The 70,188-nt window shown below is 44.0% G+C and overlaps 8 protein-coding genes across 10 annotated transcripts; 2 read left to right on the top strand and 6 right to left on the bottom strand.

The window, feature by feature from the left end:
- The first annotated feature begins 7,601 nt into the window (after positions 1-7,601).
- LOC147958092 (zinc finger BED domain-containing protein RICESLEEPER 3-like) lies at positions 7,602-8,375 on the top strand. Its single transcript, XM_087531950.1, has 2 exons — positions 7,602-8,164; positions 8,255-8,375. Exons 1-2 carry the CDS (start codon positions 7,602-7,604, stop codon positions 8,373-8,375), a joined length of 684 nt encoding a protein of 227 aa, XP_087388076.1.
- Positions 8,376-15,193: 6,818 nt separating this feature from the next.
- LOC125529555 (MADS-box transcription factor 23-like) lies at positions 15,194-23,999 on the top strand. The gene is made up of 7 exons (XM_048693961.2): positions 15,194-15,567; positions 15,766-15,847; positions 22,261-22,322; positions 22,847-22,946; positions 23,021-23,062; positions 23,194-23,277; positions 23,839-23,999. Exons 1-7 carry the CDS (start codon positions 15,386-15,388, stop codon positions 23,977-23,979), a joined length of 693 nt encoding a protein of 230 aa, XP_048549918.1. The 5' UTR covers positions 15,194-15,385; the 3' UTR covers positions 23,980-23,999.
- An 11,686-nt stretch (positions 24,000-35,685) lies between these two features.
- Positions 35,686-36,956, bottom strand: LOC147958091 (short-chain dehydrogenase/reductase 1-like). Of its 3 annotated transcripts, none has more exons than XM_087535005.1 (5): positions 36,919-36,956; positions 36,607-36,859; positions 36,434-36,505; positions 36,158-36,361; positions 35,686-36,066 (listed from the first exon to the last, which is right to left on the bottom strand). In XM_087535005.1, exons 1-5 carry the CDS (start codon positions 36,951-36,953, stop codon positions 35,686-35,688), a joined length of 945 nt encoding a protein of 314 aa, XP_087391131.1. In that variant the 5' UTR covers positions 36,954-36,956. The 3 variants fall into 3 exon arrangements, with proteins under 3 accessions (XP_087391131.1, XP_087391129.1, XP_087391130.1); XM_087535003.1 differs by having other exon boundaries at positions 36,443-36,505; positions 36,919-36,953; XM_087535004.1 differs by having other exon boundaries at positions 36,158-36,382; positions 36,464-36,505; positions 36,919-36,953.
- Positions 36,957-37,225: 269 nt separating this feature from the next.
- On the bottom strand, positions 37,226-37,882 carry LOC147958090 (uncharacterized). The gene has a single exon (XM_087531949.1). It carries the CDS (start codon positions 37,880-37,882, stop codon positions 37,226-37,228), a length of 657 nt encoding a protein of 218 aa, XP_087388075.1.
- A 1,247-nt stretch (positions 37,883-39,129) lies between these two features.
- LOC147958089 (uncharacterized) lies at positions 39,130-40,674 on the bottom strand. Its single transcript, XM_087531948.1, has one exon. It carries the CDS (start codon positions 40,672-40,674, stop codon positions 39,130-39,132), a length of 1,545 nt encoding a protein of 514 aa, XP_087388074.1.
- A 286-nt stretch (positions 40,675-40,960) lies between these two features.
- Positions 40,961-42,814, bottom strand: LOC147958088 (uncharacterized). Its single transcript, XM_087531947.1, has one exon. The coding sequence runs from the start codon at positions 42,812-42,814 to the stop codon at positions 40,961-40,963; it is 1,854 nt and encodes a 617-aa protein (XP_087388073.1).
- A 9,266-nt stretch (positions 42,815-52,080) lies between these two features.
- On the bottom strand, positions 52,081-52,621 carry LOC147958087 (uncharacterized). The gene is made up of 2 exons (XM_087531946.1): positions 52,530-52,621; positions 52,081-52,369 (listed from the first exon to the last, which is right to left on the bottom strand). Exons 1-2 carry the CDS (start codon positions 52,619-52,621, stop codon positions 52,081-52,083), a joined length of 381 nt encoding a protein of 126 aa, XP_087388072.1.
- Positions 52,622-56,929: 4,308 nt separating this feature from the next.
- Positions 56,930-61,662, bottom strand: LOC125526518 (uncharacterized). Its single transcript, XM_087535855.1, has 5 exons — positions 61,501-61,662; positions 61,115-61,427; positions 59,275-59,465; positions 57,593-57,833; positions 56,930-57,332 (listed from the first exon to the last, which is right to left on the bottom strand). The coding sequence occupies exons 3-5, from the start codon at positions 59,441-59,443 to the stop codon at positions 56,975-56,977; spliced, it is 768 nt and encodes a 255-aa protein (XP_087391981.1). The 5' UTR covers positions 59,444-59,465; positions 61,115-61,427; positions 61,501-61,662; the 3' UTR covers positions 56,930-56,974.
- Between the last annotated feature and the right edge of the window lie 8,526 nt (positions 61,663-70,188).

Genomic DNA, 70,188 nt, shown 5'->3' with positions numbered 1-70,188 from the left:
CCTTCTAAAAGGAAGAAAAAGAAAAATGATAGGACTTTGCATGCTTCTAGTGAACCTGTTGTGGACACACTTGAGAATCCCAATGATATTTCTATTTCTGATGCTGAAACACAATCTGGTAATGAACATGAACCTAGTGATAATGTTAATGATCATGTTCATATTGATGCTCAACCTAGCAATGATAATGATGTAGAGATTGAACCTGCTGTTGATCTTGATAAACCACAATCAAAGAATCAACGTTATGATAAGAGAGACTTTGTTGCTAGGAAGCACGATAAAGAAAGAGAACCATGGGTTCAGAAACCCATGCCTTTTCCTCCTAAGCCATCCAAGAAAAAGGATGATGAGGATTTTGAGCGCTTTGCTGAAATGATTAGACCTATATTTTCTTGTATGCGTTTGACTGATATGCTTAAAATGAATCCTTATGCTAAATACATGAAGGATATTGTTATAAATAAAAGAAAGATACCGGAAGCTGAATTTTCCACCATGCTTGCTAATTACACTTTTAAGGGTGGAATACCAGAGAAACTTGGAGATCCAGGAGTACCAACTATACCATGCTCCATGTCGGTGTCAAAACCGGCGGATCTCGGGTAGGGGGTCCCGAACTGTGCGTCTAAGGCGGATGGTAACAGGAGGCAGGGGACACTATGTTTTACCCAGGTTCGGGCCCTCTTGATGGAGGTAAAACCCTACGTCCTGCTTGATTTATTCTTGATGATATGAGTGTTACAAGAGTTGATCTACCACGAGATCGGAGAGGCTAAACCCTAGAAGCTAGCCTATGGTATGATTGTATGTTTTCCTATGGACCTAAACCCTCCGATTTATATAGACACCGGAGGGGGCTAGGGTTACACAAGGTCGGTTACAAAGGAGGAGATATACATATCCATATTGCCTAGCTTGCCTTCCACGCCAAGTAGAGTCCCATCCGGACACGAGACAAAGTCTTCAATCTTGTATCTTCATAGTCCAACAGCCCGGCCAAAGGATATAATACGGCTGTCCGGATACCCCCTAATCTAGGACTCCCTCACTCCATTAAAAGAAACTATGTTAAAACTGCTTTATGTGATCTTGGAGCCGGTGTTAGTGTTATGCCTCTGTCTTTATATCGTAGACTTGATTTGAATAAGTTGACACCTACTGAAATATCTTTGCAAATGGCTGATAAATCAACTGCTATACCTGTCGGTATTTGTGAGGATGTGCCTGTTGTGGTTGCAAATGTTACTATTTTAACAGACTTTGTTATTCTTGATATTCCCGAGGAGGATAGTATGTCGATTATCCTTGGTAGACCCTTTTTGAATACTGCAGGGGCTGTTATTGATTGCAACAAAGGCAATGTCACTTTTCATGTTAATGGTAATGAGCATACGGTACACTTTCGGAGGAAACAACCTCAAGTCCATAGCATCAATTCTATTGGAAAAAATTTCAACAATCACTATTGGAGGTTTTGAATTTCCTCTTCCTACTGTCAAGAAGAAATATGATATTCTTATTATTGGGGACATGCATATCCCCATTGAGGTAACCTAGTGTTATTTGAAATTTCTCTGGTTTCATGTTATTCGGAATGAGTTTGTTAACAAGACCTGATCAACCTTGTTAGTGGATTCCTTTTGATGAGCATGAGATGGATGAAGTTAGAAAGCACAACTTTCTATACCCTTTTTTTACATTTTGTTATTTATATTAAATAAAGAAAAAATAGTATTTTCTGTCTGTTTTCTGAATTATACATGCAATAAAAAATACCCCGAAAATAAAAGTTCTCCAAATGCCCTGAAAATTAAATATGATTTTTTCTAGAATATTTGAGAATATCTGGCACTGAGATCACACCAGGGGGACTCACCACGTGCCCACGAGGGTGGAGGGCACGCCCTACCCCCCTGGGCGCGCCCCCTGCCTCGTGGACCCCACGTGGGTCCCCTCCACTTATTCTTGCACCCACACACTTCGTCTTGCTCCAGAAAAAATCATCCACTAGCTCAAACCCGAGTTCTTGCTCATCTTGTTGTCATTTTTGATCTCCTTGCTCAAAGCTCCTCTCACAAAACCGCTTTGGAGGATTGTTCTTTGGTATGTGACTCCTCCAATGGTCCAATTAGTTTTTGTTCTAGTGCTTTATTCATTACAAATTTTTGTTGCTTAGGTGATCCTGTTCTTGAGCTTGCATGTCAAATTTATGTGGTCAAAAGTAGTTTTAATGCATGATATAGCCTCTAGACACTTGTAGGAGTAGTTGCTATCAATTTTGTTGAGTTTGGTTCACTTTTATTTTGAGTCACTAAAAATTTTAGAAAATTTTCAGAGGAAGAAATATGTTCAGGAAAATGTACCAAGGTGGTTCCTCAAGGAAGCAAGGACCCAGGCCCGCGATACGTGAGCCGGCCAATGAACTACCAAGAGATGCCCAAGTGCGGCCTTGTGAATTGTCGTCCGAAGATTTTCTAGTTCAAGCGGGAATCAAGGAGGAATTTGACGCATATGTGCGTAACGCTGATCTTGAGAGCTTCGAGGAAGATAAGTGCCTCCAATATTATTACCTAACTGATTCCTTTGTAAGAAGATTTAAATTTACATCATCACGCAGTTCTCAAACTGTCCTGTTTGACCTTTATGATAAATCTTATACCATGGACTTAGAAGATATTAATACTGCCTGTAGACTCCCGCAGTGGGGTAATGTTAGTGAACCTCGCAAATCTGAGTATAAAGACTTTCTTGCTAGTATAACTATGGGGGAATCTAGGGAAATCACGCAAGCTACCATAGGGAGCATTCATTTTCCTGCTATACATTATTTTGCTCTCTTTATAGGTAGATGCATAAATGGTAAGGATGAGGCATGTCACATGTGTGTCCCAGATCTTAATCTTCTCAAGAGTGTTGTATTGGGAGATAGACAATATAACTTGGGGGCCATTGTTGCACGTAGGTTGCATAATAACAGTATTAATGGGGATTTGTTCGCTGGAATTTACACAACCCGTTTAGCTAATTTTCTTGAGGTACCCATACATGGATATGATATTGAGTTGCCTCCTGCTTATTTAGATTATAATGCTATGGTTCGTCATCAGTTTGTTGAGAGGAACGATCAGTCCCTCCAGTACCGACTAATCTTTGACAGACGACGCACCTATCACGTCGCTCTCCCTGCTCCTACTTTCTTTGACTTTCAGGCAAAAAGGAGATATGTTATAACCAAGGAGGAGGCGGACGAGTACGAGAGGAGGACGGAGGCAGCCCACCTCCAAGCTGCAGCTCTTCAGGTAGTAGCTGATGCATCTCAGTACGACCCCAGCTTTAACTTCGGATATCCACTAGGCCATCCATGGGCATAGACCAACTTAGGCCAAAAGCCTAAGCTTGGGGGAGTATGTATTTCTCACCGACATTACATTCATGTTCACATATTCATGCCAGTTGTCGGTGCTCATACTTTTTCATTGTATCATCCATGCTAGTTTATTTTCATTTTCTCGCTTTCTCCTTATGTGTTTGAAAAACCTTAAGAAAAACCAAAAAAAATTGTTGTAGCTTTTAGTTAGTTTATTTTCCATGCGTGTAGTAGTAATAATTAAAAAGAAAACCCAAAACGATTTCTCGTTCTTCTTTGGATTATTGGGAGCTTTCCCGTGTAAATAGTTTTGTTTCTTTTCTTTTCTTTGGGGGTCGAGAGGAGAAGACCATAATGAAAATGTTGAGTGGCTCTTATATGCATTATTGTTGATCTAACAAAGAGCCCATATTACCTTGTCTTCTCCTGAGCTGAATGCTTGCAGATTCCAGCTTAGTCCAATGCATGTGCACTATTCTTATTATTATCCATACTATTCGGTTGTGCAAGTGAAAGGCAATAATGACGATATATGATAAACTAATTGAGATGAAAAAGGCAGGTATGAACTCGACCTCTTGTGTTTTTGTAAATATGATTAGTTCATCGTTGCTGATTCAGCCTATTATGGATGAAACATGTTTGCAATGACAATTAGAGATTATAGTTGCTTATGCCATGCTTAATTAGCTAGGAGTTTATAATGGTTTACCTTGCGTGCCAACATGCTATTAAAATGGTTGTGATGTGGTATGATGGGATGGTATCCTCCTTTGAACGATTTGAGTGGCTTGACTTGGCACATGTTCACGCATGTAGCTGAAACAAAATCAACATAGCCTCTACGATATTTATGTTCATGGTGAATTATATCCTACTCATGCTTGCATTCGGTGTTGATTAATTTTAATGCATGTTCATAACTGTTGTCACTCTCTGGCTGGTCGCTTCCTAGTCTTTTTCTAGCCTTCACTTGTACTAAGCGGGAATACTGCTTGTGCATCCAACTCCATAAACCCCAAAAGTTATTCCATATGAGTCCACCATACCTTCCTATATGCGGTATCTACTTGCCGTTCCAAGTAAATTTGTATGTGCCAAACTCTAAACCTTCAAATAAACATTTTGTTTTGTATGCTCAAATAGCTCATGTATCAACTAGGGCTGTTTGTATCCTCCATGTTAGGCGGGTTATTCTCAAGAGGAGTGGACTCCGCTCCTCATTCACGAGAAAATGGCTGGTCACCGGGATGCCTGGTCCCATGCTCAAATCAAATCAAAATAATTGCAAACAAAACTCCCCCAGGATTGTCGTTAGTTGGAGGCACCCGTTGTTTCGGGCAAGCCATGGATTGATGCTTGTTGGTGGTGGGGGATTATAAACTTTACCATTCTACTTGGGAACCGCCTATAATGTGTGTAGCATGGAAGATATCGAGATCTCTCGGTTGTTATGTTGACAATGAAAGTATACCGCTCAAAATATTATTCATCTCTATTTCAAAATCGAGCTCTGGCACCTCTACAAATCCCTGCTTCCCTCTGCGAAGGGCCTATCTATTTACTTTTATGTTGAGTCATCATCCTCTTATTAAAAAGCACCAGTTAGAGAGCACTGCTATCATTTGCATGTATTACTGTTAGTTTACATTGAGTATGACTTGACTGGATCTCTTTTACCATGAATTAAAGGTGCTCTGCATTTGCATTGTGAATATGGTTAGTTCATAATCTTTGCTGAAAACTTGAATGCTGGCTTTACATATTTGCAACAACAAGAGCAAACCGAGTTTGTAAAAGTTTTTTCTTTATCACTTTAAGTTTATCAACTGAATTCCTTGAGGATAAGCAAAGGTTTAAGCTTGGGGGAGTTGATACGTCTCCGTCGTATCTACTTTTCCAAACACTTCTGCCCTTGTTTTGGACTCTAACTTGCATGATTTGAATGGAACTAACCCAGACTGACGTTGTTTTCAGCAGAATTGCCATGGTGTTATTTTTGTGTAGAAGTAAAAGTTCTCGGAATGACCTGAAAATCAACGGAGAATATTTTTGGAATATATAAAAAATACTGGCAAAAAGATCCACGTCAGGGGGCCCACACCCTGTCCACGAGGGTGGGGCGCACCTTCCCCCTGGGCGTGCCCCCTGCCTCGTGGTCCCCCTGACGCTCCACCGACATCCATCTTGACTCCATATATTCACTTTCGGGGATAAAAAAATTAGGGAGAAGGATTCATCGCGTTTTACGATACGGAGCCGCCGCCAAGCCCTAAACTCTCTCGGGAGGGCTGATCTGGAGTCCATTCGGGGCTCCGGAGAGGGGAATCCGCCGCCATCGTCAACATCAACCTTCCTCCATCACCAATTTCATGATGCTCACCGCCGTGCGTGAGTAATTCCATTGTAGGCTTGCTAGACGGTGATGGGTAGGATGAGATTTATCATGTAATCGAGTTAGTTTTGTTAGGGTTTGATCCCTAGTATCCACTATGTTCTGAGATTGATGTTGCTATGACTTTGCTATGCTTAATGCTTGTCACTAGGGCCCGAGTGCCATGATTTCAGATCTGAACCTATTATCTTTTCATGAATATATGTGAGTTCGTGATCCTATCTTGCAAGTCTATAGTCACCTATTATTTGTTATGATCTGTTAACCCCGAAGTGACAATAATCGGGATACTTACCGGTGATGACCGTAGTTTGAGGAGTTCATGTGTTCACTATGTGTTAATGCTTTGGTCTGGTACTCTATTAAAAGGAGGCCTTAATATCCCTTAGTTTCCAATAGGACCCCGCTGCCACGGGAGGGTAGGACAAAAGATGTCATGCAAGTTCTTTTCGATAAGCATGTATGACTATATTTGGAATACATGCCTACATTACATTGATGAACTGGAGCTAGTTCTGTGTCACCCTATGTTATAACTGTTGCATGATTGATCGCATACGACACAATTCTCCATCACTGATCCAATGCCTACGAGCTTTTCATATATTGTTCTTCGCTCACTTTTCTGTTGCTACTGTTATAATCACTATAAAACCAAAACCGTTACTTTTGCTATCGTTACCACTAATATCATATTACTTTGCTACTAAATACCTTGTTGCCTATATTAAGTTTCCAGGTGTGGTTGAATTCACAACTCAGCTGCTAATACTTGAGAATATTCTTTGGCTCCCCTTGTGTCGAATCAATAAATTTGGGTTGAATACTCTACCCTCGAAAACTGTTGCGATCCCCTATACTTGTGGGTTATTAAAGGCCAAACCAACCCCTAGCTGGGGTGGCCAGTATCGCTCGCTCCTTTCCCCCTCGCTCGAGCCCTCATCTCTCTCTCTCCCACATAATACCTAACCCTAAACCTACGACCCCAGCCACCGCCTGGCTCGATCCCATCTCGCAAGATCCGCCGACCATGATCTGCGTCGGCGAGCCTCCTCCCTCCACGTCTTCTCCACCGCCGCCGGTCTGATCTGGAGAAAGGGCGTCACCACCGGTGACGAACCCCATGGTGGCCTCTTCACATCCTAGGTCGGGTGAAAGGGCGCCGCCGCCGGTGCCGCCAGCGAAGTCTGCAGCCACTCGCCGCCTTCCTCTCTCTACTACAACTATGTGTGGCGGTGGTGGAAGGGCAGCAGGTCGTGGTCTTCGTGGAAGAGGAGGCAGAGGGCTTTCAAATCCGATTCCCGAGCCTCCATCCAACTTCAACGTCCGCAAGAAGTTAAAGACGAGGTGAGTAATCCCGATCTCTCATAATCTGAGATGGATGGTGCTAGGGTTTGTGATGGATGATGTTAATTTTCTATGAATTCATGGATTAGATTTGCTAGGGTTTGGTTTAGACTATAGTATATGGTCTTTTTTCATGAAAGTTTCAGAAGTGAAGCTATTACACTTATGCAGGAAAGAAACAAAATAGATTCGGAATCGTTGTACAAACAATATGCAGCGTGTTTTTTCTGGTCATGATATTGCAGGCTACGTGTACAAATTGTTACTGTTTTAGTAGACTTGCAAGAAATACATATAGTAGAGTCCAAATTGCTACTGGCACTATGTACACCAAAGCTAATAATTCTGTTTTTATTCTTTTTGATAGGTTAATTGATTCATTGACGACGCCGTCAACAGAAACTGCAATTGTACATTCAGTTACAAGTAGTGTGCCTGAATCTGAGGATGTGGACGAAGTAATTTGATGAATCCGTCGATTATGATGCAATGTTTGTTGGAGAACATGTTGAAATTATGGATGACGAGGAAGCTGTGGATGAAGGAGATAAAGAGGAAGATGAGGATGAGGATGAGGATGAGGATGAGGATGGAGAGGAAGACGGGAATGAGGATGAAGAGGAAGATGTGGCTGAGGAAGGACATGCAGTTGGTTCCAAGAGAAAGCTCAAATCAGTTGTTTGGGTTGATTTCAAGAAAGTGAGGGTCCGTGGGAGATGGAAGGCACAATGTCTTCATTGTAAGAAGAAACTTGGAGGGGAATCAAATAATGGGACAAAGCATCTTCATGTTCATTTGACGTCTTGTACTATGAAGAAGGTCCATAGAAATGGTAAAACATTGAGCCAATCTTCTTTGAGGTTCAGTTCTAGTAGCCAAGGAAAAGTTTCGGTGGAGAACTATACTTTTAACCAAGTTTTTGCTAGAAAGATGCTTGCTTCCATGATTGTGCTACATGAGTACCCCTTATCCATAGTTGATCATATGGGGTTTCGAAGATTTGTTAGTGCATTGCAACCCTTGTTTACTATGGTGACAAGAAACACTATTAGGTATGTCTTATGCAACTATGAATTGTTCTACTAATATGCTATGTTTTCTTTAATATCTTAAATGTCTAATTGTCACCTCTTTATTCATAGGAAGGATATTCTGGACGCTTACAAAGTTCAAAGGAAGAAGGCTATCGAGTACATGGCTGCAAATCGATCAAGAGTGGCTATCACTACTGATTTATGGACGGCTGACAATCAAAAGAAATGATACATGGCAATCACAGGCCATTTCATTGATGACTCTTGGAAGCTTAGGAGTGTTATCATGAGGTATATGATGCTATAGTACATTCTTTGGTGTTTTAATCGATATTTGCTGTTGTAGTTCATTGTTTGGTGTTGTCTTTATCAATATTTGCTGCTGTAGTACATTGTTTGGTGTTGTTTGTATTGATAGTTGCTGTTATAGTACATTGTTTGGTGTTGTTTTTATCAACATTTACTGCTGTAGTAAATCATTTGGTGTTGTTTTCATCAATATATGATGTTGTATAACATATATTCATTGCATTTGTAGGTTTATTTATGTGCCAGCTCCTCACACTGCTGAAGTTATAGCCGAAGAACTTCATGAATCATTGATATTTTGGAATCTCGATGAGAAGCTATCAACGGTGACTTTGACAATTGTTCTTCAAATGACAAGACAATTGACTTGTTGGTGAAGAGGATAGGGAAGGACAAACTCATGTTGCAAGGTACCTTGACTCACATGCGTTGTTGTGCCCACATTTTGAATTTAATTGTCAAAGATGGCTTAGATGCTATGAAACCAGCAATTGAAAAAATTAGAGATAGTGTAGCTTTTTGGATTGCCTCACCAAAACGAATAGAGAAGTTTGAGGAAATTGCTAAGTTTAAAAAGGTCAAAATAACAAGAAGATTAATACTTGTAAGACTAGGTGGAATTCAACTTTCACAATGCTTAGTGTGGCTCTACCATATAAGGTTGTATTTGAGAGATTAAAGAAGGCTGAGAAGCAATACGAGAAGAATGGGCATTTGCTATTGATGTTATAGAAAGGCTATGACTGTTCTTTGAAATCACTGAAATGTTTTCCAGGACAGATTATGTAACTGCCAACATCTATTTTCCCAAGATTTGTGAAATTAAAATGAATATGAGGCAATGGTCAACTTGCGGTAATGAGGTGATAGAAGCCATGACATTTAGCATGGAAGATAAATTTAACAAGTATTGGACTAATATTCAAGGTCTAATGGGAATGACTACACTTCTTGATCCTCGGTACAAAAATGAAATGTTACTTGTTTGCTTTGCTATGTTGCATGGTATTAGTCCTTCTAGTCCAGAATTTGAGGACCATGTTAATGGAATAATTTCCAAGATATGCACATTGTTGGAGGAGTACAATCTTGAGAGTGATGATGATCATGGGCAACCATCTTCCTCATTCTCTTCTTTGGAAGCTCCAGCCCTTATGTCACTCTTCAATGCACGTGTTGCTCAAAAGAGGCATGCATCTTTTAGGATGAAATCTGAACTAGACCGTTACTTGGAAGATGAGCTAGTTCCATTGTCCAAAAATAAGTTCAGTGTGTTAGATTGGTGGAAAGTTTCTGGAACACGCTATCCAACTTTGAGGTTGCTAGCACGTGATGTTTTTGCAACTCCGGTCAGCATGGTTACCTCAGAATCAGCATTCAGCACAAGTGGTAGAGTTCTAAGTGACCACCGTAGTCATCTTACCCCTGAAATCTTAAAGGCCTTGATGTGTTCACAAGATTGGATAAGAAACAAATATAAAGGTGTGTCTTTCTTTACATATCATCATATAGTTTATCATTATCTTGCTGCAATGTTTCATTAGATGTTCATTACTACTTATTTCATTCTTATAGATGCTGACAATGAAGATGGACAAAGCTTTTGGAGTTGTCTTCAAGACATTCAAGAGGGAATGCAGGTGAAGTACAAGTACTTTCACATTTCATATACCAATCTGCATATTTTTCATATTTAACTTTAGCTTGAGTGAATTTTGATCTTCTATAGGACTTGGCACTCTGAATTGGCATGCTTTGAAGATTGTCTTTTGGAGGCTTGGAGATGTGAAAGATGCCATGATGATGACCACTTTAAATTGATTTGTGAACTACAAAATCTATTTTAGAACTTATGTATTGGACAATTTCGTATCATTTGTGCTCGTGATGTGTGAACCATGATTTCTGTTTCAGAACTTCTATAATTGGACATCTTGTTGAACAATGTATGACCGAAATATGCTCATGTTTGTTGCTGAAATATGCTTATCTTCGTTGTTGAAATGGGCTATAGTTGTGCTGAAATAGGCTTCTTTTAGCTGATGTTATTCCTGAGTATTGTGCTGAAATTTGCAGTTGTTTTGCTGCTGAAGTATACTATGTTGCTGCTGAAATGATATCATTGTTGCTACTATTTATCTTATGTTTGCTGCCTCTGAAATATACTATGTATATTGTTTAAATCTGCTGAAATACACCCTATATAGCTATTGAACCATCTACTATTGTTTTTTGTTGAAATTTGCTCTAGTTATGCTCCTGAAATGTGCTTGTTTTGTTGCTCAAATGTTATTCTTTGTAGCCACTATGTTTGTTTAAATATTTTGATTTTCTCGTGGGTTCCCCGAAACCCGATGGATTTAGGGGACGGGCGGAAAACTAGTCCCGTGCATGGTGATGGGGACGGGGACGGGGACGGGTTTGCGATTTTCTCATGAGGATGGGTTTGGGAAGGCAAAACCCGATGGGTTTCGTCCCCATTGCCATCTGGACACACAACCACAGGAGAGCTCAGGTGCTCATCACACATGTGTGGAAGGATTTTTGAATCCATCGTATGACTAAAGATATTATCCACTAGGAATTATCAATCCATACTCTATAAATAAAGTTTTTCAGTACTTGTGACCCTACCTATAATATATCTATGATTATGTTCGGTTAGAAGATGCACATATATCCTAATATGTGGTGTTTTCAGGCACTCAACTGTTCTATTTCTGTCTATACTTATGTCCTTATCACTTGATATATAAGTGTGCTAATTAATTTTGGGGCAAAAAAATCAAGTGGTGAAAGTATCTCGACTCTCTAGCTTGCGCTCCATGAAATCGTGAGAATTTGATGTGTTTGCTAGGGGCAGCTCTGGCGCCTAATCTCAGCAAACAAATCCACCGCAAGTTAAGGTATTACTTCATATATATAACTTGTAATTTCTTTATAGAACACTACATTGCTGCAGATATTGATGGACTATGGTCAAAACCTTAATGCTTAACGACTCAAAATAGGTCTTATGTTTTGAAACGGATGGGGTTGCCCTAATTTGTTTGCGGAATTTGTACTGCCGATGACAAAGTGGTGCTACTTGCCCATGGGCAGGAATCGAATCGAATCAAATCGAATCAGCTCCGATATTTGCATGGATCGAGAGCTAACCTTTCAAAAGTAAAACAAGGCGTGACGTTTACCAGATTCCAAAACCTCATACGGTGCACACAAGAAACACCCATTTGCAAGAAAAATATTGTTGCCCTTTCACAGGTTCCACAGATAGCAGCAAGCTGCATGATATATTTAGTTAAGGAAATGACCGAGCGCATCGATAAGCATGCACTTTGCCTCCTTAATTTGCTAATATTTACATTTGTTAATCTGCAAGTTGCATATTTGCATATTTGGCATCATCGTCTTCTCCTCCACTGGTCGCCTCTACGAATATGCCAACTCTAGCGCTGCCACCACCATGGGCATGGCCATGCCTTCCATCATTGAAAACTACCAATCTGCAAAGAGCACCATATTAGCTGTTGAATCCAGTCTCACAAGTCATGGTATGCGCACATGCATTCCTTGCAACCTTTTATTTACTCCCAACTTTCCATACATGACGTTTTTGACATGTAGACATGCAGTTTGCATGATGCAACTTTGAATGATATTTTTTTATACAAAATAGTTGGTTAAATTACAGACTTATAAAAAAATCTAATGATCGTCTTATGCTCATTTGAACAATCTCACTAAAAATGTACATATTTATAGTCAAATTAGAGAAGTTTAAGTCTTACTGTATGCATATACTTTTAGCACTACACCGTAAGCCAAAAAAAGTAATGCTTATTTGGCAAATACCCATAATAGTACCACTTCTTATTTTATTTTATTTTGCAAAAAAGTTGTGTAACTCGGTTTCCAGTAACTCAAAGTTTCTGATGACAGAAAAATGTCTTTTTTTTCTAGTTTTGGAAAGGGGGAGTCAGGAAATTATAGAAGGAAATAGACATGTTTCAAGAACATCATCGGTACACGTTCTTAATTATGTTCCTTCCAATGCTATCTATCTAGTTTAAATAAGTTAGAGTAAAGACAGGAAAATCCACTCAAGTAATCACATTATTGTTAGGAAGCTAATGGAGGAGAGATTATCAAACTTAGGAGTCAAAGGCTTATGTTTAATGGAAAATTAACTGGAGAAGACCTTACACTGTATATTAGAGAAAAGAAGGTAGCTGAGCTCCCTCAGTTTGTTCTTATTTCTGCTAATCATTGTACCCACTTCCATACTCACGACACTAACATTTTTTATAAGAATGATAGTAACTATGTGTCTCCTGATACCCATTTTAGGAACAAAGTTTCACCAAATATATTCTACAACTCAACGAGAAGGTTCACCAATATTTCTATCACTCGTGTGTCCAATTTTACTTAGATTCCCATTATCGTGTAAAGTTTAAATAATACATATTTGAAAACGTTATATTACATACATGATAAATCAATAAAGTGACCTTGTAGGGATACATCTTTCATCAAGAGAATATTCAACTCTATGGGGAAATAAAGCTTATCGATGAACAAAACTTGGAATTGAAGAACAAGGTAACTTTTTTTTACTATGCTGTCAAAAAAAAACTGACTGACTTGACTATGTACCAGTGCCTTTTGGGGGTTTGAGATTAATGGTGCTGCTTGATATTGGTTTCAGCTTTTTATATTGAATGGTTCTACTAAGGGTGCAACATGGTTATTGACTTCACAGTTTCATAAAGATGCAGAAACCGGGAGTTGAACTTTTCTGTAGTTGTATCATCTTGTTGTGGTACAAATAATCAATAAAATAATGCTGATACAGGATTTTCATTTGCAAACGCATGAGATTTATTGGGTATTGATTTGTCATATATATGTGCACGTAAGTTGTTACACCAGGCTTTCAACTATCATGGAAAATTGACCACTGCTGCCTCCCTAGGAGTTTAGGCCGTGTCCCGTGTGTCAGTCCAAGCGTGGCTAATCATCCTCTAGAATATGACTCCTGCATATAATTGTATTGATCATCTACTGCTAGCTTGATCAAAATGTTTTCACCATGTATGTGAAGAACCTGAAGTAATTTTCGAGTGCTAATATAACTGAGATGGGAAAAGAAAGATGCTTTAATTAATAATTTAGCTGGAGAAGAAAGAAAGCAGCAGGGAGAATCAGTGCCTCCAGCTTTGTCCAGTCATCCCAAAACACTTGAAGTCCATACAGCTGAGCTGATGCAAGAGCAAAAAGAAAGAATCAAACCAGATCAGATCAGAGTGGTTGCATCAATAAGGACTACATACTAAAGATCAAGTGGTGCCATGACTCAGAGCACCAAATCTGGAAGGAAATCATCTTTACTCGGATCTAATCCATTACTGGCTCCAATCGAGGTCGAAACGCCGTCACTCGCGTGGACTGCACATTTTTGCATCGTGCTCTGTGGCCACTTTACTTACTAACCTTAAAACTGTCCTTTTTTGGATGAGCCAAGTGGACAGCTAGCTGGTACATATGTGTGCTCACGAATCTAGAAACTTTAAACAACATGGTACTACTACCTAGGCTTTATAACTTGGATGTTACCATTAGCACCCAAATGCCAATGTTCCTGGCGCACCCACCTCAATAAGTATGGCTATAGTTATTATATCCATCAAAAATGACAACCAACAAGGTTTCCCCAAGTGTGAAATACAAACTAAACATATAATACTGTAGCCACCATATGCAATAAATGAATTTAAAAAGAAACTGAAAGACGCAACAGGGTCTATTGGTTGTGGTGGATCTACGACTTCTTAATCCGTAAGATTTGTCATCTTACACGACAGAGCATCAGATGCGCGATATTGGCATCAAAAGTCGTACCGTCATTGTTGATAAAAAGCCATGCCATTTGTCGCCTTCTATATCGACCGTGTTAATACGCAATTGGACAACTGTACCAAGATATAAGTACACACTTATGAAGAAAGTGTACTACCCACATGTTACATGGTAACATGACGAGATACAATTGGATGGCTCCACCAAGATACGAGCCCACAATTTCAAGTGTACCACTTACAAATTACGTCGTAATGTGTCGAGATACAATTGGATAGCTCTACCAAATATAAGCACATGGTTTCGAAGAAAATATACACCCACATATGACAAGATAGGAGCGCACCATTTCCAGGAAAGTGTACACCCATATATTACGAGGTATGAGCACAAGGTTTTGAAGAAAGTGACAAACTAGAAACCACTTGCCTCTGAACGAAATGGAGCAGGTTTTACCGCTCCAACCTCAGTTAGAAACAAATCTACAACTTTGAATAGGTAGCTAACACAACGCTAGTCTGTTTCAACGGTTCGAACAAAAAGCGTCTGGCTTGGTAGCTGACGCCATATTCTATGGCAATGGCAACATGTCCAAAGGCAATAGGCTATCCTCGTACCCAAAATTTAAACTATGAACAGTCGCAACAATATATATATTATGGATGTCCTTGTCGCAACCACCGAGGAAAATAGTATATAATGGGCCATTCATTAACCTAATTTAAAATTAAAATAGTACTATTTAGCAGTTGTTTAAGCCTAGCTTAGTGTTGTCAGCACATGGCCACCACCATCTCGATCCCTTTTCGTTTGCAGACCATTACAAGCAAACCCAAGAATACAAAAAATAGCTAGCTGGATCAGGTAGCAGCTGGGGGGAAAGCTTCAACTAGCTAGATTAGACTTGTCGATTGTCACCCAGCTAGACAGTAGAGAAGAAACAATTAGCAGCCTCTAGCTTAGCTCCATTTCGATCGGTTCTTAATTACTTTCGTCAATCGGCCGGCCAGCCGGCAGGAGAGAGATCTAGAGAAGAAGAAGAGGAAGAGGAAGAGGAAGAAGAAGAAGATGGGGAGGGGGAAGATTGCGATTGAGAGGATCGACAACACAACGAACCGTCAGGTGACCTTCTCCAAGCGGCGCGGAGGGCTGATGAAGAAGGCCCGGGAGCTTGCCATTCTTTGTGACGCCGATCTTGCGCTCATCATCTTCTCCAGCACGGGTCGCCTCTATGACTTCGCGAGCTCCAGGTCTGTTAGTTAACAATTTGTTCCTGCACCCTCCCAATACTCTACTCCCTCTGTAAAGAAATGTAAGAGTGTTTAGATCACTACTTTAGTGATCTAAACGCTATTATATTTCTTTACGGAGGGAGTATCAGTTACTTAATTTCATCCTCTCATAGTTTGGATGTGTTTCTATTTATTTTATTTTATTGTCTTCATCAGTGGAATGCAGGCAATACTAGAGCGGTACCAGGAGGCAAAAGAGGAGCACTGCGGAGTGTTGAATCCAACATCTGAGGCAAAGGTATGTAAGTATATATGCATAGTAATTTTTCCACGCCACATATATATTTACCAAAGGAAAGAGAACGGTGAAACGAATAGCAAACAAGCTTGGATGAAGATCTAGCAATATGATCTCTGATGATCCGCCTTTGAGTGAGATTTTGTCTTTTATTTCATAATGCTTCAAACTATGCAATAAAGATGACCGCATGTATGATCGATGCAGAAACAGAACCCAGAGGTATTCCTCTCCCTTTGTGAAAAAATAGCAATCTAGCTAGCTAGATGTGCATATAGCTCATTTCCATGAACTAATTAACTGAAGTGGTTAATCATTCAGTTGAACGGTTCTAAACAGACTTTCGCCATGGTGCTGAAGGAGGTAAATAGTCTCATGGGTGAAAGAGAGTGTGTGTTTGCTCATATTTCTAGGGAGCAAAATAAAATTAGCCATGTTCTTGCTAACTTTGGTTGTCAGGAGGATCACACTGTTGTTTGGATCCAATCTGGACATGACAATATCCTTAGTGTAGGAATGAACTTCTTTGCTCTTGAGCAATACACCCTTTTTACCACCATAAAAAATAAAAGCAAACCACCAAGTCCAAATGTCAGAAGAAAATAATAATAACTCCTACCTATTAGTAGTTATCGTACGTTAGTGTCTCCTCACGGAATTAAATCTCTAATCAAAATTTTACGCCAAACGAATTAGGAAATCATAATCATTATTGATTCATAATTAATTAGTAGGTTAGAGCATCTACAACTTGGGCTAATATGAGCCCCTATATGTTTGCGGAGGCGTCTGGACATGTACGTGGACAGGACCAAGCCACCACCTATATGTCCTCCCGTGCAACCACATCCTCCTTTATAAAACCTCAAATGCATGCAATGACATGCACGTCCATCATTTGACGATATAAATACACATAACAATGAATTTAACACACAAATAAAATTTATTTGAAGAGCAAAATACATAGTTCAAACATAAATTATTCAGAGTGCATAATTTAAACATAAAATTAAATGATTTTCATTGTGGATTCACATATGCTCCGCAAGATCATTCAGTAGTTACACAACAATTCATCCTTGATCACCGAGTTCACAACATGCTCTACATCTTGTTTCGGGAGGCAGGCATGTACTCCAGACGTTTGAAAATCTTGTGTGTGTGTGTGTGTGTGTGTGTGTGTGTGTGTGTGTGTGTGTGTTGCCCCTTCGCCCTCATCCTCCACAATCATGTTGTGCAAGATTACACAACACATGTCATCGACTGCTACAATGTCTCCGGTCACACATCATTGCAACTCCACGAACAGTACCCCAGTGAGCTTGGAGCACTCCAAATGCCCTCTCCACATCCTTCCTAGCACCTTCTTGCATTTATGCAAAGAGACACCATTTGTTACCTTGGGACTCGGATATAGTCTTCAGAACGCCGCTCATCGGGTAATAAGTATTATCATCAAGGTAGTATCCCATAGTGTAGTTATGTCTGTTGATGGTGTAGTTGCATTCCGGATAACAACTATCTTGCCCTTTATCGAACCCTTGAAGTTCAAAACATGCTCCACTTGCTTCTCTATTTCTTCCTGGATGCTCATCATCAACATAATGAATCAAGCTCGTTGTTCTCAAATTCATCATCATGCGCATACATGTTTGCCTACTAATGAGCAAAAGAATGTAAAAATAGTTCAAACATTTTGTCGAACACAAAGATGGCGAAGTGTATGTCAGGAGGAGTAGGATGTACCAGGGTAGCCTAAGGACTTCTTTGGAGAAAAAATTCCATGCATTCAAACCTCTTTGTATAACTACTTTGTTTTACTTGTACCATCCGACACTCTTTGATCCAAATTCCAATGTTTTTCTAGTCTTACAGGATTCAAGAAAAAAATTCCAATCACGTGGTTTTCTTCTTTTCCATGCATTTTGAGGATCATGTGAATCAAAGAGAACCTAAGGGCCTCTTTGGCTCGGATTATAAAAATATTTAAACTGCAAAAAAAACATCAAAATGGTTGTCATGTTATATTAATTCCTACATAAATTGAATACACGTCATACTATAATAGAGCATGTTTGGTTGTGTCATAGTAAAAAAAATGAGAAACAATTCCGAAAAGATTGTGAACATGGCATACTTGTCAAACAAATAACGAAATTCCATGAAGTTGCTCAATGGGAATTTCATTTTGACCTATAGGTAGAGGAGACTATATGAAAAATTCTTACGGCTTTTTAATCCTACAAACTAAAAAGTCTAATGAAATTCGTTTAAACTGGTGACGCCCTAAAAATGTTATCATATAGGAGGGGGTGGGGTATTTAGAAAACTGTGGCTATCACATGACTATATAGATATCCACTCAGTCTTCTAAATAACCCGTCATGGCTATCACAAGACTCATCCATGGCCAGATGGCGTGTAACCCCATGCATGTTTTCTTGTCTCAAGTGTGAAGCTACCATAGATTATCTGATGCATGCCACTGCAAATGATTCCCACAAATATCTATCTAGAAATACTTTAGAAAAGTAACGACAACTAGAGAACCTCCAAAACATCTTGGTTGTAGCTAGATAGTCCAAATATGTCATGAGATTGTGCCACATTTTTTCCATTCTTCATTTCTAGAAATACACACACAGAGAGAGAGAGACATTCTTTCTCTATATATATATATATATAATACCACCCCGCGGTAGTTACCTCATGGTAGTATATATAATACTTTATCATTCTAAGTATGTTCATATACTATATCTAAGATATTTCAAAGCAAGATAGCTAAAAAACTGCACGTAAGTCCATAGTATTTATATATTTTAACAATAGCTTCATATTTGTACGTATAAAACAATATCTCAATCTTCCCCATGTAGGTGTTCTTGGATAATGTTATCTTTTGTTAAACCACCTCCATCCTTAGATGTGTATGGTCAACCTTATTACACTGTTTCATTATGAAAATATCAAGCTTTGTACTTGTTGTCAAAAGGAGAGGAAAAAAAACATGGACCAACAAAGACCAGCATGCCAAAAACACCATTCTAATCAATCATAAACCAATCACTAGTCAACCGTCCAAACATTAGACATAAATTGCCCAGTAATTCACTCATGCTTCTTTGGACAAGCTCCATCGACTCTCTATGTTGCACCTTCTGCAATAACACATATGACTACAACATATTGTAGATGAGAGTATCACCTACATACAAGAATAAGCCTTCTTTTTGTCAAACATGAAATCATTTTTGTATCATCAGATAGATCAGAACATCATTGTTGGTCCGCGACCAATGTGAGAAATCTTAAGATTTGTCATCTCCTGTTGGGACCAATTTCTAAGGGCTAGAGGGCGAATGGTGAAGTCATATTAAGGAACTATACGCCAAGTTTTGGGGTTGGCACTTTTAGAACAAGACAATGAAGACTATGCAACTTAAAGTACTTAGCAAGAAGGTAAACAAGAGCATTGAGCAGTGAAAAATAATAACTTGCAAGTAAGAGATATATGGCAAAGGGAATCCAAATACTCGTGACACGAGAATATATTTCCCCTTGGTTTGGATAATTGGCACTATTCTACATGCACATTGATGGAGTCTTCAAACAACAATTCTAGGATCACAAGGATCTGGATTGCATTGCCCACCAAGTGGTCGGCCCAGTGCAATCAACCTATTTCATCATGGCTTGCACATAGAAGCATCCACTAATTAAGGGCATATCTTCACTAAGAGGGCAATCTCAGAGCTCGTATGAACTCTTGAGTCCTTCACACATAGAACTTGGTAGGCTCTCAACTGACTCCTAACCATCTAGGATGCGCTCACTATCCTTGAGTAACAAGCAAAGTAGATTCACTTGATAAGAACTCCTTGAATAATCTTTGATCAAAGCTTCTCCCAATAATCCAAAAGATCACTCTCTCATAAGGATCAGAGTGTGGTTAAAGTAATGAACTTAAGATGTGTAGGGATTAAAGAAGGAAGTTCTTCGACTTGAAAGAATCAAGAAGTGAAATGGAATCACCCAACACCTTTTCTCTTCTATTGTTGCCTTGGACCTCTCTTCATCTATGGCGCTTTAAACTTCCATAGTAAAGGCCCAAAAATATGCAAAATACTACAAAGCAGGAGATATTAAATGCCAGATAGATAGCTTGCTATGCAACAGATGCTAGACAACAATAAAAAAATGTTGAACGGTTTCTTGTTAATAACAATAGCTACAATGAGTGTCCCCCTGGCATATTTATTTAACCACATTGTCCTTTGTTAGTATAAATTTTGGATCAAGAACTAAGGAAAATCTTTATCTCTAACGGTAATTTAAGACTCGACAATTTTTAGACGTAAAATTGAACCTTTTATCTGTTAAAGACGAACACAGCAAGTGCACAGGGAAAACTCCACAAGTGTGAAGATCTCATTGAAGCATGTAATGGTCTGTGGTTAGACGTGGATGCACAATCTTAGGGACAGTCTCATTCGAGTTTGCTAAATGTTGGCCAATGAATACTCTCTACTAAATTCCACATGTGGGTTCTCAGCTCCAATAATCAATGAAGCACTGGAATTCTTACGACGTACAATACTAAATATCCCGCAGTTATAGCCAAAAGAAGCCTATCCATGATGTACCTATCCTCTCAAAGTTAAATTGACTTACCATTCCCTCGCTAAATGGTTTAAATTTATCAGAAGTATCATCAACCTTCATGAGTCCCTTTCAAAAGTAGGAGTATGTTGATTTGACTTTAACCACTGAGAGTTTTTTACCCCAAAATAGCTAGTACTATGTAAGAGAAACTACCACACTTCATCCTTGCTTAGCAACTTAAACAACCATTTTACTCACATTTTTTACTTGTAGATCATGAATTCCAAGGCTACACTCATTGTTAGGGATACATAAAATATCCAGCCATGAAAATGGTACTTTTTCTTCTATTCCTTCGACTGTCAAATGAATTAAGACTGATAATAGTCTAGCCTCTCCCGAACCCTCCTGATATCTCCAAAAAAGATAGCATAAGGATGGGGAGACTCCTATCACAAAATTAATCAAGACCAAGCACCCTCACCAGGAAAGATTCTTGGACTTACCAATACTAAGACACTCCTCAAAGTGGTCTTCGATGACCTTCCAATCGCATCACAAATCTTGCAGAAATTTATTAGAGTACAAAGGTATTTAAAGGGGAAGAACCCATCATGTAACCAAAAGGTTGCATATACTCAAGTTCATGCTCCTTGGCTTTTCCAAAATAATACAACTCCCTCTTGTGGTAGTTTATCTTAAACTGAAAGACCTACTCAAACATGCAAATGATTAGCTACATATTGGTAGCTTTAGCCAAGTCAAGATCCATAAAAAGGATCGTGTCATCGGCTTTCCCCATGTAAGTGTGTAATCCATTACACTCAATTGTTGCAACGGTACCACTACTGCAAAATGACTCTACACTGACCAACACTAAAACCCAATACTAATAGGTTTGATCGTCTGTCAATAAAGAAATGCCAATGGGACCGGTGGAGACCATGACGGAACCCAAAAATATCGGGCTATGCCAGTAGGCCTTGCTAGTAGTTCATCGTTGGCATGACCTGGTATCACTCTCTCCCCTAACATCACCTTACTATCTCCTCATGGTCTCGATTACATCCTCCCGACCAATGGTGAGAAGATCCCATAGCTCCTGCCTTGGATGGTGGCGAGGAGGCCCACCATTGGTGTCATGGGTGAGTACAATGACATTCAAGAGGGGAAACACCGGGTGGGCACATTGGAGGGGCATTGCAAGGTAGCATAATCATTGTGCAAAGCAAAGATAGGAGACCCACAAGTTAGAGGGCGGGGTGGGGGTGGATTAGGGAAGAAGGTGAAGAAGGGAGGGATTTGGGAGAAAGTGGGGCATGTGGGAGAAATCAAGGGGATCAGGAAGCAAGAAGTTCAACTGTTGCATGAGAGAGAGAGAGGGTAGGGGCGCAAATAAGGGTTAGGGTTGGTGGTTTTATATGTGCTACAAGAACAACACATGATTTGGGTTTTTCCATTGGGTCAATCTTCCCATTGGCATGCCCTTGGTGTAAACTATCGACGATGAGTTATATGCCACAAATGGGCTCTTATTTTTGGTCCATCACTGGTCTCGTCTGTCACCAATATAAATTTATCATTGACGGGCCACATATTTGGCATGGCCCATCAGTGGTGACCCATTCAGTTGAATTTTTTACATGTTCGCTTACGGGTCACAAGGAGCCCATCAGCGAAGGAGGGGTCAATAGTGTGTCATTATATGTAGTAGTACAGTATGCAAGGAAGCACGGTTATGGGTCTCCTAATTAATTTGGTGTGCTTATAGTTAGTATCTTATTTCATTTCTATTTGTTGGGCAGTTATGGCAGAGGGAGGTTACAACCTTGAGGCAGCAAGTGCAGAACTTACACCACAATAATAGGTAATATTAATGTTCAAATAAAACTAGGTGATTTCGCCGCACGTTGTTGCGACAATTTCAAGATTATTTTTTGACGAATTATGTATCAACGAAATGACCTAAATCAAAAACTATTATTTTCAGAAGTAATTGTGTGTGAACAAATAGTATGCATGCATGTTGGACCACTGGAGTTGCAACTATTAAATTGGGGCATGCATGTGCTGCAAAATGGTGTTAGTGGATGATGATGTGGCACATTTAGTGATGCGGAGGGCTGCATGTTAAGAGAATTGGAGTTAGTGGAGATCAACTATTTAGGTATATAGGATATGGGATGCCAATAGTATAGCTATGCGGAAGTTTGACTGGTTTCATGTGCAAATTAATTGAATTAAAAGAGTGTGCCATACTGCCATGTGTGCCAAGATCTCTGACTTGAAGACTAGGCCGGTGAAAGACCATGTATTTAGTAGCATCTTTTTTTTTAATGAATGGAGAAGCTAGATAGGTACACTCTTAAACCATGTGACCTCTGATGTTAGGCAATTGTTGGGAGAGGAGCTATCGGGGACCACTATTCGAGATCTGCAGTTTCTAGTGAACCAGGTTGAGATGAGCTTGCATTCCATAAGAAAGACGAAGGTGCCCTTTCATTTCACCTTCTGTTACCTTCTTTTTTTTTTCATACATATTTTACTTATAATTGCTTTCTTTAGGAGCAAGTTATGGCTGCGGAGATCCATGAACTTAACCAAAAGGTTCACTGCATCTTCTTCATGTTCTTGCTTGTACTGTTGTTGGTGTTGAAATAGCTCAGTTAGCATTGATTCTCGTATATGTGTCTGTTATTGACAGCTGAGGTATCATGAGATGGAATTTGCTTTTGCAGGGATTTCTTGTTCAGAAGGAAAATGTCAAACTTGACAAGAAGTTCAGTATTGCTCATGAGCAAAACATAGAGCTGCGGAAGCAGGCAAGAAGTGCCATGGATTCTCATGTACTAAATGAATGCTAGTAGCTAATATATCCTAGCTTGTCATCTGATAGCCCAGATATACTTAGAAATTGAAGTAATTGTTGATGAACCACATTTTATAACGTATGCATTAGCAAGTCACTGAAAGAATTGAAATTTAAATTTGACTTGAAGTTCACATATAGATGATTAGTATATGATTTGAAAAAGGAGACAAATTTGACAGATCAGTATAGAACCCCTACTGCAGACTAATGCAGATTCTCGGGTGGGTTTTATTCAATATTTCACATCCCAGATAGCGTATTAGCATGACTAATGCAGATTCAAGTAAAAATAATTCTTTCTGAAAAAAGTAATAATCTATTGGACAAATTAGAAATGCGATGCAACCCTGTAATTTAAAAAATATATGTGTTGGAACTGGTTGCAAACTATATATGTAGCAGCTCTAGCCAATATAACATTGACCATATATATTAGCTTCAGTTTTTTTTTATTTACTGCAAGCATAGAAGGAAGCTGGCACTTGACAAACTATTAATGTGTGTTAATTAGCTTTCGGCGGCCATGAGATCGAGTGAGCAGCAAGCCAGCGGAAGCAACTCAAAAGCTGCTGCCGGATTATTGTTGTCTACTAGAGTACGTGAACCAAATATTGACCTTGAGTTGCGCCAGCAGGAGCATGAGGATGAATAACATCTACTATACGTCCACTGCATGCAGTAAGTACTGTAATCCATATGCTCAATCGATGCCAAACAAGTCGCAGTTAATTACATTTCTAACTTTAAGTTTATTGTTTTGCATGAGACAGCGTCAAGTGGTTAACTGTATTTTCAGTGCATGCGTGAACGAACGAAGCTCTTTCGTGTGCAATTTGCGCCTGGTGTGTACAAACAATATTGAAGCAGACACCTGCTTAGAACCATATATATTTTTGGTGTTATATATAGAAGCAGCAGACGTAGTATGTATGTGAGTCTAATTACTCGATATTAACAAGGAGGCAAGAGAAGATCAAGTATATTATGAATGGACATGTTTCCCAAACTTAATCATGTTTTTGGTTACTTGTATATGTTGGTCACAATTCAGAACCTAATTAATGAGCTTCTGTTCTTTATTTTGTGTGGGACCTAATTAATGAGTTGAATATGGAGCTACTAAGTTTTTGTTGCGAGTCAGATATCGGCCGTCTACAGAAATTTGCACAACTTTGGAGGTCATGGTGTATTATGTGTTTAGGAATGGATGAGAGTATCCCCATTTCCATGCGTTTGAGATTATTAGCCACTAGCAGTATAGTCAACCCTACCCTACCATGTTCTCATAAGCCCTTCTTTTACTCCGATAGTATTCCGGATCACAATTGATCCAGAGAAAAGGGATACATTTTTATATTATAATAAAAAGGAAAGTGTAGTAAATAGAGAATCCGATCGTGTCATGACTTATTATTCCATTTCTACTCCATGAGATCTTACGGAGTCTATTCATGGATGCCACGGTTGAGGTATGATCATAGAAAATGTTCTCCTCCAGTGAACAAGGCTATCCTTCCTAGTAGGGGGAACTTGCGTGTTGACATGGTAAAATACCCACCCTAACATGCGATCATGCAGAGAAAATGGCCCATACATTTCCGTTATATTATGATATTTATATCCAATAATTATTTTGTCACTATACAATAAATCATACAATAAGTAATTGTTGATGAACCACATTTCATACATGCAGAGAAATTGTCACTAAATTATTTATTGTATAGCTCATATGTCACTATACAATCAAATTTCAAAAAAAATTGCAATACCCATAACAATGCACAGGGTATGATCCAGTTTGAGGAGTGATTGTGCCGATATACAATTGATCGATGCCCGCTGGCTTCATAATGCTAAAAGATTTTCAGTGAAGGTTTTCTTTAATCATGCTCTTACGTGGAATGGAGTAATTGGTTATATATTGGAAAATCAAGATACCTTCCAAAAGCCGGAGTTTTTATTTGGTTGGTTCTGAAAGATAGTATTTGAACCAAGGGTGTTGTTAGGAAAAGAGGATGTAAGGTGATGATCTTTGTCTCTTTTTTGGGCCACACGAAAGCAAATACCACCATTTTCTTTCATTGCCCGATTGCAAAATATATCTGGAATGTGGTTTGACGTGTTGGTGTCTACTTTTAGCATGTCTTACGCGCTAGTTAACTAACTGACGCTCATGCATAGCTCGCATGGGCCATAGCCCAAATAACGAGCAAATGGCTCGGTCACTTGGTTGCACTAGCAAGCTAAAAAGATCATCTAGAAAAACCAGCAGTTGTTGGTTTAGAAAAATCTGACATCTGGTTTTTTATAGATAACAAAATGCATATATTTAAAAATGTTCGCAGATTTTTTAAGAGTACATGAATTAAATTTTTTTCAATGAATTTCAATACTGCTCATGAATTTGAAAATTTGAAAAAGTTCATTGACTAGCAGAAGGGCTAGAATGATTGGCCCAATGGCGGAACGCTCGCGAGCAATGCGTACAAAGATTGAAGTAATCGATTGGCTGCTAAGACTAGTCGTAAAGAAGAGTAACTTTAAGTAGTGTCATGCATACGTCACTAGTCTATAATTATATGTTATTAGTTTTATAGTGTAAAGTATCATATAACTAGTATCATAAATATTCGATTGTTTTGCCTTGGTTATGTTACGATAACATATTAGAGCATGGACAATAGTATAGCCAGCTGCAGCTTGCAGGCTATATGATGGTGTCATGTTTTTTATAGCGAAGTTTATAGCCGGTGATTATAATAGTTGGATAAATATGTACTATTTTATTGATGATGGTCCCTCTCACTCTGTCACGGAGTCTCTAGGAGCACGTGTTACAGCTGATTATTAATTAGTAGCATGCATCTTCTCTTTCCTCTTCATTCTCTTCCAACTCAGCAAAAAAATAATATTTAAAGTCTTACAACCTGCCCACTCGCGGAGCTTCCGCAAGGTCGAGTGGGCCGTGGCCCGTCCAGGTCTGGAGCAATTGTTTTTTATATATGTATGCTTCATACCCAGCCGACCAGCCCAGCCCACAACCAGTACGCAGGTGTAGCCCATAGCCGATACACACATCTCAGCCTCTCTGCCTCTCCCTCGCAGACTAGCATGCCCGCACAACCGCACGTCTCTGACCGCCGTCTCTTAGCGCAGCCGCCGGCTGCCGCGGTGCCCGCCACCGGCCGGCGCCGCCCACAGGCGCGGTGCACATCAATCCCTCCCTTCCCTAGTTCCCTTCATCCAACGCCCCACCGGCACCACCGCTCCTTATCCGACCCACGCACGGACGCTCACACGCAGCCGCGAGCAAGTTAGCCGGCGAAGGCGGCGATGGTGCCAGGCAGTGAACTGCCAAGTGGGAAAATCCTTCTCTAAATCCTTACAAGTTGCGAGCTAAATCGATTCAAATCATCCTGATTTTATTCCCCTGAACTGACCTAGGTCATCGTTCATTGAAACTGAATCATCCCCAAAATTCCCAATTGGCTGAATATTTCACTGAAGATCATACTAGGTTAGTGTCAAGTGTCCACAGACCACAGTAGATGGTTTCTAATTTAGTAGGCAAGTTTTGTTTCCACAATTGAGCAATTGGCCTTGCTGTAGCATAAATAATTCATTCCATTGTGTTTACAGGTTACAAGTTGAGGTCTAGGCAGCCATGGGCAACGCCAGTCAGCGAAAAATCGATTTGGTTTTCAAAAGAAAAAGAGATGATGACATGATTGGAGTTGAGGAAGATCCTTCACCAATGGCAGATCAACCTTTGCCAATGCTTGAAATTGAACAGCCACACCTAGAGAGCCGAGATGAAGGTCTTCATGCAAATGAACCTATAACATTCTTGCCAATAACTTGTTAGTTAACATAGAGGGTGAAATTCTGGAGAAGTACAGCTATGAGGTCAAATGGTGAAGGAACGGAATGCTGATTTATAGTATGTAACTCCACACAACCTTGCCTGATGGTCAAATGGTATGGCTTATTTTGGTTTGGAGTAGTATATGTGGTCAAATGTTATGGCTTATTTTGGTCTCGGTGATATATATGTATATATATGCATTTGCTCATCTTGTATTCAATGCGAACAGAAGGTGTGGCGACTATATCTATTGAAATAGTATATATGCTTTAGAATTTGAAGAATATTGTGCTCTTTGGCCCGTCCAACTTTTTCTTCCAAGCTCCGCCACTGAATCCGCCTACAATAATTATAACACTCTGGACGCACCGCCGGTTACTGGCCGTTACTTCTGATGCGATCTAGACTGACCCCACAGATCAACATTAGTCTTTCCTGCGCACTTTGCCCCCACTCATGCACACCTGGGGCCAACTTCTCAGTTTGTCACCCATACTAAAATTGTTTCAAGTTGAGCATGCTTAACTTTGGATATCTTTTCGAATGGGCTTCAGAAAAAAAAAATTCTTGATGATATAAATAGTTTATCATTTCTATTAAGCCAAGTTCTCACACTATTTCTAGTCTAAGCGTCGAATAGAAAATGCAGGCTACCATGTCATCCGTGCCTCAACTTTGAGCGAGCGCGCGAGCTGTCGTGTCGTTTGGCCTGACCCATGTGTTGAGTGATAGAAGCGCCCAAAATAAACTTGGGAGCCCCAATGTGACGCTCCATGTGTCAAATTAGTTATGTTTCGCACAGGCTCCCTCTAACTAGGTCGGCCTATTTAGCGTATACTGACATGGTTCTTATAGTGAGCTAGCTACTGTAAAGGCTCAGGTTATGGTAGTGGCCTTTTTTCATTTGGTTTTCGAAGAAAACAGAAAAAACATATATTGTTGTAAATTTTGAAGTTTTAATATTACGAACATTTTTTGAAATAATGAACATTGTGGGAAACACTAATATTTTCAAAAAGAGTTGAACTTTCTCTAGAAACGCAAGAGTTTTTTTAATTTGTTGAATTTCTGAACATGCTTTTAAAGGATTGACTTTTTTTCAGATACTCAAATATTTTTTGAAGAAACATTGACTTAAAAAGTGAATACAATATTTTTATAACACAGACTTGTTTTCAAATTTACTTTTTTTATAAACAGTACATTCTATAAATAAGTGAACATTGTTTAATAAGCATGATTTTTTCAAATTTGCAAATATCTTTTCAAACTTTTAGGAAATCAAAATGAGAAAGAAAACCCTGAAATAAACATGTAAAGAAGAAACAGAATATATATATAGGGTCGCGCTATTCGTCACCCTGGGTGAGGAATAGTTATTCTTTACCCCCTCTCTATTTTGACATCAATGCACCGTATTTTTATATTTCGTAAATTTTGTCTTATTTCATAATTAAAAAGAGAACATAAGAAAAGATGTACTCACCGTAAAAAATATTTTATGTTACGTAAAATCACGAATGTAAAAACATAGTGTAAAACATACATAAAATGTGATTTTTCTGTTCATATAACCTATATTTTTGTTTTTTTATACCAAATTTTACATATTAAATCAAAATGCATGTAACTATTTATATTCTAAACGTAATTTATTTAGAAAGCGATCGTAAGATTACCTCGGGTGAAGAATAACTTATGTAATCTTACGATCGCTTCCTAAATAAATTACGTTTAGAATATAAATAGTTACATGCATATTGATTCAATATGTAACATTTGGTATAAAAAAGCAAAAATATAGGTTATAAGATCAGAAAAATCACATTTTATGTATGTTTTACACTATATTTTTACATTCATAATTTTACGTAACATAAAATATTTTTTATGGCGAGTACATATTTTCTTACATTCTCTTTTTATGTACGAAATAAGACAAATTTTATGAAACATAAAAATACGGTGTCTTGATGTCAAAATAAAGAGGGGGTGAAGAATAATTATTCCTCATCCATAATGACGAATAGCGCGACCCTATATATAGTCTTACACGAGCCTGGCCAGCCGTTCGCGCGAAGCGTTGAAGCCTTACACGAGTTTCTAATAAGAATCCGTCTCCAAACCTAGATGATCCCCTTTTTGTTCTCTCGCTTCGGCGAACGCTGCCTCAAGCCCGGCCTTGTCTCCACACTGTGTTGTCGCCTATGTGCACCCACATTCCTCTCATCTTTTTCCCACATAGAGCCGATCAAACCCACGGCCACCCTAACAAGCAAAACCCTTCTCCAACACGAACCCGCCGATGATGGAGATGCCGTGAGCAGAACCATCGGCGGCATCCCTTTCCACCTCACGGAGAGGATCCTCCGATGCATCAGCCAGCTCGAGTCAGTGTTCCTCGTCACCGTCTGCAAGTCCTGGGCGGCGACCATCTCCAAGGTGGACACCAGTGGCAGCTCCGGATCTGGAGCGATGAGGCAGCTCCTGTGCCGCCGCAGCGCGGACGCTGGAGCAGGACCCTCCTGGCCCGTGCAGCTCTGCCAGGACAGTGCGGTCCGCGACGCCACCGCACCGTCTTCTTCTCCCGCCGGCCGCTCCTCCATGCTGGCAGCGGTGGATGCTAGTGCCCACTCCGTCGGCCCGCACGAGCACTACGGAATCGAAGGCGCGCATCGCGCGCAGCGTGAGGCAGCGGACACGGGAGAGGGACGCGGCGGAGCAGTCCGCGCATCGCCACTGCCGGATGCAGGCAGAGCCCGATGAGGACGAGCGGCTCCTCGCATGGGTCTACGGCCGGTCCCTCACAACAGCGGAGACAGACGCTCACCACCTCCAATGGAAGGAGGTAGTGGCAGAGCAAGCTCGGGTCGCCAAGTTGAAGCGGGAGCAGGACAGGGTTGTCCGTCGGATGAAGGGGCTCATTGTCCTCTCTGACTCCGACGACAACGACGGCGACTGCAAGTCTGCAACAGCTGCACCTCTTCCTTGGACGAGCAAGACCCTCCAGCAGTCGTGGACGCCTACAGCTGCGCTGGTGACAGGAAGGGCAAAGGCCTGACGAGGAAGTGGTGATCCCGCCCCTCTCCACATATGTACTGAAAGGCGAGCCTACTTCAGCTGGCATGATTTACCGGCCAGCTGAGTTCCATGCCGATCCACTGGCTAGCTGGCTGCACGCTCACTTATATCTGCTTGATTTATCCCCAGGATACACTTGCAGGATTCCTGCCATAGTCAAGCTGCTATTGAGGGACACCCTCCGGCTTGGCGATTTTCTCTTTTTATTTATCTGTTGTGGAGAAAGACCTCGACAAAGATGTTCAGGTACTATCTGTTGCCTTTTCCTAATTCGGTCTTCTGTGTTTTCTGTTTTTGTCGTTGATGGAGCATGGAGATCATCCGATTGACCTTCGAAAAATGATAACTGCTGACCGTCAGCTGTGGCCGATTTCGCAGCGACCCCCCAATCTGCCGACGGTTCCGTTTACGCGAATCTTGGCGCAGGATTGAAGTCACGTCAGATTTTAAAGTAGTTCGCTGTGTGAGAAATGCCAGCGAATGTATTAGAGAATCAAAAGTTCAAAACACTACAGCGCAGCAGTGGACCCCCCCCCCCCCCCCCCCCCCCCAAACAAGCAGATGGCGATTTTGTAGGAAAATTTAACATGCTAGTTTATAAAAAAATTGTCACATGGCATTTTCAAATTAAGAGATGTCATTTTTTATTTATCAAGAGATAGCATTTTTCCCATTTTATTAAGAGATGTCATTTAAATATTAAAATATGGCATTTCTTTTATTATTAAGAGGTGGCATTTTTATATTAAGGAATAGCATTTTTATATTAAGGAATAGCATTTTTATATAATAGATGGCATTTTTCTATTTTATTAAGAGATTGCATTTTTTACTTAAGAGATGACATTTTTCCTTTTTATTAAGGGATGACATTTCTTATTATTAAGAGATGCCTCTTTTAGGTGCATGACATTTTTCTAATAAAAATGCATTTTTTATATAAAACGAAACTACTTTTTTTAGGGGTTATAAAACGAAAGAGGTAATATCATTGGTGGTCATACAACTTGCGTTGGATGTGCAGTTTAGTGCTAGAACTATCAAAATACGTTTTTCTGGTCATACAACTTGCACTTTGGTGCAGATACGGTCATTCCCTCCATATCCGCCGCTGGCGTGGCATGCCACGTAAGCACGGGGCCATTGTCAGTGACAGAAAACGTCCTGGAGCCATCCGCGTGCGTGGTAAACTTGCACGGACCCTCCTCGGAAAATATTTATTCGCGTCAAAAGTCCCTGCATATAGTGGCCCCAACATAACCTGTTATGGTGGTCTCTCTGTTTGCAAATCCCCCCCGATTCCCAAATCTGTAGTCTTCCAAAAAAAGAACCCTAGGCGGGCGACGGCGGCTGCTAGCAATTTAAGTGCCAAATTCAGAGTACACGCCCTCAGTGTAAAAAAAAATCAGTTTACTATAGTTTTTTTCTTCAGAAATTCAGTTTACTACAGCACATATACTTGACATAGCAATTTAAGTGCCAAATTCATAGTACACACCCTCAGTGTAAAAAAATAGTTTACTACAGGTTTTTTTCCAGAAATTCAGTTTACTGCAGCACACATACTTGACATAGCAATTTAAATGCCAAATTCATAGTACACGCCCTTAGTGTCAAAAAAGTTCAGTTTACTGCAGTTTTTTTTTCAGAAATTCAGAGTACATACAACATTATTTGCATCTCGAAAACATCATACAATTTCAACCACATAATCCAACCAAACAGGAGCATGTCATAAACCATAGCCAAAACAACGAATTTATCATACTTTTACACACATAAAACTGCGTCCTTTCATAACCCCTTCCTAAACCCTAGGTCGATATGCGAACAGGGGAGCTTCACCGTCGTAATCTAATGGCTACAGGGGAGCTGAACCGTAGCGTGACCGAACATCTGTCAAGAACCCTAAGGAGGCAGACACCGACCTAGCGCGGCACTACAAAAGACGGCGGCACAAAGAAGATGGCGGGGAGCAGAGGAAAAAAACGAGATGGCGGAGACCAACGAGGGGGCAGACGTACCATAGGACGGTACTGCTTCGCCCGGACGTGGACGGCGCGGTTCACTCATCTCCTCCGACGACGGCCACCGTGACGTGCCGGCTCCTCCACCTCCGCCTCCGCCTCTGTATGATCAGGACACGAAACGGTGGGGAGTCGAACTGAAGCGCCAGCGATTTTGGGGTGCCGCTCGCAAATACACACACCTGCTTGTTCCCGCCTTTGTAGGGACTTTTTTGTGCACATAGTAACAAGTTGAGGGGGGTCCGTGCAACTTTACCATGCGCGGGTGGCTCCAGGACGTTTTCTGTCACTGACAGTGGCCCCGTGCTTACGTGGCATGCCACGCCAGCGGCGCATACGGAGGGAATGACCGTATCTGCACCAAAGTGCAAGTCGTATGACCAGAAAAACGTATTTTGATAGTTCTAGCACTAAAATGCACATCCAACGCAAGTTGTATGACCACCAGTGATATTACCTCAAAACGAAACTACTAAATGGGCATTTTGGGTGGGGAGTCGCCCCGGCCTGCCACCCAGCGAAGTGAAAAACGATCACTGGGTCTGGGAGCCCCTGGCGAACGAATCAATCGCGGATTCGCGGGGGTCCTTCCCGGCGACCTGTCCGGCGGGTAAGGGCGTCCTTGGATCATCTTCAGCCGTTGGCCCCTCAGGCAGCGATTTTACGCGTCCCCTAGGGCAAGCCGGCGTTTAAATCGGCGCGGGGGCGAGCGGGTTTCCAGCCGCTCGTCCCAGGATTGCCCTGTTTTTTTAAAGCTGAATTCGGCGAAGTTCGACAAAGTTCAGCTAAAATTCGGCACTCTTGATATTCATATTAAATATGTTCGCCGTTTTACATAAATTATTTAAAAAAACTAATCTATGGGGCAAAGAACTCGATCAGCGCCGTGAAGTCGCCGCCGTCCTCGTCGGCGGCGGCGGCCTTCTCCTTCTTGATGGCGCGGCCGCCCCTGCTAGACCCCTGCCCAGCGTCTCCATGACGGACAGGCGGTGGCGGCGCGTCGTCATCGGCGCTGTCGTCGAGAACGACGATGCCTCCCTCATCCCGGCCATGGCAACAAGCTTCGAACCACGCGAGGGTGACGCACTGGTGCTCCCTCTCCGTCTGCACCCAGTCGTCGCGTGCCCATTTGAGGGACACTTCGTCGTCGAGCGCCTCCTCCTTGACGCCGCTGGCGAGCTGTAACACCCCGGACACACCCGCTGGTGGTCATTATTCCTGGCGGGATCTAGACTGGCCCCACAGATCAATACTAGTCTTTTCTGCGCACTTTATCCTCACTCATGCGCACCCGGGAGCAACTTCCCGGTTGGTCACCCATCCTGACACTACTCCAAGCTGAGCACGCTTAACTTTGGAGTTCTGTCCGAATGGGCTCCTGGAAAAGAAGGAATTCCTTATTGATATGAGTAGTCTATCATCCCTAATAAGCCAAGCCATCACATACACCCCCACTCAGAGGAACCGACGTCCTCGTCAGGCCACAGGAACGTTCCCTCTTGGCACATACGTCTGTGCTTCTAGTCCAGTACATGTGCCATCAGTGTGCCACGATGGGTCACAAACGTCATGAACAACATGACCACGCACCTGTCCGCAACCATCCGTGTAACCGTAAGGGTCAGCTCTGATACCAACTTGTAACGCTCCGGACACATCCACCGGTGGTCGTTACTCCTGGCGGGATCTAGACTAGCCCCACAGATCAATACTAGTCTTTTCTGCGCATTTTGTCCTCACTCATGCGCACCCGGGAGCAACTTCCCGGTCGGTCACCCATCCTGACACTACTCCAAGCTGAGCACGCTTAACTTTGGAGTTCTGTCCGAATGGGCTCCTGGAAAAGAAGGAATTCCTTATTGATATGAGTAGTCTATCATCCTTAATAAGTCAGGCCATCACACGAGCCCGGGCTCCGTATTCACGGCGGGGAGCCCTGGCTTCGTCTTCGGCTTGACGAGTCGGGGAGGAGCCGAGGACGAGGCGCGACCGCCGCCTTCGTTGATGACGATGCCGGCCGAGCGGGTGCGCCGGCCGAGCGGGGTCATCGCTACGGGCTCGGCCTTGACGCAGAACACCGCCGGAGAGCCGGAGGAGTGGGAAGAGGAGTGGGAGGAGGAACGGGACGAGGACAACGAACCGGAGGCAAACCTCTTTGGCATCCATTGCCCGGCGTCGCGGCGGGGCACCGAAGCGACAGCCGGTCCCCGAGGGCATGCGAGCGGCGGGTTGTTGCCGCCCTCGAGGTGCGCGAGAACCTCGCCGGGCGTCCGGCTGGGGACGGACCATCACAGGCGTCGCCCCTCGCTGTTCCACCGGCCGCCCGCCACCACCGGTGCCACGTTGGTGGAGGCGAGGCATTGCTCCTGGCGGCGCTGGAAGTACGCCGCCCACGTCTCGTGGTTGTCGGCGGCGTACTGCGGGAGGCGCACTGCTCCTCGGTCAGTGACGACCGAACGTGGTCGACCTCGCCGGCGAAAAGATCGGGGCGTGCGACGACGTCCGACAGGGGGAGGATGGGGACGTCGTGGATGGGGCTGGGAGAGAGGAGACGATCGTCGGCGGCGTACAGAGACACAGAGGTTTGTCCGCGGAGAGAGAGAGAGAGCACGGCGTCTGTGGCCAACGGCGGGGGAGGGGGGTGCGCTTTTTACAGCCGCCGGGGAGGCGTGCGTACGTGGGGCGGGGGACGGCGCCGCGCCGCCCGTGAAGAGCCGTCCCGTGAGGAATCAATGGAAAGCTGACCAGCGGCAGCCTTGGCATTGATTTCCTGCGGGAAATCGAGGCGTTCGCAGGACGACGAGGCGAGTGTCACTGACTCGGCGGGCCCGCGGCTCTTTCGCGTCAAAACCATTTTCCCCAGCGCACCCGAGCGTCCCCCAGCGTGCCGGGTTCGGCCTGGGTCCGCCGGCGCCGAATTCGGCCCGAGCCGGCGAAAATTGGGCTTATGAGGACGCGACTGTGCCGATTTTTGTGCGCCGGCATGAAAAAATCGTCTGAAAAGGGCATGTTGGGGGCTCGGCTGGAGATGCTCATAACCTTTTCTGTTCTTCTGCAGCACATCTGGGCATACTTCATGGGTGAATACTGACCCAAAAATGTTACAGTACTAGCCATGCATTTTACTCTTACTTGCTCAGCCTGTTTGCTATTTTACAGAGCAATGCTCGCAAGTAGAATTTACTGCAAAGCTTCCATCATCCTTTATTATTTTCCGATGTAGCGGGGTACACAATGCATCTATCAACTTATTATTCATTCCAAGGAAATGCCAAATCCCTTCCGTTATTCTCAGTCTCAAATCACGTAGTAACACACGCAGCCAGCGACCGGCGAGCTAGCTCACGGCGGACCGTGCACGCACAGCCAGCCGGTGCCTATCTCACACGAAAGACGCCTCACGGCCCTTGGTGAAGTACTTGCCGGTCGGGCCACCGTCGGGCAGCAGCGCCACCCCGACGACGCTGCGCGCTCCCTCCTCGGGCGTGAGGACGCCGGAGCCCATGGTCATGTCCGTCTTGACGTAGCCCGGATCGGCGCAGTTGACGCGCAGCGTGGGGTGCCTCCTCGCCACGATTCTCGCGTACGCGTTCGTGGCGACCAGGGTCACCTTGGACGCCGAGAAGCCCGTGGGCCACCCGCGCGCCTCCAGCGCGCCGGCCTCGAAGTCGGTCAGGAACTTGTCCAGCACCTCGTCCACCCTCTCCTCCGTCAGGTTGTCGATGTCGTCGAGGTCCCGCCTGATCTCCTCGTCGCCGACAAGCTGTATGCAGACATAGATCGATCGAAATCCCTTTTTATATATATTCGATATCGAGCTTGCATGCATGATTGATGGAAAGAAAATAAGTTACCTTGAGCAGCCCATAGTCGGAGGAGACGCACACTATCTTCCCCTGGGAGGAAGAGGAAGATTGCAGCAGCAGAGGCAGAAGGGCTTGGGTGACATGCTTGGTGCCGTAGTAGTTCGTCTCCACGGCTTTCTTTGCGGCGCCGATGGGCTCCCGGACAGTCTTTATCATCCAGTCAAGTCTCTGCTTGATATCCATGCCAGCGAACTGCAGAGCTAACTGTTCAGCCTACATACATGATACATGTCCGAGCAAATGCAGAACAGATTAATTAGACACTTCACTCACCTTTTCCTCGTTGGTATCCACATCTTGGGGGTACTCAACCCCGGCGATTGCAGCATTGTTCACCTGCAAATTAATCATCCACAGTCGCTTCAAACCTTGGGTGATGCATGCATCGCAGCCTTACTAGCAGCATGGAAATGGAAGCAGACGGAGTTAAAACTTGCCAGGATGTCCAGCTTCCCGAAACGGGTCTTGAGGAAATCGGCTAGCGTGGCGATGCTCGAAGCGTCCGTGATGTCCAGCTGATGGAAGACGACGTTGGCGTCGGTGAGCCCCAGCGTTCTGAGCTTCTCGACCGCCTCCGTGCCCCTCGTCTCGTCCCGGGCCGTCAGGACGACCGTGACTCCTCCGTCGCTGGCTAGCTGCCGGCACACCTCGAAGCCGATCCCCTTGTTCCCGCCGGTGACGACGGCGACCCTAGAAACCGCCGCCGAGAAATCAGAGCAATGCAGACATGATGTGGTAGTCGGGCTAACCTCGTGTTTGGCCGGCTGGGGATGGCTCCTTCCATGAGTGCTAGCTGCAACACGAGCTAGCTCAAACAACCATATGCGTTCCCACAATCATCGGATTCGTGATGTTAAGCCTTGCACAATGTGGTCGACCCGGTTCATTAAAATATTCATCATATATATTCGTGATGTTAGGCCTTCCACAATGTAGTAGATGCCCAGTTCACTAACATATTCATTTTTTTTTTCGAACCAAGGCAAAAGATTTGCCTCATATATTAATTAAGAGAGAATAGAGTTTTTACACGAGCCCAACAAATACAAAGTGGTGTTACTCTCCCGGTATTATAGTACCTAGCTTCTTAGCCCCGGCGGTGACCCAGGTGAGGGCTTCACTCTTGATGTTGCTTAGCAGAATTGGGGGTGGCATGCTCTTGTTGCGGAAAATGCGTGCGTTCCTCTCACTCCAAATGGTCCATCCAATGAGCATGATGAGGGATGCCATGGCTTTCCTGTTGGGAGTGCACAAACTCGATTGGCTCACCCACCAATCCTTAATGGAGTCCTGAAGGTGCCATGTCGAAGTGTCAAGGTTGTCGAGGTTTAGCCACCCGTTGACCAAATTCCAAAGGCGAAGGGTGAAACGACACTTGACGAAGAGGTGTAGTCCAGACTCCGGCTCCCGTTTGCAGAGGGGGCAAAGATGGCAATTCGGCCATCCCCGGCGTGCTAGGCGATCAGCGGTCCAAATCCGGTCCTGGATGGCAAGCCACGCGAAGAACTTCACCTTAGGCGGTGCCCAGGCTTTCCACACCGTGTGATCCATGGAAGAGTAGAAGGTTCCGAAGAATTGCGCTGAGTAAGCAGACGCCGCCGAGTATTGACCATCCGTAGTGTGCTTCCAAGAGATCTCGTCCTCCGCATGCCCCTCTAGGTAGAATTCTGAAATGAGCATCCAAAGCTCCACAAATTGGTGGATGTGAGCCATCGTGAAGGTGATAGACATCTTGATTTTGGAGATCAATGCGCCCTCGTTGAGTGCTTCCTTGACCTTCCAGTTTTTCCTTGTGGATGCATCGTGGATGAGTGGCGCAATATCCTTCGGTTTGCGGCCATGAACCCAAGGCGCATCCTAGAAAGGTGTTTTAGCCCCATTCCCAACGGTGATAACGGTGGAGGCATAGAAAAAATTGTAATCCTCTTCATCACATGGGTTTCCCAAGCCCACCCACATTTTGGATGGCACCGTCCACTCAAACCATATCCAACGCAAGCGCAGTGCGCGCGCGAATTTGACGGTGTTTAGCACGCCGAGGCCTCCACGCTCGTAAGGGCGGCAAACTAAGTCCCAATTGACCTTGCATTTTGCTCCAGAGGTTTTGTCAAGGTGGTGCGACCAATAGCGGTGATGTTGTTGCCGTCCCATGGAATAAGTTTGGCCGCCACCTTGTCTTCGAGGAACTGGAAGTCTACTCTCTTTAATTTCCAAACCGAAAGCGGAAGACCCAAATATTTCATGGGAAAGGATGCTCTTTTTGCAGGTAGATTTTGAAGGATGGGCTCAAGGTTGAGGTGGCGACATCGAATCGGAACGACCGAGTTTTTGTGGAAGTTGGTGGACAGACCGGTGGCATCTCCAAAACAGTCCAAAATGCCAGCAAGGTTATCAATGTCTCTCTTGATGGGTGCCATGAACACCGCTGCATCATCCGCATAAAGAGAGGTTCTCACAGTGGTGCCACGGCCACAGACTTTATGGAGCAACCCCTTGCGAGTGGCCAAGTCAAGAAGATGTTGGAGCGGATCAATAGCAATGACAAATAGGAGGGGCGACATCGGGTCCCCTTGTCGCAACCCCTTTCCATGGTGGATAGGAGTGCCAGGCACCCCATTCAGGAGGATACGGGATGAAGATGTGACAAGAAGCGCGACGATCCAGTTTCTGAACTTGCTGGGAAAACCTTTTCTTTGTAGGAGTTCAATGAGGTACTCCCATTTCACGGAATCAAAAGCCTTGCGGATGTCCAACTTGAAGAGAAGCGAGGGTGTTTTGTTTTTGTGCAACCGGCATGCAAGGTTCCTGACATGCATAAAGTTGTCATGGATACTTCTCCCTTTTATGAAGGCACTTTGGGCGTTGGAGACAATAGAGTCCATGAGTGGACGAAGGCGGTTTGCGAGAATTTTGGCAATGATCTTCGCAATCGCATGGATGAGGCTAATAGGTCGGTAGTCCTAGATCCCCTCCGCACCTTCTTTTTTGGGCAGCAGCACGACATTTGCAGAATTTAGCCAATGGAGATTGGAGTCGTGAAGGTTCTCGAAGAGATGAATAACCCGCATGATATCACCCTTGATGATATTCCAACATTTCTTGAAGAAGATACCGGTGAAGCCATCGGGGCCAGGAGCCTTGTCGTTGTGCATATCATTGATAGCCGCCTTAACCTCCTCCTCGGAGATTGGGTCTGCAAGCTCACCCAACTCGTGGGTCTCTAACTGTAGTTCCTCCCAATTTAGGTCCCTTGCTCTTGGGGGCCCTCTTCCCATCACCTCAGAGAAGTGCTCAAATATTACTTCCTCCTTTGCATTGTGGTCAGTGACCCACCCCTGATTGTGGTGGATCCTGTAGATGTGGTTCTTTCTTCTCCTAGCGTTAATACGGCGGTGAAAGAATTTTGTATTTGCATCTCCTTCCTTCAGGTTTGACATTCTCGCACATTGTTTCTTCCGTGATCTCTCGAGCACCGAAAGACATATGACCCTTCTTTTAAGTTTTGCTCTGAGGTCTCTCTCATCAGGGGAGAGTGTCCGCTCTTCTTGAGCCAAGTCAAGATGGAGAATGACGAGCAGGGCTGCATGAAGATGAATCTTAGCCTTTGAGAAAAGGCCCCTACTCCATGCAGCGAGCCGAAGGCCAGTCGTCTTGATTTTATGGTGGAGCAATTGGCATGGCTCGACGTGGTCCGTTTGCTCATTCCAAGCATTGTGAACGATCTCAGTGAAGCCCGGCATAGATGCCCAAAAATTTTCAAACTTAAAAGCACGGGGCCTTCTAGGCCCCCTCACATCGGCAAGGAGTAGAGGGCAATGGTCCGAAAGCGAGGATGACAGGGCATGGAGGATGTGAGTGTTGAACTGGAGATCCCACTCGGCGTTGCAAAAGAAGGAGTCCAACTTGCACAACGTCGGGTTCATCCTCTCGTTACTCCATGTGAAACGCCTATTCTGTAGGTGAATCTCTTGCAGCTCACAATTTTGAAGAGTTGCCCGAAAACGGTTTATGCGGCTACGGTTAACATTTCTCTTGTTTTTGTCACGTGCCCGGTAAATTTGATTGAAGTCACCAAGCGCCAACCATTTCACCCCACATGGTGGTTTTTGATCGATGAGCTCCGCAAAGAACACATCTTTGCAAGAGGAATCAGTAGGGCCGTAGACGGTTGTGATTTTAAAGTGGACCTCGGTGTCCCTGATGTGGATCATGGCCGAGAGGCAGTAAGTGGAAATCGCAATGTCATGCACATCAACGATAAGGTCGTCCCAGAGCAAGAGGATCCCACCTCTTGTCCCAGCTGCCGGGCGTTGCGCGAAACCGCGAAGTCTATTCCCCCCAAGGAAGGCAGCGGTGAATTGATCAACATTGCCGAGTTTGGACTCTTGCAAGCAGGCAATTTGGCACGACGATGTTGCGATCGTTTCATGGACAGTGGCTTTTCGGTCTGGGTTGTTTAGACCCCTCACATTCCAGCTGAGCACGTTGAGCTGTTGTTCTAGCATAATGCAACATGGGGCACCCAGGTAGTAAGCAGTGGCAACAGTAAGATGACAATAGGTAGTCCAGCCATCCAACTAGCTTCAGGCAAGCCATTGGAGCCGCAAATCCCTGGTACAAACACCAAGTGGGACACACACGCACTACACCATGGTACAAACACCATGCATGACATTCCCACACACGAGCCTTGCAAAATAGCAATGCAAGGCTTACAAAGCACAACCCAAATGCTACTACGAACTAACATAAGAACAGGCAGGACCCAAGGTGTCTGATCAGTCAGATGCATTAGGCTGGAGAGGCCTCCTCAGCAGCCTCAGATGAAGCCATGTCATGGTCCAGGGCATCATCACCACCGTGATCCAGCAAGGCGTTCTCCACAGCAATCGCCTGGGCATCATCCACTTTGAACAAGGCACGCAGCGCAGCTAAAACATCCACTGGGAGCTGATGCTTGAAGGTTTTTGCGAGCTTGTCGAGAACCTCCACAGTCACATCTTGTCCATCCTCGACGATCCCTAAGTTTCGGCACACAAGGGTCTCCGCTGATTTGGCCACAGGAGCAGCTTTGCGTGCCCCCTTCCTAAGCCGAGCACTGGTGCGCCTGAGAGTCAGACCACCACCGCTGCTGGAGATGTCCAGTCCTGCCATGGTCTTGCGGCGTGTCGCTGGTAGCCGTGGAGTAGGCGATGGCAGGATGGCCTGCGTGCACAGCTGGAACAGAGGCGCGAGAGGTGCAGGCACCACGTCCTCCGCAGCCACCATGTCGTCCTCCGCAGCCATCGAAGACAAAGCAGGAATAGCAGCCAGCACCGAGGTCCCCTCATCTGCCTGGAAGGAACTGTCCTGGACCTGCAGCTCATCGAAGCCGGGGGGGCGCTCAGGCGTCATGGACGGCAGGGGAGCGACGAGTCGAGGCACGGAGCACAAGGCCAGTGCCGCTCGCGCAGCAGCACCGAGGTTGGCGGCGATAGACGAAGACGAAGAGCTGCGCTTGGAGCCGGGGGTGTGCGGGAGCACTGAAGTTGGTGACGATGTTGGCGTGAGATTGTCGCGCGAGAGACGGCGGCTGGTGTGCGGGTGAGGAGACCGCGCCGGGCTCCGTCCCCTCGAGCCAGGGTTGGAGGCATCTACCCCTGCAGCCACGATTTGCAGCGGCGCCATCACCGGTGTAGGGGAGTTGCCGGCGTGTCGACGACCACCAGAGCGCTCCCTGGTGCGGTCCTGTCCGTCATCTCTTTGACGGTCACGTGGGTTGCATGAGAGCGAGCGCCGCACCCTGTCGCGCCACCCATCCCGAGGACGGTCATCGCCACGTCCGCGGCAGCCACCATTGTCGTCGTCGTCGTCGCGTCTGCCAGGGCGTCGCGCGTCATGCCTCTGGCCACCCTGGCCACCCTGGCGGTCACGAGGAGCTGGCGCCCCGTCCACCACATGGCGGTACCAGGTGAACTCGGAGACGTCCGGAGGAGGGGGGTTGTCGTCATCGTCACGCGCCTTGGTGTGGTCTTCGAGCAGGTCCAGGTGGATCAGGGCGCGATGGCGCAGCCCACGGCGGCCCCGGCGACGGCGACCACGAGCGGGCAAAGTCAGCCACTTCACTTTAGGGATGGCGTTTGGGCTCGCCGTCCACGCCCAGAGCGCCAGATAGCGTGTGTCATCCTTGCGCAGGGAGGGCTGCTCGATGTAGTCCAGCGAGCATCCACGGCCGATGACGAAGGTAGCGATGTAGTTGTTCCAGCCATGAAGCGGGATGCCCTCGATGCAAAGCCGGACATGGTACAACATGTCCTCGTTGTCGGCATGAGCCTCGAGGCGCCAGGCACGTACGAAGACTTGGAAGCCGCCGTGGGGGAAATTGCTTTGGGTGACTGCTTCAGTGCAGTGATGCTGATGCATGAACTTGGCGAGGTACTGCTCTGGATAGTGCCGGACGACGGTGACGTCTGCTTGGCGAGCGCCGACGGCCTTGGCGAGCGCAGCGGCAATGGTGTGGCAAGGGACATCATCCCTGGCGCCCTCGAGCCACACCACAGCTACATTGGACGACAGCAGTTCGGCCTCCGCCTGCATCTCCGGAGTCGCCGGCACAACGACAAAGTCCTCTGCCGGCCTGGCAGAGGCGTCACCCAAACGGGGCATGGCGTTGCGGTCGACCCGCAGCGGCGGTGGAGCGGTTCGGGGGAGTGGCCAGCCTCTGCCTGGGCCGAACCGTGGAGACGCGGCTTGGTTGTTGTCGGGGGTGGGTCGAGGCAGCGGCGGAGGCACGACGAGGCAAGCGAGCGCACTGAGTGGTTTCCACTTGTTGCGGCAGCCCCGGACACGATGGCCGTTTTCCAGGCAGCGGGAGCACCGGAATGGGTCGCGGCAGAAAGCAGCTTTGTGGCCTGGAGCAAGGCATCGGCAGCATCGGCCTTTAAGCCAGGCCGGAAGGGGGGCGGCTTGAAAGCTTGGTCGGCGACAGCCGGGCGGTGCGGGCCATGACGCGATTTGACCTGTTGCCAGCCGCCGGCCACTTCCTCCACGCGCCCCGCGCCCGTACCCGCTGCCAGCAATGAAGGCTCGGGAGCAGCTGGAGGGCAGATGAGCGCGAGCCTCCCAGGCGCGACGTCTTGAATGCTCGAAGAGGCAGCAGGATGTTCCCGCACTTGAATGCCTGCAGCAGCGGAAGGAAGCGCCCCCTCATGAATGCCCAAGGACACCAACGGCTGCACTGGGTCAGCAGAGGCAGCGGGCGGTGGTGGCGCGCGCAGCTCCTCCTGTGGCGGGTCAGGGATGAAACCAGGCGAGGCGCCGGCAGAGGCCCGGCAGCGCGGCGGCGAAACTGGATCTGGATCCAGGATCGGAGCAGCAGGGGGTGGCCGCAGGAGAAGCATCGGCTGAGCCGAGAGCGCAGCGCCTGCGGGGCCGCTAGCAGGCGGCGGTGGGAGTGGCATAAACCACTCCGCAGAGGCGAGGGAGGTGTGGATGGCCGCGGCGCCCGGCGCCGGCGCGGACGCGCTGCAGTGGGGCGGGGGCGGGTCGGGGAGCACCTCTGTTGTGCTCATCCCGTTAAGCGGTAATATTAACATATTCATCAGATGCCTGATGTCAGGCCTTCATGCCCAGCCCATTAAAATATGTCCGACTGGGCAGCGATGCCCTGAGAAGTTTATTTGGCACGGTCTCACCAGCGTGTGTTTACAGTATTACTTTTACTAAATGACAATTCGCGGAACACAATCCGCTCATTGACTCCAAAATAACTTAATTATTTGCGAGTCTAATCCGGAGTCACGCTAAACCGCTTGGCTATATTCATACATGTGGTGCCGTCAAATTGTTTGACTGCACTAAGTGACTGCTCTAATTGGTTTGGAGCGACTCTCAAATCACTTTAGGAGGTGTGTTGTAGTCGTGTCAAACCGTTTGAAACGACAAATAAACATAGAATAGCCAAACGATTTAGCTACATTGTGTATATGAATGTAGTCGAATGAGTTGACGTATATAGAGGTTTTCATTGGGTCAGTGAGCGGATTAAGTTTCACAAAGTATCATTTAGTGAATATAATACATGTTCACAGCCTGGGAAAAAAAGTGAGACGTAGACACGAATAAAAAGAACTCAATCGAGCCAACTACTTGCTTTGTGTATTTGGTTTGTTTCCTTCGGTGGGTCAGGGAGCTAATAATTTGCTGCTTTGTGTATTGGCATCCGAGCAGCTACTTGTTCTGATTTTCAGAAGGAAAAAATTATTGCACCGACGGAGGGCATCGATGTCAAATGAAGGAAAAGAGAATTTGGCACGGGTTTGAACGTACATAGTGGTGAGCATTATCTAATTTACCGTGCTGGTTGCCAGCAGCACATGTGTTGCTTTGGCGCACAAAGCAACAAGTCAGCCCCATCCCCATCCCCTGCCAGCGCACATGCATTGCTATCGCTGGAAACTTGCCGGCAGCTCCGTCCCCAGATAATGACTCGCGACAGGAGGTGCTCAGAGATAGAAAAGAGTAAAATTTAGCACAAATTTTGTTAAATGCAATAAAACGGATGAAAATCTCTTAAATGTGGTCATTCATGTCAAAATGCCAAAAGAGGAGGTAAAAAAACTGAAATTTACTCTAAATATTTCCATCTCTGCACTGGAATGAAAACTCTAATGGTGCAAGTTTGCCATGCTAAGTTCGGCGGTTAGAAACTCTGTTTCAGCTCTCCACTTATGGCTGAAATAAATTGGCTCACTAGAATTTTGTAACACCCAACACAATGAGGAAAGTAACCGAAGATGACGTGGCTTCAGGAATACGTGAGTAGCAGGCACAAACATGGCCGAGTTGAAGTAATTGCATATTAATATAAAATAGAGTAGTGAGGATGAATTTCTTAGGTATATATAGGATTCCAGTTCCTTCCCAAATTCTCCACCTTCGTATTCCTTGCCAGGCCCTGCAACGTGATAGGCCCTACCACGTGACATGTTCTGACTCCGAGTACTAACAACATCCCGCACCTACAGCATTTTCAGTTTAAACCGGTGTCCTTAGCTCATTAATTACATAATTTTATCAGCTAATTTAGTTCAATTCAATAACTTTTTAGAATATTTTCAGAATTCCAATTAGTGGTTTCATTGACTAATTAGAAATGATATTGTTTTTAAAATTTCATTTCAAATAAAATTTCAATAATTTTAAAAACTAATTCCTAATCTTTTAGAAAACAGATTTCAAATACCAATTCAGTTATTTTAGAAAAATGATTTCATCCGTTTCAAAAAGTTTGTCTCGATAATTATAAATAGTGAATTTCACTCTTTTCCATACATTTGAAATATTCAATTTCACAAGCTGAAATGATCAATTTCACATATTTGAAATATATTTTTCACTTATTTCATCCATTTCCAAAAGTTGGTTCAATTATTTTAAATTTTAATTTACTTGTTTAGAATTAATTGATTTCAGGTCTTTTGAAAAATAAATCTCAATTATTTCAAAAGGCTAATTTCACTCTTTTCCATACATTTGAAATATTCAACTTCACACGCTAAAACAACCAATCTATTATATAATTAAGACAAGAGGCAAACAAGCTTTCACGTTTGTCCACATATATTGAATTATCTCGATCATCGATATTAGAAATTAACAGTTAAGATTAAAAAAAGATAGCGTTACATATGAATATTTTAATGTACAAATAAGTTGACATGACACGTCTCACATACAACTTGATAAGTCACGTACGCATCACTTGATAAGGCACATATAAAACGTGCAAAAGAAAAAAAATACCAAAGACGCTACACACGCAGGTATGTACGTAACCAGTCAGAGTCCAATTCCTATAGGAACTAGCCTTTCCATCTAATGACCGGGAGCCAACAAAGAAATTAAAAATTGGGCAGTCAATTACAACCGGCCCAAAGGAATCCGATTGGCCCAGGAAATTCTAACTGGCTATATGCATGCGATGACATCCTTGCTGATGTCATTAGTTAATTATTATTGTATTATAAATTTTATATCCATGGCTACCATTGAATATACTGTTTTATATGCAGTAAAAAGAAATATTGTGTGGGTAGATAAAACAAACAACTCTATTAGTACTTATATTTTTACCCAAAGGAATTGGATTAAAATATGTTAACTCATAAATAGTATTTGTACGCAGACGAGGAAATTCAACTTTAAAGTAGAATGTAGAATTAGAATTAAATGAACAACCTATAATAAGGACCATTAGATATCACAAAGAATATAATAGCATAGATTTAATATTAACACAACATGATGTATGTAAACTTCGTCATGAATGGATTCATTTACTTATGAAAATGAGTCCATGTTAGTAGAAAAGAGTCGCTCATGAGAATAGTTTAGGATGTTGATAAATGATAATGAAATGATAGATTGTGTTCGCTCGAATAGGTCAGGCATGTACTAAGATTGATTGCATCGTCAGATCAGATTGGATATGGACATGTGTAACTGACATCAAATATTTTAGCAAAAAATTGTAAGAAATACATATATGCCAATTATTTAGTATGACATTTTTATTATTTCTACCTTGAATAGAATGTAAGTCAATGTATAATAATCTAGACACAATCAGAAATATATATGGAATCAAGAGGGATTTGTATATGCAATTTAAATGGCAAACGATACATCAAATAAAAAATGGTAATATCAGGTAAAGGTCAACGCAACATGCCTAAGAGTATCGACATCATGTGTTGATTGAACCATGAAAAAAGTAATAAATGTGTATTAGATCATCTACATAAATGCTTTGGACAATATAATGAAACAGTGCAGCTGAAGTAGAATGGAGATGAGTGGAAGCATTCATGCATTTTTTTATTACCGGTAGATCATGTTCATGGTCAATGAAAGGGCATGGCATGAGGTAGATTAGGAAAAACCAACCAGTATATGCTTGCATTCATATAGTATATAGGGCATGCATGAGAACTATCCAATACCAAGAATTGGTGAATCGATGCAATTATGCATGCAATACATGCTAGCTAGCATATCATGTAAGCGAAGGAATGGGTGCTGTGGAAACAACAATAAAGTTTTTGAATTATGCCAAAAACTTATGATTGGAGCATATATCATGAAGAATATGTTAATTTAGTGGTGATAAAGAATACAAGGTGACTAAAAAACATGCGAGCAATTAGAAACTACAAAATGTATGCGAGAGTATTCAGCGGTTTAGCAAAATTTGGCGAGAATACCACAAATGATGAGGTAGATGATAAATGCTTATATTTTATACATCACTGCACATTCTCTCTCATCATAAATGAATATTTGGGAGTGGACGCAACAATTCGGCTCATGATCTCATCTGCTCCCTTGTGTGAACAGTGAAATAAAAATACCTAGGAAAATTCAATAAATTCTGAGTAGCTCCGTGGAAAAACATTTGGGGTTTGTAGAAAGTTTACTATTCACGCACTATTCAGACTGATTTTTTCATTACTGCCACGAGCTTCTCAGATGTCCAAACACAATGAAATTTAACATGGACATCAGGCATTTGAGTGTCTTGGTGGGAAAAAATAGATGCTTTTGAATTTTTCTAATAATGTTTTTTATTTCACTCTTCACCGAGGGCAGATGAGCAGCGTTTTTTAGGAGGGGTTCGTAAATGAATATTTGGGAGTTAGATACTTAGCATATCACTCACTATTCAGATAAGTTACAAAAATGAACTTAAGAGTACTTTGCGCCAACATTGTTTTCTAACATTACCTCTCAATTTATAAAAAACTAATATCACTATATTTTTCGTAGTTTCATCATTCATAATTCTATAAAAAGTCAAGTATACTGTAGAATGTCTCAAATATAAAAGCAATATTATTGATGATATAGGAATCTAGCCGCGCAAATGCGCGGGTAACTCCGCTAGTTTCACCTATATGAAATAACCATTTCACATATTTCATAAAAACACACTGAAATAAGTTTAATATATTTGAAATGAGTTTCACTTACTTTAATTATTATACAAAATTTAATGGTCAAACATCCATTTTCACATATCATATTAAAGTGAAACTTGCATAAAAAGTTGCATTTCAATTTCATGAAATTGTCTACAGTTGATTCCAAAAAGTAATTTCAATTATTAACAAAAACCCTATTTCAATTATTTTCTAAAAACTGATTTTAGAAGACACATTTTAGTTTCATAAAAGACAATTCACAATTTCAGAAATCATCTCTCCATATATGACTATCAATTTCAAATCACTTCCAAATATGACTATTTCATTAAGATTTTCAATTATTTTCCACTTGTTCACATAATAACAACTTCATACAAAACCAGTACCATATCTCATAATTTTATGTCTTATATCACTAGCTTTCACTTCTTTCAAAAACATATTTCAGATATTAAAATATAAATCAAAATCGCTTTTTTATGAGAAAAAAATGAACATGCACCTCTTTCATATTTCACAAAATCGCACATATTACCAAAACCATTCACGAATCGAAACATTTCACAAATTTGACATTGAACCAATATCACACACGGAATCAATATTCAAAAAATGAGTACCATTCGCCTTCAAGATTCCAGTCAATGCTCTCGAATCTTCAAAGGAGAATAATCATCTATTTGAGGAAAGATCTAAAATCAGAAGAAAAAAAACAAAACTAAGATCTTGAAGAACGAAGAAGGTAGGCTTTAGCTTACTAGAGGTCGAGAGATGAGGTGCAGAAGAACCTAAAAGAAGGGGTCCGCAGACACTGGCGGGTTGTCCTCACGTAGTGGCTTGGGGCAGAGGCCCTGCTCGGTGTGTGTGAATGTCGGAGTGCCAGCCATCGGCAGTAAGTACGATGAAGACCGTTGCGACGTTCGCCGTATCGCTCCCTCCCGACTGGCGCGAAGTTCATCGTGCCATGAAGTGTTGTGATGAATTTCGTGCGGGGTGATTGGTAGTGGATGTTGGAGGTCTGCCATGCATCTTGACCAGCTTTGGTGATCCAGATGCCCTTGGGTGGTCCGGGTCCTCAAATCCTGAAGAGCGACGAGGAGCTCTGGTAAAAGCTTCACCCCAACCTTGGTGAAAGCTAGAGATGGCGGTACCTAAGGTCGTCGTCTACATTTCTAGAGGCATCTTTATGGAGCTTCATTGATGTCGGGAGGATTTGGGACCTCTAGGTGAAAATCATAGCTCTAGTTTACTGAAGAGGGCCATGGCGGCATCTACATCATGACAACCATGATGATGTCGTTTGGGAGAGGCAACTTACGACTGTTGCAGGGGATTTCTCTACTGCAAGGGCAAGTGGATGTTGTGGTACCGAACTCGAGACTGTGCGCCGAGATGGCGGTCTCGAGCAGCGGTGTGGCGACGGCTACATGAGTAAGGAAAGTAGCTAAACATGATGGATTGGTTGGCAACCTTGAGCTACAGGGCGGCATGGTTGTCAGCTCGGTCGACGCGTCTCAAAAGGATGGTTGGACGTATTGTCTGGGCAGCGGCTGCGAAAGTGAGTTGTCCCTCCTGACGTCTAGCGGATTAATATATATCTAGCACAATGAATTGGCATCAATCGTAAGGAAGCTACATATTTGATAAAGAAACATATATGATTCTATTCTGATGCTAACAAGGAAGCCCAGTCTTGCTACCTTGGCAGCTAGTCAAGTGTTTATGTGTGCTCCTGGGTGTGAAGTTTTACCTTGCCGACGGTGTGGCATCCTTCAATCCAGCGCGAGACGGCATGAGCCTTCTTCAGTAGTGGAGACGGATGGCACTGCAATGTTGCTCACCAACTGGGAACAAACAGAGGCGCGATCTTTCTCCTGTGGTGTTAGAGCAACTCCAACGGGGAGACCCAAACGGACATCGATTTTGTCCGTTTTATGTCCGTTTGGGTCGCCCGTCCGCTCGTCTGCGTTTGCTTTTTTAATTGGGTCAGCCAGTACGCCCAACGAAGGATGAACGCATATTTTGACATGTTCGTCTGGGCATTCCGTCGAACACGTAGTAGACAGAGAGCTTGTAGCTAGGAGCGTCGCCGGTGCCGGCCGTCCGTAGGCGTGGATACCTAGGCGAGGCGCTGCCGATGTCGGATTGCAGCACGGGCACGGACTCACCGCGGGTGGACTCCGTCGACAAGCAGCCGCCCGCTGACGCCGAGTTGCCCGGCGGAGGCCAGAGCAAGCCCGAGCCCGTAGCTCAGCGCCGCCTCCCAGTCCACGTCCGTCTCCGTCGTCTAGGCGTCCTCCTTGTCGTCCGGGTGGTCGCTGTGCGGGACGTGGAGCGAGAAGAAGTAGTGACCGGCGTCGAGCTTGAGGCTGCGGTCGGGGTCGACGAGGTGGAGCTGCGCACCTAGCTCATCTCGACGCCGCCGCCGCTACTGAAGCCGGACGAGCCGTTGCTGGGGCTTCCCTGCCCCTGCCCCGGCGTCGGCCAGGATGAGCCGCCTTCGTCGTCAGCCGCGAAGAGGTCGTACACGCCGGAGGTCGCCGCCATGGCGGCCGCCAGCGGCACGCGCTCGTGGCGGGAGGCCAGAGGGTTCGCGGAGTGGACAGCCGCGTCGCAGGGCACGCAGAGAGCCGTCGCGTCTGCCGGACAGTACAAGGCCGCGGCACCGGCACCGGGGCTCGTGCTGCCTTTGCTCTCCATGCCCTTGGCCTCTGCTGGCTTTGCCACTCTGCCGAGGAGGATTTCTTGGTTTGATATTGGTCAACGGAGAAATCACCAAGTGTGTGTGTGTGTGACTCTGCTGCTTGGAGGCGGATACGCTGGTCGGCTGTTGCGTCGTGTCACAGTTCGCCAGATCGAGAGGGGAACGAAGCGGGGGCGAGGCGAGGCCGGGGCGAGGCGAGTCGACGGGCGCGGCCGGGCACGTCCGCTGGAGGAGCACGAGCCCACCATGGCGGAGCGCCGGCGCCGGAGGAGCACGAGTCCCGCCTGTCCTCTGCTGCTATGTGCGGGGGAGCGTGCGCGGCCATGTTCGGTGGGCGGGTGGGTAGGAGAAAAAAGAGGAAAAGGAGGAGAGAGATGGGATGAGAGAGATCGGTGGATGGCAAGTGGGCCAAGAGCCACATGCAGCCGGACAGAGGGGGGCGAAGAGGGCACAAAGAACATCCGTTTTGTGTCCGTTTTTGACCCAGATTTTCCTAAATTTGAGCCCAAAATGGGTCCGAGCGGACACCAAACGGACAGCATGCTGACGTCGTGTCCGTTTGGGTCGTCCCGTTGGGTTGAGTTTTGTGTCCGGATGATCCAAATAGACAAAATGGGTTGCCACATTGGAGTTGCTCTTACTCTCTTCAGTACTTTGCCTAAGCCTCTGGTATGATTGCGGTGGTGGATAGAGCCTCGACGTTGTAGCAGTTTTTCTTCTTTGTTCATTGCATGCTAGCTTTTCTTCAGCACTATGCATTGGTCATTGCAGGTTTATCCTCCGTTTATTTGTATGTTGTTGGTCATTGTAATCCTGACTAGTTGATGACGTTGTCAATTCAAAACCTGCTCGTATGGATCCTCATTTTTTTAAACCAGGAAAACCGTGGTACTCCCTGAATGTGATATAAGTTTTTCCACTGAAGGTGACAAATATAGCTTGAGAAAAACGAGTCATAGAAACATGAAATAAAAATAGAAATGAACCAATTAACCGTGATAGAGTAGTAGACCTTAATTTGGAATTTGGATTTTAGAAAATAGTACTCCCTCTGTAAACTAATATAAGAGTGTTTAGATCACAATTTTAGTATTCTAAATGCTCTTATATTAGTTTACGGGGAGAGTAACAATTAATCGCCAAGCATATGGGCAGCAGGGTTTTTGGTAACGAGTATATTTGCGGAATTGAGAGTTTAATTTAATAATAATGCTACAAATGAATCCAGCGTACCGAGCAGTGCACTAGTGCAACTCAAGGTACGGCATCCGGAGGTCCTTGATGGTGCAGCTTCGTATCCTCGTTTTTATAGGCTCTACCCAGTCACAAAACATGTGCCGACATTCACGGGCATCGAGCAGCTCAAGACGTGGGCAGTGGTCGAAGAGGGCCTCGAGCAGCTCTTTCTGGAAACAGCCGCTCCACAGCTCCAGCCGCTCCAGCAGAGGGAGCTTCCTGATAATCTCCGTGACGAGTTTTCCGTCACGGATGTAAGGCCAGCCTGTGACAGAGAGGTTCCTCAGCAATGGCGCACTGCAGGCGATCAATTAGGATTTAGGAGAGGTACGTAGTCAGGACAGATAGATTTACAGAAATGTGGCCGCTTCAACAGATATATGCATGCATGTCATGTCATGTCAATGAATTAGACTCGATGCAGCGCGCGAGATGGAAGTAGGTCAGGAGTACGTGCCTGTCGGCGAGGTGGACCAGGACATCGGCGTCGACGTGGCCGCTGAACGATTCGCAGCGGCCGTCGCTGCGCTCCACGGCGGCGCGGGCCATCGCCTTCCATCCTGTCGGGGGCGGTGAAAGCCGAAGAGGGTTAGGAGACAGATCGATGTGACGCCACAGCAGGGGCTCGACCTTGGCTACCCGCCGCCAGGGCGGGCACGCGAGCCCTGCGCCGCTGAGGATGTCGGTCTGCCGGAGTCGGCTGAGGATGATGTATAGGACGTCGTGGGGCAGCGACGCCCAGTCCCTCCACTCCTCCGGCGAGGCAACATGGTCCGGCTCGCCGCGGCGCGAAGACGAAGGGGCGGTCGCGTAGGTTAGGGTCTCGCATTTCCTCTTCTTCGTATCCATCTTACTGTGGAGAGATCTGTTCCCACTTCCCATAACGGAAGAGGAACGCAAATTTCGGCCATGGCCCAAAGGGCCGCCAATGTTCCGGGTTCTTTTTTCTGGTGAAAATATTCCGATTTGCAGTGTCTGGATAGTTTGCAAATTGCATCGTTTGCCTCGTATATTTTGCTCGTGAATCTGTGATCAATTGAAGGGAGAAAAATTGTCGCTCATTTTGTAGCTACACACATATTTTTTAGGTGACCCTACGCAACACTTTGTTAGCATGGAAATTCGCATGGGCGTGCGTGTCAGGGTTAAGCCCGCCCATTTGCTTTAAGATTGATGCACTAATGACCGGAGGTCCATGCATGCTAATGCTAGCTTTTCGCATGATTGTATTTTTTATTTTATCTTAAAATTTGAATCTTATTTAGAATTTTAAATAAAGTCAAAACATATTTGGACTTGATCTTATTTCAACGCCCTCGTCACAAGGAACATGAATATGTAAACAAAATATAAATTGGACTACCGGTTTAAAAGATATAATATATTTAAATGTACAAGTCTAAACGAAAAGCATGAGAGGTGCGTGGGTGGGGCATGCACTCTGTCAAAAGTTGCATGCATGCTCTAATTAAGCTCTAATCATAAAACCACTTTTCAAATCTTAGCGCAATCATATAGCTGCATGCATGCATGCCGTAAATCGTCGTCCTTTTTTTTGTTGGAAGTGTCAAAATAGCAATGGTCTGTTGAAACCGGCAACGATTAACTTATCGGGTATCCTAAAAAATGCAATTATAACTTATCCAATATCAGCAAGCAATTAACATATTGTCTCATATTACTTCGAAAATAGAAACTTATCTTATATTAAGATGCAATGCTATTAATATATGGACTCTAATAGGGAGATAACATGTTGGCCCTGGTGCCCATGGCACGAATGAATGGCCAGATCAAGTCATGCCGTCTAATGGCCGTTCATGCGGCCCGTGACCCCCTGCCACGTCGGCTCTGAGAGCGGAGCCCGCCTGTCGGTTTTTGCGTTTGCGTCAAAACACAGTCAACCAAGCAGTTGGTATTTCTGGTAAAAAAAACGATGTTTTTTTTTCAAACTTTAGGGTGCGTTTGGGAGCCAAAGTATTTTTGTAGTTTTTAAGAAATACTGTGGCTTCTGAAAAAACCTTGGTATTTAATACTTTGAGTCGTTTGGATGAAAAAATACTACAGTTTAACAAACTGTGGTATCTCTAAAACTATAGTCTTTTTGTAGTATATAAAAAAGAGGTCCGGACATCTTTTAAAAAAAACTGAGAAACGCTTGCTGGGTTGTTTCTTTGTGTTCATCTTCTTCTGGCCATCGATGCTCGTGACACGTAAAATTGATAGCTAACCGATCGATCTATCCGGCTAGAGGGACGCATATACACGTACAAATGACGACTTAGTGCCGGCTAAAAACACATGTCGACTTGCAGTGCATGTTGTAACTAGCTTGGTCTTTGATTCATTACAACAGATAACTCTACTACTACTACAGATCCTTCCTAGCATCTCGGAGAGAACATGCCCGTGCAAGGCTGCATGCATACGGTGGCCATTAGCACAAGCTGATCCATGAGTGTAGCTGAATATGCATGCAACAACGTAACAGTATGTCCAAACCAAAGAAAACTGAGAAAAACTACCACTTGCCAAACACCTCGGTGGTTTTATCAAAACTGAGAAAATATATGTTTTTCATAAACTGGAGTATTTGTTATACTCTGATCTTCCCTTGTTCTTCTTCGGTAGCGTAGGTTCTGCGTGGCACCAAGATCTCAGGATCCGCTTTGTAAGAGGGCTACCTCTTCACTATGTATCGTTCGGCCGTGTACTTTGGTCGGTGCTTTATCTATAAAGCAGGGCGCGAGCCTGTTTCGAGGATCTATTGAAATACTGAGGTTTTGGAATACTATGGTTCTGGAAAAATGATGTTGCCAAACTAGGCCTTAGTGTTTTTGATGGTTTTTGATAAACTTCGATACAATTGTGCTGGCTTTTTGCAATTCAGGCTCACAACCCAGTCTATGTAACTAACCTGCTGGTGGAATATTAGTATCTCCCTGGTCTATTTTAGAGGTAAAGGGCCAAAACCAAGCTGCGATCAATTCGGGAGCCAAATTGTATATGCGCTTTTCAAGTGAGGTTTTCAGAACCATCGGCTGGAATAGGAAGGGCACTGGGGTGCTGTATAGTACTGTTCTTTTCACAAGTCTTCTGGTTTGCTTTATGCTGGTTGTGTGCTCGTTGCCTGTAGGGGCAACCTGGAAATGTTCAGAGACGTTCAGTAGTCTGTCCTTTTTTTTTCCTATGTTGCGACCACCCATTGCTCGATTTCCTTTTTCAAAATAAAAATCTAGAAAAATTGGAGGATTCCATTTCATAGAAAAATATCGATTTTTTTGTTTATTTTTAAAATGTGGCATTGCCTTCCCTAAAAAAAAGTAGCATTGCCGAGCACATGTGTGGCAGTAAGGTTTCGGTAACAGGTCTAGATTACTAATTAACCTCCAAGTAGTAAAGAAAATAAGGTTCTCATTTCTCAAATCCAGTCAGAATTTTGCGTAACCGACCAGTTACCAGTTTACCTGCCCCTCCCGGTGGAGAAAATGCTGGCCGGAATTGGCTGGTGTAGACAAAATTAGCTTGAATTCAACAAATTTGGTTTGAAAGTTAAATAATTGAAAATTGTGTTCAAATGATTTCGCACGGAAATTAATTAGAAGAGATCTGAGATTAATAAGGTTTACTGGAAACCGATTCTTCCAGGCCCTAAATAAACATCATATATAGAGAAAAAAAGGCTTGGTCAAAACTCCAAATATCACTTTATAATTTAATTTGACCAAAGACAAGTATAGTGTCACCACTACATGAGCAGTTCAAACTCGGTCTCTGCGGGCAATGGACTATTCCCCGGCAGCCGGAGGTCTTTGATGGTGCAGCTCTGGATCCTTGCGCTAATAGGAGCTTTCGAGACACAAAACATGAGCCAACAACGCCTGACATCGAGCAGCTGGAGACATGGGCAGTGTCAATGAAGTAGAATCGATGCAGTAGGAGGGGCGGCACAGGTAGATTCATTGACGCGACGCCATGGAGACATGGAGTGGGCCAGGAGTACGTGCCTGTTGGCGAGGTGGACAAGGACACCGGCGTCGACGTGGCCGCTAAATAACTACTCCCTCTGTCCCATAATATAAAAGTATTTTTTACACTAGTGTAGAGTTAAAAACGTTCTTATATTATGAAACGGAGGGAGTAACAGATATTCATGATTAAGTACTACTCCCTCCATCAAAAATTAATAATATAAAAGCGTTTTTAACACTAAAAACGCTCTTATATTATGGGACGAAGGGAGTAGCTCGCTGCAGATGTGGACCTTTGATCATGTCACACAAGCGAAAACGATCACTTTCATCAGATGCCAATCATGTTATAAGCAAAGAAAGTTCAACTCGAGTAACACATAATATGATCATGTTTAAACACGGGGTACAGTGCCAACCGTAACCCCTTGTACGCACTGGCCGAGTTTTAGTTACAACACAGGTATCCACTAACAGAACCTTTTCTTGTGTACATATTGTAGTTCAGTAATAGGGCACATCACGAATAGGGCGTTTTGGTGCCCAGGTGTTAGATAAGAATTCGTAAAAAATTCAAAACAAATTCAAAAAATTCCAAATAAAAAATTTGTGTGGTAGACAATTTGATGCGTGAGATCCGCTCCAAATTTCAAGTCATTTGGACATATGAGCAGCTCTCAGCAAAAAAGACAAATCGGGCCAAAACGGTACATGAACAGTAAACATTTTTACAAACCCTCAATTTGTCTTTTTTGCTGAGAGCTGCTCATATGTCCAAATGACTTGAAATTTGGAGCGGGCCTCGCGCATCAAATTGTCTACCACACAAATTTTATTTGGAATTTTTTGAATTTTGCTATTATTTGTTTTGATTTTTTCCGTCGGCGCGGGTGCAGATGAGCTCGGGTGCAGAAATGGATTTCCAGGCACATCACTCCCTTCTTCGGCTTTTGTGATGGTGGTGGCGGTGCCGATGCTTAGATTTCTTCTTATCTTTTCTCTCCTTTCTCTCTTTTTTCTCTGATTTCCTCTCCTTTTTATTTTCCTTTTTTCTGCGTGGTTCAGAAGAGCTGGATGGCTTATCGTCCAATGTTTCCTTATGCCAGCAATCATCAGGAGACTTGGATCTCAAAAACAGTGGCCTCTCCGGACCTTGTACTCGCCGTTCCCATTTTTCTTCCAAACGTATGTCCGGGCTAGGTTCTTCGTCTCGACAATGTGATGAAGCCTTTAGGTATGGACCAGGTTCATCCATCCTAGAGCCAACAGCACCTCTTCCTCGCTTTACCCTGACATAGCACCAAATTACATATTTTGTCAACAGAACTGAAAATATGTAACAGATGCAAATGCGCACAACTTAAACATAACACTCCCCTTGAAAAACATCACCTAATAGGATATGGCAATCTCAGCAGAATAATGTGATACTACGACTATAATACTGCAGATAATTTGCATCAATAGTTTTGACATAAGCAGAGAAATTCTTAGTTATCTGGCAGGTGTCAATCAATATACTGTCCGCTTGTTCTATGAAGAAACTAACCTTGAATGCAGAAACTTTTCAATTTCATCATCCCCTAGACCATCATCCTGGTCTGAGTAAGAACTATTATAAGTGGTTTCTTCTTCAATCTTTGAGTTGGAACTCATATTTCTCGAGTCACCTTTGCGTTTCTCCCCTCTAGAGTCACCACGCTCTTTATTTCTTCTTTTCAGCTTAGACTCAAGTTCAAGTTCCTTCTCCCTGGCACGCCACATTTCATCAACCTCCACAACACGGTTTGCTGCAGGGGGAACAATCAAGTGTCAATTTAATAATAAAATCGCATGAGAAAGTTAAATGATTCGATTTCACGATATAATGAGCAATGTGAGTTCAAAAAAGGACGTGAGGTTTCTACTCCGAGCACATATGGTCACTATATCTGCGCCACTGAATGTTGTCTCGTGATCTGGTCCAGTTCTTTTACCTGGGAAATACTGAGCGGTATTAAATGTGCTTTTGTCTGGCATACGTATGCTGGTGTCATGTTCTGTGGGGCAGGAAAACGGCAGACATCCGTGGGCGTGAGAGTCATCGTTACTTCCATTGGAGACTCTGGTGGTGAGCCACAGCTCGTAACGTTTGCTTTAATCTAGTGCATGGAACAGAAAAACAGCTTTCTGGTTAGTACGGACGGAGAGGGTTCCTCAACTTTTCCATTGCAAACAAGGAGGTTGGAGAGGCAAAGCAGTTCGAAGGTGCAGCTTGATGTGCACCTACCGGAGGCTGCTGAGCTTGGTCTTGCTGGGCGACAGGATGGCATTCCAGCTCGGCGACGTAGCCTTCAGGCCATCTGAAGAACCACACAGTCCGGTCTGTGGAGTGCATGTACTGATAAGGTTAGCAGGGACTAGATTTAGGCTATAATTGACTCATTACATATAGATTTGTGGCAAGGGATCTTTCTTGACGCACTTGTAGATCCGGGTGCAAGAGATGAAGGGACCTTGTCCCGGCAAGAAATCAGCGGGAGGATTTTGTTGGCAGCAGAGTACGAGGTGGCAGGGAGGACGATCAAGGATTAGGGAGTGAGTTGGGGCCGGGGGGGTCTGGTGGTGGTCTGTGCTTGGTACCGTATAGGTAGGAGAAGAATCTTGAAGGGGAAAGCTTGCTGGTAGAAGTGAAGTTGTTTGTGGGATTTTTTTATGGAAGTTTCTGGGATGGAATGTGTTAATGGGTCTGCTCAGGACGATGGAGAAAGGTGCAGATTGCCCACATCGTGAAATGGTGTCTGGGCCAGAAGACATCTGTGAGTATCCGGCACAATAACTCAGCGATCAGTGTGGGCCAGATCAACAGTGAAGGAGAAAATACCGATTTTTATACAAGCTGCAGTACCAGAACCTTCATGAATCTAGGAGAGAACAACGTGCGAGATAAGCGGAGCATCTGTGCTCGCACACCGATTGACACTTTCGGTTCAAAAATACTTATAAAGTAGTCATTAATGCTTATTTAGTGAACCACCCCAAGTTAGAGGAAGCAATTTAAAGTGGTGCCTACATGATTGCCAAATTGTAACTGCGTTCAATTGTGATTAGTTTTGGATGAATTCTCCTAATGAGAAGGTTTCAAGGACATAAAAAAACATTTTCTTCAGTAAAAAAACATGATTACAGCTGCTTTGATCAGGTAATCAACACCAGGAGGCAAGGATAATGTAAAACAAACATGATGCTAACCTTGTTGAACTCCACGAACTGTGGCTGTGAGGAAACGGGAGTTTGGACGATGCCTAACATTGGGCTTTCGCAGATATGCATGAACACCTTCCCTGTCAGCCTCTAACTGTAATCTCCGTGCTTCTTCAAGGAGTAATGAAGCTAGACGATTCTCTGTGTCCAGATCCATTGCCCAATTTGAACTTCAGCAACTATGGAGACAGAAATGAAATATTTAGTACATTAAACAATATTAAACTCTGATCTAAAGCAACATCAAAAGAACAATTTATTAGCAGTCAAATCACAAGTATGACAGAAGGGCAGGCGTGGCGCAGTTGTTAGAGTCTCTTCGCTTGTGGCCTAGAGGTCCTGGGTTCGAACCAGCCTCCTTGCAGAATTATTATGCAAGAGTAAGGCGTCCAGAAATTGCCTTCCCCAGACCACACCTTGTGTGGCCGTTTTCAGCACTGTGTACGCCCTTTTTCATTCACAAATTCACAAGTATGACACCGAGGTTCTACAAACTGAACTTTACAACAAAAATCCAATTTTCACACCATATTTGATGTTTGATAAAAAATACTACTCCCTCCGTTTTTAAATACAATGCCACTACAATTTGCAACTATACAAGGCTACTATCTCTTCCCAAGAAGCATTGACTAGATTTTTGCCTCGTGCGATGGTGCTTATTAATGAGAACGTTGCATGCAGCCATAGAGAAAGAGGCACCACATGCAAAATGTTTAATTAGCCCGGAACATGAGAGGTTTTCCACACAATTAACTGTGCTATTTATTAGTTGGCTTTGTTTTCTTGGTATCTGAAAAATGAGATAGTGACCTTGTATACAAAAACAGAGAGAGTATAAATTATGAACAAAAGTGGGGTTTTCGGACTGGCATCCTATGTTAGATTATCACTTTAAATTTTACTATCTATTCGGCAGGATTACTAAACTGCCTATAGTTATGAAGAAATATCAAATCCTTGTGAACAGCAGCATGGATCTGGAACCTTCAAGATGACAAGGTGCGGGTGATGCTCGGATGTGGGCTCTCTTTAACATATAAACAGAGTCGCCATGCTTAACTGTTGTGCCAAGCGGTCCCATAAACTAGTGATTCCGTCCTACAATAGAGTCAATCCTACAAGCTAATAAATCTTACCAATTAGTTATTGTAAAATGGACTTCCATAAAAGTTAAAAAAAAATTGTTCAGCTTCAACAATCTTGAGGATTTAGAACAGCAAAATCCAAAAGGCGCATTTTTCCTACCTTCTACGAACAGGGGCAGACTAACGGCCAGTTCAGCAACCCTCCAGCCCTCATAAATCAAAAACCTCCACTCCACTAATACATTTGGAATTTGGCAAAACATTCCACCGCCAGCTCCACCCCCTCACATGTATATTTTACAGAGTCTTGCTCAATGAACAAGCATACCCCATGTTTCCATTGGTGGTTTTTTTTTTTTTGAGAGAGGATGTTTCCATTGGTGTTGCGCAGACAAGGTTGCAAGTTCGCTTCGCAAATATATGTACTCAAGGTATTCAAATAGTATAAATTTCGCACGAGGCAACTTTGCAAATGTTTCAAATTGATGATACAGATTTAAATTGCATAAATGTCACAGTGCAATGATATGCCAAATATAGAAGGATCGTAAGATTCTTCGGCATTACAAAACACTGAACCAGCTAGAAGGGGCCAAAAAAATTACAAGTGTTCTCAATGGATTTCACACCCAAAGTCATACAACGATATCACAGCCAATTAATACAAGCCTGCTGTTACTTATCAAAACTGAGCCGGACATGAGCTGGGAGTCGAGGAGAAGGAGGGGTCAGGAGCTCACCTCGCTGTCGCTGATGAAGATCTGCTGATGCCGGGGAAGAGCGGACCCGCCCTCGCGCGGATGAAGGACGCGGGGGCCCTAAGTGGAGCAGCGGAGGGCGTCGCCGTCGACGGTGAGTGAAGGAGGCGGAGGCGCGGGATCCGAAGGAGAGGGGCCGGAGGGAGGGATCCGGAGGGGCAGCTGAGGGCGGGGATGGGCGGGCGCGGGAGGGGGGGAGGGAGGAGGGAGACCATTACCTGGCCGGTGACACGGTGCAGAGGGGGGGTGGCAGGTTGTTCCCCTCTCCTTCCGATCAGACACCGCCGCCAACAAGCTAGGGAAGAAGAGAAAACAGAAGAAATCAGTACGAGATGGAAAAGGGGAGCAAGGAGAAGGGGCCGACTGACCTCGATTCGAGGTCGAGGGTGGCTGCCGCCGACGGAGCCGATTGAGGTCGGCGGCGCCGCCGATGCTCCTTCCTCTCACTGCAGTGGAGAGAGACTGCGGAGGAGAAAAGTGCAGGCGAGTCCTGGCCTGGACAAGCCCGGCCCACTGTCAATTTCTTTTTAAGAAAAAACAGCCTATGGCTTTGCCGAGTCTCCAATCCAAAGCCCAGCTATCCACGCAAACCTTCGTGTGATTTGTTTCTCAAAACAAAAAAACTATTGTGTTATAGGGGCCAGTGTGTCCATCGTAACAAGAGGGGCGGGAGCGCGAGGACCATCTCGTCACCGATGTGGCGGCGCGCCGCGCTGCCACGGAAGAGGAAGCTATTTGTGTCTGTATCCTTCGTAAGCGACACATGAGGAACACGCATGCCCTCACCCCGAGAGCAAGCCCGGACGGTCAGTGCCATAGCCCGAATGCCACCCAAAGAGAAGAAGGACGACAGTGACGGGGCAGATAACTCCGGCGAGGAAGAGATCCAGCTTGATCCATGTTGTATTAGAAGTTTACGATGCACGTGTAATGTGAATTTGCGGTTTGCTAATTGAGATATCCAAATATGGGAACAAAAATTTAAGGTGTCATCGAACGCATCCGGTCATGTGTGCGTGGATGTCTGAGGGGCCAATTTAGCTGTAGATGCTCTAAGCACCATTTTCGGCAAACACCCACGTGCAAAATTGATTTCCCTTTACATGGATCAGTATATACGCCCTCCCCGTGGTTTTAGGCCCAAACCACGGGGATCCACACGGGAATAGTCACGGCCTATTCGATCGATTTACCCTCGAGTGAATCTTTATTCAACCCAAACCCCTCAAAACCATGAGGAAAAATAATTAGCTCCTACACACCCGTGGGAAAAATCATGGAGAATCTCATTACGTATAAACAAACACCCCCACAACGTTAATAGGAGTATATTTCTTTCCAAATCAACGAGAGGTTGTTCCAGTGCATGGAGAAGCCATTCGTTCCCGTGTGCTCAACTTCCTTAATTGTTGGTAGCCTCCAAACAGCAGACATGGTACTCCAAGGCTCTCGGGCATAAGCAAAAGGGATGGAAATTGTCTTCTGTGCCATTGCCACAAAATGGACGGACGTTGGTCTCCCAAGTCCTCCCTTCTGTTTGTATTGCCAGGTTGGTAATGAATCAGTTGCAATACCCCATGAGACAAGAAATTATAGCAGGAGAAACATCGCAGGACCAAATGTACTTCCAACACGGTCTGCATCCATCAGGAGTCGAGCTTGATGCAAATGCATTGTCTCCTGTAGCTTCCTCCAACGCTAGAGTATATGCATTTTTTACCATAAAAAGACCATATTTCCCCGAGCTCCATGTCAACGTATCATCACACGTCTTGGGGAAGATCTTATTTTTAGTATCTCGGATCCACACGGCAGAAAGTGGGTTTGCACGGAGTCAACCCCACGGATACTCCTTTCTTTTCTTTTTTTTCGGAAAAACTTCCAATCTATTCATCTTCAATCATGGCAGTACAACAAATACCAGAAATAAAAATTACATCCAGATTCATAGACCACCTAGCGATGACTACAAACACTGAAACGAGCCGACGCGCCGTCATCGCCCCTCCATCGCCGGGCATAACTTGTTGTAGTAGACAGTCGGGAAGTCGTCGTGCTAACCCCCACGGATACTCCTTTCGTTCTCAACTCTCCTAATCGTTGTCCATGACGAAGAAGCATAACCCGCGAAAACTATGTTCTCTACCTTACCAAGTGAATAATGACAAGCTTTTAAAATCTGAGCACACAAACTATCTTGCTTAGGCTGGTTGTAATGGAGAGTATCATGATACTAGTATATATTACTACCTCTGTAATGCATAGTATCATAAGTTATTATCTTAGGTTTGTTAGATTGATCTCTTCCCCAATGGGTCCAACGTCCCATTGGACACTTGACCCACGCCCTGATCGGGGGCATCCAGCCCAAGCAAGGCTGATGGGCCCCTGTCGCGCAGTGCCATATAGAGGAGGTGGGGACCACGGCACAAGGTATGAGGTTCGTCGCCGCCACTGTTCCCCACTCCTAACCCTAGTCCGATCGAGAGGGAGGCGCTGAAGCGATGGGAAGCGCCACCATCCACTTCACCGTCAACCTCTACGCCGAGCTCCCCACCATCACCATGGCCGGCACCGGGAGTTCCTCGAGTCACAGAGAAGGTACTCCACCATAGATTCCTAACCCTAACCGATCCAAAGCAATCTATCAATGGTATCAGACAGGTTTGGTTATAGGATCTTCGGTACAAAGAAAAACAGAGATAGAAAGATCCCCCCTCCTCAAGAACCCTAACCCTAACAGAGAAAAGAGGGAGAAGAAATCCGAAAAGTAGCGCCGCCGCACGGCCGCGCCGTTCCTCTCGGTCCCGAATCGCATCGGCATGCCGAGGATTCGGGAAGAAGAACTCCACCCCGACCGAGGCTAAGGGCACCGCGGCCAAACCATTCGACGGCGACGCACTCACTGCAAGGCGAACGCGCAGCCGGTGAAGGGGATGGCAACGGCGCCACCACCAAGTGCTCCACCATCGCCGTCTTCAAGCGAGGCAGAGGAGGAGCGGGCGCAGCTGCGCCTTGTTCTCTCTGGAAAAGGGGGCGGTGGATGGAGAAAGAGAGGGGGGAACAAGAGCAGGCACGCGCGCAGCGGTGGCCGCTCGATGCCGTCGCCGGCGGCAGGACAGAGACTCGTCGGTGGCCTTGCGGGACAGGAGCAGAAGATAGCTCCGCCGCGCCCTTATCTCTCTCTCTCTCTCTGTCAAAGAAGAGGGGTTAAGAAGAAAATGCGGCGCGGTGGCCATTGACGCCGTCGCCGGCGGCCGGCGCGACCGAACCGGCCGGCGGAGCCGCCGCTATGGAGATGAACAGAGAGAGGGAGGAGAGCGGCGCGCAGGCGGGAAATGAGCGAAGGTTTTCACCGGTGGCCGCGTCGCTAGCTGGTTTTGATCCAGCGATCGGCGCGCTGGACCGTCGGATCTGATCCGACGGCCGCGAGTAAACCCTAGATCGCTACCGGACATTTGGGCCGAAAGAAGGCGGGCCTCTGGTCAGACGGGCCAGGCCGCAGCCACCCTCACCTGCGCTAGGCCTTATGGGCCGAAAGTGAGGCGGACCAGGCCGAGGCTCGGCTCGGCTGCAGTTTTGTCTGTTTTCTGTCCAAGTTTTGGGCAAATTTTTATATAGTTTTTATAATCAAATTTAATAAAACGAAAATTTGTTTAGGAAATAGAAAGTGACAGAAAATTTTCTATAAAGAATAAAAGGTTCATGAATTTTTTATTCATGTTTTTCCGCTGCAAATAAAAATAAAAGTGCTCTTTTAAAAGTGAATAGAACTAAAGTAAAAGATTAAATTGTTGCTTCTCTAATGCAATTTTGAACAAACCGGTTAAAATTTCTTAGAGAGTAAAAGAGTACAGAATTGTTTCTGGATGGAATATTGTAAAGTTTCCGCTGAAAAGAAAAAGTTTTATCCTCCAATTAAATTGGAACCAACGGGAAAATTTAATTGGAAGAATTGTTCTTAGCAATGTTTTCCCCTGTGGGTGAAATAAGATGCAGATAGTTTCCGCTATGACAAAAGAAAGATTTGTGTTTTAAAGTTAAAATATGGCATTGTTATTTTCTGACCAACGCTGATGATAACAGTATTATAATTCTATGAGTCTTATGTTCAAAGCTTAAATCTCTGACAAATTTTGTATCAAAGTGATCAATTTTTAGAGAACATATAAAGATCAAGAAATGCTCTTGGACTAGAGAAATGTATATTTTTTATTCCCGCTGCAATAAAGTTGATGATAATGATTATTTCTTAGCAAAGTTGTCTAATAGACATACACATTGTTTATGAGTTATATGCATTATTTCCATTTTCCGCCCAACGGTGATATGGAATTATGTAGAAGGATGATGTTTTATTCTAATTCTGCCCAACGGTGATTTAGAATATAAAAGAAAATTTAAAAGTTTAATGTGCATATTTTTTAACCAGACCAACATGGGGTTATTTTTTATGCTCATTCTTGTTGATTATTTGCTAATTTTTCTCAGAAGACTAAAAGTTTTTCATGCTTTCATTCGTTAAAGAGAATGGTTGGGTACTTGTGACCCGAAAGATGACCAGGAAAGGTCATAACATGAGGGAGTATGTTCTCTCTAAAGAATGGCTTCAAAAGAAAAGAGATAGACCATTGAGAAGTCTTGGTTGACGAATGTCTTTCATGTACTCTCTATGAAGAAGATGTTTCAGTTAACATGATTTGAGATGAAACAAGCAACATGCGTGTTTAATTTGACCAACGTCGGATCACGCATGTGTGTCAAAGAGCATTCGGGTTTATTCCTAAATTTGATGATTGAATATGCAGTCAAAAGAGCCAATTCTGGCATTTATGTCCCTTACAGGGAATTACCCGCATGGTGGGAAAAGATGATTATGATAAAACCCGCATGGCGGGAAAAGTCTGGGAAAATACCTGCGTAATGGGGTAAAGTTGACATAATATTATGTCAAAAATCCGGTATGGAGGGAGAAATTTTTGCAAAGGACTTATCATGTATGACAGGAGAAAGATATGATGACTCATGTGCTTTTAATGTGTCTCACTCTCGGAGGAAAGTATGGAGTAGCTATTATGCTTTCCTAGTATCGACCGTACACCTTATGTGTAATGGTCATTAAGCACTCAATAAATCCAAAGAGAATAAAAGTTACAGACGAACCTAAAGATAAGAATGATATGCAAGTGTGACTTGCAAAAGTACTAATGATAAAGAACTTTGTTGAGTTTCTGAAATGGAGTGAGGAAAAAGTACTCACATACCAGTTAACAGATAACTTCATTTCGTATGAAGTAATCAGATAAATGAAGTAGATAATCGAAGTTTCCTCAATTCACAAGAGTTATGAATGGTTTTTCAAAATTGTGGCAGAAAGGTTCTTGCCACATTTTGAGGGGGAGAAAGAAATATGAGATAAATTAAGAATGCTGAAACTCCCCTATACTTTAGATAATGTGATCGTTTGGGGGAGTATGACGGTTATCATAATACCCCTAAAGAAAAGAAATAGCTGTATTCCTGGATCTTTTACAGTTCCAAAAGCAGACTAAGGAATACTAAGATGGTTCTTAAAGTGCCATAAAGAAGAAAGTTTTAACAGAATAAACCCAAATAATAAAGTTTAAAGCTACGCCATTTTTAGTGAAGATGGAGTAATCTGGGGGAGCATGTTGTATGATCTATACAACACCTGTTGTCAGCTCTATAAAGGATGAATGAGTAAACATGGATCTTGTGATATAGGTCCCTGTAAAATCTATTGCCTCTTGAAATGAAAGACTATAGAATTAATTTGCCTCTTGGCAATGACAGATCAACAACAACCCCATATGAAAGAAGTGCTAGTACCTGAGACACAGATGATCTCAAGGAATGAGAAAATCAGATACTTCTGATTACAATAAAGTCTATGTTAGTGAAATTCAAATGGAGGTTGATCCCACCTCATTTAAAGTGCTCAATCGAGCTTTGAGAAGTGTCTGTTTGTATAAATGATAAGAGACTATGTGAGATGAAATAAAATTGGTGAATCCCGACGATGTTTGGGACTCATAAGTAATTTCCAATGGAGCCAAAATAGTAGGTTGTACAGGGTCTACAAGGCCAATGTGACTCCAAAGGAAATATGTAAAGGTGTAAAGCACGACTTAAATCGAAAGTTTTTGTGCAAAGAGAATGAATAAATTACAATGAGTGTTAGTGGCACATCATGATCGACATCATGATCTGAGTTACATCAGATGAAAGTAAAGAACACAAGGGATACTGCTTCAAGAAGTCTTTTATGGACTAGAGCAAGTCTCTAGATAGTGGCATTTAAAGTTAGAAGAATCAGATGTTATTTTGGGTTAAAGAAAATGAGAGGACAATTGTATTTATGCAAAGTTATAGAATACGGAATTCATTCTAATCATGTGCATGTGGATGTTGTCCTACTTGATAGTGGTCATGTCAATCTACTGCAGGAGGAGAAAAGAAGTTCTTGTCCTCAAAGTTCGAAAGAGTGTTCTCGGTAGAGTGTCTCTCGTTATAATTATCGAGATTCACCAAGAAAAGAATAAAAAGGGGGTATTAGGAATGTCGCATGGACATGCTAAGAAAGGTCTCTAAAGTATGCATGGGAGAAAACCTACACCTGTTTTTATAGTCAAGGGTAATGGAACTGGAAACTTTGGTGTTCCAAAAGTTGATGAGAAAAGATTGAAAATGGATATGGTGCCATATGCTTCAGCTGTTGGAAGCTCAATATATTACACAGTTCACATATCCGGGTTGTTTTGGCAATGTCCAGTCCATATATAGATCACTAATGGAGTCAAAGATATCGGCCTCATGCTGAAAGAAATAAGTGCTCCCAAAAGATTGTGAGTACAAAGACATGACTTGTGAAATGTATAGCAAAATCCACAATTGTCGCCATCTTTCAAACTTGGAGTTTTTGTGTCGAAAAGCTCCAAAGAATGAAATAATTATCATCAATGTGATGCAAAAACATGTTATAGCTTGATATGAGGCTGAGGGATAGGCAAAGTGGTTAAGAAGACCTATACCCAGAGTTGATAATGGTTGACAACATCGATAACCATTTTAAGTTTTCGCTCCTATGACAACGAGTCAAGTGTTGATGCCAAACACACTGACACAGAGTTATGCGTTGTAAAGGAGAAAGTACAGAATTATGTAGAAGTTCTTGAAGCATAAAAGCAACAGACAAGTGTTTTGCAGATCTGCTTATTAAAGGCTTACCACCCAATGTGTTCGGAGAACACACAGTCGACATGGGTTTTATGGCATAGTCTAAGATTTCCAGACAATAAAAGGGCCCAAGGTTAAAGAATCTGTTTCAAAACAGAGGAGTGTGTTGTAGGTGTTGATTCTATCGGGGATCCCTGATGATGAGACATGTTCTAATGCAAATCTGTGATGGAACGAATACTTTGAAAAGAGTTATTTCAAAGTATAAAGTTAAAAGTATATGATGAGATCAAGGGGGGGATGTTAGATTGTTCTCTTCCCTAATGGGCCCAATGGCCCATTGGACCCTTGACCCATGCCCTGATCGGGGGCGTCTAGCCCAAGCAAGGCTGATGGGCCCCTATCGCGCAGTGCCATATAGAGGAGGTGGGGACCACGGCACAAGGTATGAGGTTCGCTGCCGCCGCTGTTCCCCACTCCTAACCCTAGTCCGATCGAGAGGGAGGCGCTAAAGCGATGGGAAGCGCCACCAACCACTTCACCGTCAACCTCTACGCCGAGCTCCCCACCATCGCCATGGCCGTGTTGGAAATATGCCCTAGAGGCAATAATAAATTGGTTATTATTATATTTCCTTGTTCATGATAATCGTTTATTATCCATGCTAGAATTGTATTGATAGGAAACTCAGTTACATGTGTGGATACATAGACAACACCATGTCCCTAGTAAGCCTCTAGTTGACTGGCTCGTTGATCAATAGATGGTTACGATTTCCTGACCATGGACATTGGATGTCGTTGATAACGGGATCACATCATTAGGAGAATGATGTGATGGACAAGACCCAATCCTAAGCCTAGCACAAAGATCGTGTAGTTCGTATGCTAAAGCTTTTCTAATGTCAAGTATCATTTCCTTAGACCATGAGATTGTGCAACTCCCGGATACCGTAGGAATACTTTGGGTGTGCCAAACATCACAACGTAACTGGGTGGCTATAAAGTTACACTACAGGTATCTCCGAAAGTGTCTGTTGGGTTGGCACGAATCGAGACTGGGATTTGTCACTCCGTGTAAACGGAGAGGTATCTCTGGGCCCACTCAGTAGGACATCATCATAATGTGCACAATGTGACCAAGGAGTTGATCACGGGATGATGTGTTACGGAATGAGTAAAGAGACTTGACGGTAACGAGATTGAACAAGGTATCGGGATACCGACGATCGAATCTCGGGCAAGTATCGTACCACTAGACAAAGGGAATTGTATACGGGATTGATTGAATCCTCGACATCGTGGTTCATCCGATGAGATCATCGTGGAACATGTGGGAGCCAACATGGGTATCCAGATCCCGCTATTGGTTATTGGCCGGAGAGTTATCCCGGCCATGTCTACATGACTCCCGAACCCGTAGGGTCTACACACTTAAGGTTCGATGACGCTAGGGTTATAGGGAATAGATATACGTGGTTACCGAATGTTGTTCGGAGTCCCGGATGAGATCCCGGACGTCACGAGGAGTTCCGGAATGGTCCGGAGGTAAAGATTAATATATAGGAAGTATGGTTTTTGGCCACCGGAAGTGTTCCGGGCATCACCGGTAGTGTACCGGGACCACCGGAGGGGTCCGGGGGTCCACCAGGTGGGGCCACCAGCCTCGGAGGCCTACATGGGCCAATAGTGGGAAGGGACCAGCCCCTAAGTGGGCTGGGGCGCCTCCCCACCAAGGCCCATGCGCCTAAGGGGAAGAGGGGGCAAACCCTAAGGGCAGATGGGCCTTAAGGCCCATGCCTGGTGCGCCTCCCTCTCCGCCTCCACTTGGCCGCTACCCTAGATGGGATTGGGGCTGGC

The sequence above is a fragment of the Triticum urartu genome, chromosome 7A (assembly GCF_056163025.1).
Source record: "Triticum urartu cultivar PI428250 chromosome 7A, HENAU_Tu73, whole genome shotgun sequence".
Lineage (NCBI taxonomy): Eukaryota > Viridiplantae > Streptophyta > Magnoliopsida > Poales > Poaceae > Triticum > Triticum urartu.
The sequence above is the reverse complement of the archived record's forward strand: the minus strand, read 5'-3'. Positions and strand labels throughout refer to the sequence as shown.

Bases quoted from the DNA above. Each gene is read 5' to 3' on its own strand.
- LOC147958091 (XM_087535005.1), bottom strand. From the start codon at position 36,953: ATGGAAGGAGCCATCCCCAGCCGGCCAAACACGAG. The intron at 36,860-36,918 runs GTTAGCCCGACT...GGCGGTTTCTAG, and splicing joins CCCAGCCGGCCAAACACGAG to GGTCGCCGTCGTCACCGGCG. The intron at 36,506-36,606 runs GCAAGTTTTAAC...ATTAATTTGCAG, and splicing joins TCGGGAAGCTGGACATCCTG to GTGAACAATGCTGCAATCGC.
- LOC147958089 (XM_087531948.1), bottom strand. From the start codon at position 40,674: ATGCTAGAACAACAGCTCAACGTGCTCAGCTGGAATGTGAGGGGTCTA.
- LOC125526518 (XM_087535855.1), bottom strand. From the start codon at position 59,443: ATGGATCTGGACACAGAGAATCGTCTAGCTTCATTACTCCTTGAAGAA. The intron at 57,834-59,274 runs GTTAGCATCATG...TTCCCCCTGCAG, and splicing joins AGTTCGTGGAGTTCAACAAG to CAAACCGTGTTGTGGAGGTT. The intron at 57,333-57,592 runs GTTAGTTTCTTC...GTGCTATGTCAG, and splicing joins GAAAAGTTTCTGCATTCAAG to GGTAAAGCGAGGAAGAGGTG.
- LOC147958090 (XM_087531949.1), bottom strand. From the start codon at position 37,882: ATGGCTCACATCCACCAATTTGTGGAGCTTTGGATGCTCATTTCAGAA.
- LOC147958088 (XM_087531947.1), bottom strand. From the start codon at position 42,814: ATGCCCCGTTTGGGTGACGCCTCTGCCAGGCCGGCAGAGGACTTTGTC.
- LOC147958087 (XM_087531946.1), bottom strand. From the start codon at position 52,621: ATGGCCCGCGCCGCCGTGGAGCGCAGCGACGGCCGCTGCGAATCGTTC. The intron at 52,370-52,529 runs GCACGTACTCCT...GATCGCCTGCAG, and splicing joins CTGGTCCACCTCGCCGACAG to TGCGCCATTGCTGAGGAACC.
- LOC125529555 (XM_048693961.2), top strand. From the start codon at position 15,386: ATGGGGAGGGGGAAGATTGCGATTGAGAGGATCGACAACACAACGAAC. The intron at 15,568-15,765 runs GTCTGTTAGTTA...TGTCTTCATCAG, and splicing joins TATGACTTCGCGAGCTCCAG to TGGAATGCAGGCAATACTAG. The intron at 22,947-23,020 runs GTGCCCTTTCAT...TGCTTTCTTTAG, and splicing joins ATTCCATAAGAAAGACGAAG to GAGCAAGTTATGGCTGCGGA.
- LOC147958092 (XM_087531950.1), top strand. From the start codon at position 7,602: ATGTTTGTTGGAGAACATGTTGAAATTATGGATGACGAGGAAGCTGTG. The intron at 8,165-8,254 runs GTATGTCTTATG...CTTTATTCATAG, and splicing joins GTGACAAGAAACACTATTAG to GAAGGATATTCTGGACGCTT.